We start from the raw sequence: 72,089 nt of genomic DNA on the forward strand, positions 1-72,089 counted from the left end.
CAAGCATACTAGCTAAGCAATTATGTCTTCTCAAAATAACATGGCCAAAGAAAGTTCATCCCTACAAAATCATATAGTTTGGTCATGCTCCATTTTTGTCACACAAGAATGCTCTCATCATGCACAACCCCGATGACAAGCCAAGCAATTGTTTCATACTTTAGTAATCTCAAACTTTTTTCAACTTTCACGCAATACATGAGCGTGAGCCATGGATATAGCACTATGGGTGGAATAGAATATAATGATGGGGGTTATGCGGAGAAGACAAAAAAGGAGAAAGTCTCACATCAACACGGCTAATCAACGGGCTATGGAGATGCCCATCAATTGATGTTAATGTGAGGAGTAGGGATTGCCATGCAACGGATGCACTTGAGCTATAAATGTATGAAAGCTCAACAAAAGAAACTAAGTGGGTGTGCATCCAACTTGCTTGCTCACGAGACCTAGGGCATTTGAGGAAGCCCATTGTTGGAATATACAAGCCAAGTTCTATAACGAAAAATTCCCACTAGTATATGAATGTGACAAAACAAGAGACTATCTATCATAAAGATCATGGTGCTACTTTGAAGCACAAGTATGAAAAAAAGGATAGTAGCATTGCCCTTTTTTATTTTTTTGGTCCTTTCTTTTTTTCTTTTGGCCTTTCTCTTTTTTTGGGACAATGCTCTATGAATGATGATCATCACACTTCTATTCATTTACAACTCAATGATTACAATTCGATACAAGAACAAAGTATGACTCTATATGAATGCCTCCGACAGTGTACCGGGATGGGCAATGAATCAAGAGTGACATGTATGAAATAATATGCATGGTGGCTTTGCCAAAAATACGATGTCAACTACATGATCATGCAAGGCAATATGACAATAATGAATGTGTCATGACAAACAGAATGGTGGAAATTTGCATGGCAATATATCTCGGAATGGCTATGGAAATGCCATAATAGGTAGGTATGGTGGTGGTTTTGAGGAAGATATAAGGAGGTTTATGTGTGATAGAGCGTATCGTATCACGGGGTTTGGATGCACCTGCGAAGTTTGCGCCAACTCTCAAGGTGAGAAAGGGCAATGCACGGTACCGAAGAGGCTAGCAATGATGGAAGGGTAAGAGTGCGTATAATTCATGGACTCAACATTAGTCATAAAGAACTCACATACTTATTGCAAAAATCTACAAGTCATCAAAAACCAAGCACTACGCGCATGCTCCTAGGGGGATAGATTGGTAGGAAAAGACCATCGCTCGTCCCCGACCGCCACTCATAAGGAGGACAATCAAAGAACACCTCATGTTTCAAATTTGTTACATAACGTTTACCATACGTGCATGCTACGGGATTTGCAAACTTCAACACAAGTATTTCTCAAATTTCTCAACTACTCAACTAGCACAACTTTAATATCACTACCTCCATATCTCAAAACAATTATCAAGCATCAAACTTCTCTTAGTATTCAACACACTCATAAGAAAGTTTTCTTGAATACCTAGCTTATTAGGACTAATTTCACAATTAAAGCAAATTACCATGTTGTTTTGTAGGACTCTCAAAATAATATAAGTGAAGCATGAGAGAACAATAGTTTCTATAAAACAAATCCACCACCGTGCTCTAAAATATATAAGTGAAGCACTAGAGCAAAAACTATATAGCTCAAAAGATATAAGTGAAGCACATAGAGTTTTCTAATAAATTCCGAATCATGTGTGTCTCTCTCAGAAGGTGTGTCCAGCAAGGATGATTGTGGTAAACTAAAAAGCAAAGACTCAAATTATACAAGACGCTCCAAGCAAAACACATATCATGTGGTGAATAAAAATATAGCTCCAAGTAAAGTTACCGATGGACGAAGACGAAAGAGGGGATGCCTTCCGGGGCATCCCCAAGCTTTGGCTTTTGGGTGTCCTTAGATTATCTTGGGGTTCCATGGGCATCCCCAAGCTTAGGCTCTTGCCACTCCTTGTTCCATAATCCATCAAATCTTACCCAAAACTTGAAAACTTCACAACACAAAACTTAACAGAAAATCTCGTGAGCTCCGTTAGCGAAAGAAAACAAAACACCACTTCAAGGTACTGTATTGAACTCATTCTTTATTTATATTGGTGTTAAACCTACTGTATTCCAACTTCTCTATGGTTTATAAACTATTTTACTAGCCATAGATTCATCAAAATAAGCAAACAACACGCGAAAAACAGAATCTGTCAAAAACAGAACAGTCTGTAGTAATCTGTAACTAACGCAAACTTCTGGAACTAAAAAATTCTTCCAAAATAGGAAGACCTAAATAATTTGTTTATTGATCTTCTGCAATTGGAATCAATATTTTATCACGTTCTGGTGATTTTTAACAATTGTTTTCGTGAACAGAAAGTTTCTGGAATTTTCAGCAAGATCAAATAACTATCATCCAAGAAGATCCTATAGGTTTAACTTGGCACAAACACTAATTAAAACATAAAAACAAATCTAACCAGAGGCTAGATCAAATATTTATTCCTAAACAGAAGCAAAAAGTAAAAAAAAAATTGGGTTGCCTCCCAACAAGCGCTGTCGTTTAACGCCCCTAGCTAGGCATAAAAGCAAGGATAGATCTAGGTATTGCCATCTTTGGTAGGCAATCCATAAGTGGCTCTCATAATAGATTCATATGTAATTTAACCTTCTTTCTAGGGAAGTGTTCCATGCCTTTCCTTAACGGAAATTGGAATCTAATATTCCCTTCCTTCATATCAATAATTGCACCAATCGTTCTAAGGAAAGGTCTACGAAGAATAATAGGACATGAAGGATTGCAATCTATATCAAGAACAATGAAATCTACGGGCACATAGTTCCTATTTGCAACAATAAGAACATCATTAATTCTTCCCATAGATTTCTTGATAGTGGAATCCACAAGGTGTAAGTTTAAAGAGCAATCATCAAATTCGCGGAAACCTAACAAATCGCACAAAGTTTTTGGAATCGTGGAAACACTAGCACCCAAATCACACAAAGCATAGCATTCATGATCTTTAATTTTAATTTTAATAGTAGGTTCCCACTCATCATAAAGTTTTCTAGGGATAGAAACTTCCAAATCAAGTTTTTCTTCATAAGATTGCATTAAAGCATCAACGATATGTTTGGTAAAAGCTTTAGTTTGAGTATAAGCATGAGGAGAATTTAGCACGAATTGCAACAAGGAAATACAATCTATCAAAGAGCAATTATCATAATTAAATTCCTTGAAATCCAGAATAGTGGGTTCATTAATATCTAAAGTTTTGATCTCTTCAATCCCACTTTTACCAATTTTATCATCAAGATCTAAAAACTCCGAATTTTTGGGACGCCTTCTAGGTAAAGGTGGCTCATATTCAGTCCCATAATTATAAATATTCATATTGCAAAACAAATATTTAATAGGGGACACATCAATAACCTTTAGATCTTCATCTTTATTCTCATAAAAATTAGAAGAACACGCTTTCACAAAGCAATCTTTCTTAGCACGCATCCTAGCGGTTCTTTCTTTGCACTCATCAATGGAAATTCTCATGGATTTGAGAGACTCATTGATATCATGCTTAGGTGTAATAGATCTAAGTTTCAAAGAATCAACGTGAAGAGAAATTCTATCAACGTTCCTAGCCAATTCATCAAACTTAAGCAATTTTTCTTCAAGCAAAGCATTGAAATTCTTTTGTGAATTCATAAACTCCTTAACACTAGTCTCAAATTCAGAGGGCATCTTATTAAAATTTCCATAAGAATTGTTGTAGGAATTACCATAATTATTAGATGAATTACTAGGGAACGGCCTAGGATTATAGTTTCCTCTATACGCATTGTTACCAAAATTATTCCTACCAACAAAATTCACATCCATAGATTCGTTATTATTCTCAATCAAAGTAGACAAAGGCATATCATTAGGATCAGAAGAAACACTTTTAGTAGCAAATAATTTCATAAGTTCATCCATCTTTCCACTCAAAACATTAATTTCTTCTATCGCATGCACTTTTTTATTAGTAGATCTTTCGGTATGCCATTGAGAATAATTAACCATAATATTATCTAGGAGTTTAGTAGCTTCTGCTAAAGTGATTTCCATAAAAGTGCCTCCCGCGGCCGAATCTAAAAGATTTCTAGAAGCAAAATTCAATCCGGCATAAAATTTTTGTATAATCATCCAAAGATTCAAACCATGTGTAGGGCAATTACGTATCATTAATTTCATCCTCTCCCAAGCTTGTGCAACATGTTCATGATCAAGTTGCTTAAAATTCATGATATCATTTCTAAGAGAGATGATTTTAGCGGGAGGAAAATACTTAGAGATAAAAGCATCTTTGCACTTATTCCATGAATCAATACTATTTTTAGGCAAAGACGAAAACCAAGCTTTAGCACGATCTCTAAGCGAAAAAGGAAATAGCTTCAATTTAACAATATCATTGTCCACATCTTTCTTGTTTTGCATGTCACACAAATCAACGAAGCTATTTAGATGGGTAGCGGCATCTTCACTAGGAAGGCCGACGAATTGATCTTTCATGACAAGATTCAACGAAGCAGCATTAATTTCACAAGATTCAGCATCGGTAAGAGGAGCAATCGGAGTGCTAAGAAAATCATTGTTGTTGGTATTGGTAAAGTCATACAATTTAGTATTGTCTTGAGCCATCGTGACAAGCAAGCAATCCAACACGCGAGCAAACAAGAAGCAAGCGAAAAAGAGGCGAACGGAAAAGAGGGTGAATAAAACGGCAAGGGTAAAGTGGGGGAGAGGAAAACGAGAAGCAAATGGCAAATAATGTAATGCGAGGGATAAGAGTTTGTGATGGGTACTTAGTATGTCTTGACTTTTGCGTAGACTCCCCGGCAACGGCGCCAGAAATGGCTCGTTGACGGGCAATCAAATCTTGACTTGACTTGGCGCGAATCTCCCCGGCAACGGCACCAGAAATCCTTCTTGCTACCTCTTGAGCACTGCGTTGGTTTTTCCTTGAAGAGGAAAGGGTGATGCAGCAAAGTAGCGTAAGTATTTCCCTCAGTTTTTGAGAACCAAGGTATCAATCCAGTAGGAGACCAGGCTCAAGTCCCGTGCACCTACACAAACAAATAAGAACCTCACAACCAACGCGATAAAGGGGTTGTCAATCCCTTCACGGTCACTTACGAGAGTGAGATCTGATAGAGAAGATAAGATAATATTTTTGGTATTTTTATGATAAAGAGAAATAAAGATGCAAACTAAAATAAATGGCAATAGAAATAACTAAGTGTTGGGAGATTAATATGATGGAAAATAGACCCGGGGGCCATAGGTTTCACTAGTGGCTTCTCTCAAGAGCATAAGTATTACGGTGCGTGAACAAATTACTGTCGAGCAATTGATAGAATTGAGCATATTTATGAGAATATCTAGGTATGATCATGTATATAGGCATCACGTCCGTGACAAGTAGACCGACTCCTGCCTGCATCTACTTCTATTACTCCACACATCGACTGCTATCCAGCATGCATCTAGAGTATTAAGTTCATAAGAACAGAGTAATGCTTTAAGTAAGATGACATGATGTAGAGGGATAAACTCATGCAATATGATATAAACCCCATCTTTTTATCCTCGATGGCAACAATACAATACGTGCCTTGCTGCCCCTGCTGTCACTGGGAAAGGACACCGCAAGATTGAACCCAAAGCTAAGCACTTCTCCCATTGCAAGAAAGATCAATCTAGTAGGCCAAACCAAACTGATAATTCGAAGAGACTTGCAAAGATAACTAACCATACATAAAAGAATTCAGAGGAGATTCAAATATTGTTCATAGATAAAATTGATCATAAACCCACAATTCATCGGTCCCGACAAACACAACGCAAAAAGAAGAGTTACATCGAATAGATCTCCAAGAAGATCGAGGAGAACTTTGTATTGAGATCCAAAGAGAGAGAAGAAGCCATCTAGCTAATAACTATGGACCCGAAGGTCTGAGGTAAACTACTCACACATCATCGGAGAGGCTATGGTGTTGATGTAGAAGCCCTCCATGATCAATGCCCCCTTCGGCGGAGTGCCAGAAAAGGCCCCAAGATGGGATCTCACGGGTACAGAAGGTTGCGGTGGTGGAAATAGGGTTTTTGCTCCGTATCTGATGTTTCCAGGGTACATGGGTATATATAGGAGGAAGAAGTACGTCGGTGGAGCAACATGGGCCCCACGAGGGTGGAGGGCGCGCCTGGGGGGGGGGGGGTAGGCGCACCCCCTGCCTCGTGCCTTCCTCGTTGATTACTTTACGTAGACACCGAGTCCTCTGGATCACGTTTGTTCCGAAAATCATGTTCCCGAAGGTTTCATTCCGTTTGGACTCCGTTTGATATCCTTTTCCTTCGAAACACTGAAATAGGCAAAAAATCAACAATTTGGGCTGGGCCTCCGGTTAATAGGTTAGTCCCAAAAATAATATAAAAGTGTATAATAAAGCCTAATTAACATCTAAAACAGAATATAATATAGCATGGAACAATAAAAAATTATAGATACGTTGGAGACGTATCATACGTTCGGTGCTTGATCGGTCGGAACGAGAAGAAGTTCTACTACATCAGCCGTGTTAACAAACGCTTCTGCTTTCGGTCTATGAGGGTACATGGACACGCTCTCCCCCTCTCGTTGCTATGCATTTCCTAGATAGATCTTGCGTGAGCGTAGGAATTTTTTGAAATTGCATGCTACGTTTCCCAAAACAAGCGGGCTTATCATCAACATTTGGCTCTCTCAAGTACTCAGGGACAAACACCGCTACCACATCCTTGCAGAACTTGTACATGGACTCTAGGCACGTGGACTCGCCCATACGGACATACTCATTATTGAGATCACCGGAAACTCCGTATGCAAGCATCCAAATAGCTGCAGTGCATTTCTGATAAGAGAAGAAGCCAATCTTTCCTAGGGCATCCTCCTTGCACTCTAAATACTTTCGTATGCCACCACCCCCTCCCGGATACGGTGAAAACATGTCTAGCCATACGGAAACGACGCCGGAATAGGTGATGCTTGAAGAGCGGGTTGGGATCGAGCACCGAAACAACAGCCGCTGCCTACTCAAGTGGTCATGGACGACCAACACTGGAGCCATCCATCTCCTCATCGTCAGATAAAGAACCATCCGAGTCGCAAATGAAATTGTGGAAAAAGAACTCGTCGGCGGAGTCCACTTGTACCTTGCGGGCAAACCGTCGCACAACTTGTGGGCGTCGTCGAAGAAGCAGGCCGATGAAGAGTCGCGTGCCACCCCTAGCTAGGTAGCTGGCCTGGCGGCGTCTGGCGAGCGTGGTGGCGTGAGACGAGCATGGCGGCATTGTTGAAGGAGCTGGCCGGGGGCGCGGGGGGGGGGGGGGGGGGGGGGGAGGTGGTGCGGGCGGCGACGTCGGGGGAAGCTGCGATGGCCCGGCGACGAGGCGGTAGTGGCGGCAACGTTGGAAGGTGGCGTGCTACAAGGGAGGTATGTGGGTGCGGAGGGCTGGCAAAGGCGCCAGCGGCAACGGGGTGGGGCGGGTAGGTGCTTTCTGTCGATGGGATGAAGAGAATGGCCTACGTGCCACCGATCAGCGGGCCAGGAGAAGGAGTAGGCGGGCGTCCGCCTCGTGTTTGCCGACGAAAGTGAGGCCCATATTTGGCCTGGAATGGGTCGTTCGACGGATGAAAAGCAGACGCGCATCCGTTTGAGTCCGCGCGTTGGACCGATTTTTGTGTCTGTTTTGGTTCAAACGAACATGCACAGACGAAATGAGTCGGCGTGTTGGAGCTGCTCTAATAGATGTGCACATGAACACCCATAACATGACCTCACAAGGTAAAGTGAAGCAAAGTCGACGGTCGTCATCCGATGATGGGCGTCGGCCGTCATACGGGCCTGAAATTGCGCGCTAAAGTACTGTATGACGAGAAAGGCAAATTAACTCCCACCTGAAAACCGTCACAGATATAACTCATCGGCCCAAAAGCCAGGAAACCCCCTTGCCAGTTGCCACCGCCCATCGGAGGAACCGGGCAAGCACGGGGCACAGCAGCAGCACGAGCTGCCCCACACAAAAACGGCCAGGCTAGTAAAGAAAGACAGCGCCTCGCCGTCCATGGACGGAGATATTGAGATTTCCATCTACGGAAGTCGGGAGAAAATTCAGCGACATGTACTGCTCCACCTTTTCTCTTTTGCGACAGGTGAATCTCCTGTGGTACTGCTACTCGTAGCGTAGGGTAGGGTCATCGATCGTGGAAAATTCAAAGATGCGAGGGAACGGCACACAGACGAAAGAAACACAATGTGCAGCGGTGACACGGACCACTCGTGACTCGGTCGCCTTCTTTTTTGCGCACATGTCTATCTGCAGCAACAAAACAAAGGTACCAAACTCTATGGTCTATTGCGAGTACTAGTGCAGATCGCTGAATCCTTTTTTTCCCACCATCGATCCTATTGTTTTCCACCATGGATTGACGTGTGATATGAACTGATCAATGCATATGGGGCAGTGAATCTCTTTTTTCCACCATCGACCCTATTGTTTTCCACCATCGATCGACGTGTGATATGGACCGATCAATGCATATGGGCCAGATGCGCTATCTTTGCCGCTGTTTTTGATTCGCAGGGGACACGAAGAGACTATCGCTTGACTGTTAGATAAGATAACCACTAGAGCCTCACTATTTTTTGCCTTTTAAAAGAACAAAAAAATACCACAGTATTGAAATGTCCGACATGGGCCAGGACAGCTTCACAGAGGCAGCAGCCCTGCAAAAGTCGTGAGGCCCCTATTTCAGGCAATGTAGGCTCCATAGAGAGAGAAAAAAAGCCGGAAACATATAGGTAGAGGAAAAAAGGGCCCATGGAGAAAGAATCCATTGATCCGTGCCAAACTGCCAGCGGCAGCGGTCAATGCTTTGTCAGGTCTCTGTCACACCCTAAACTGAACCGATGGGGACGATACGCTCCATCATCACGAGTCTTTTGTTTCGTTCCTAGGGCGTGGATTTCGGCGAGATTTGACAGCAGTTTGATTCTTTTTTTAGATTGGACAGCAGTTTGATTCTGCGCGCCACATATTTTTTTAATGCCTTTTATAAGCGTACTGTGCGACACACCTCTGACAGAGTAGTAGCTACTGTAGAAGCCAGCCCGGCACCTGAGCTGTTGGGGGTCTTGGCATTGCGTTTGCTATAGCTCGTACGAGCTCGAAAGCGCGGTGAGAGAGCTCTGCCCCGTCGACATGGACGTCGAGGGCACTCGGTAGTGTGGATAAGCGAGAAGTTTGCCTAATTATTTATTCACATTTTTTTAGTGATTTTTTTCAAACATTACCCCGTATTGAAAAGAACAATTTAGCCTACCGCAGAAAAAATAGCAATTAGGAATGTGAACACGCAAGGCAGAACACTAAAGACCTCGCTTCCATAATTCTTGTCGACGAGAATTATGAAACGAAGGGAGTACTTCCTCCGTCCTAAAATAAATGTCTTAATCTTAATATAATTTTTATTAAAATTAATACAAAATTAAGACACTTATTTTCGGACGGAGGGAGTACTTAGCAACAAACCGTGTTTGTCTCTAACGGATTCATCTGGATTCAGCCGGCCGTTGTTTTTGTTCATGTGCTTTTTCTTCCTTTTTCATCCAACTACAAGCAGCACCCTGCAAAGAAGAAAAGTTACAACAAAGCCCCCAGGGAGCAACATCCCCAAATCTCGTCGGAATGAGTCGCTGGCATGCCGCCATAGTCGCCGTTCCGCATATTCACCAATGATCCTCCGCAGCAGACATGATGTCAAGGAGCTTAGAGCATCACCAATGAGTCCCATATAAAACTCCCCCTAAATTCAGGTTTGCAGAGTGACCATATGATTTAAGGGAGATGGACAGGTGAGCTGCTTTTGCAGGCCTCGTAAACATCTTCCTTGAAGTTCAGTTTTCTTTCTTTCATATTTCTCTGCATATTAATATACAAATGAAATTTACATGCCTGTTATATTAACATACTACTTGCAAATAATGTTATTCCAACACATGTAATTCAAGATCATATAAAAAATCACAAATATAAAAAAATATGATTCAAACTTCAAATTAAAATTAAAGCATAACAACGTCGACTGGTCTCCCGTGACGGCCCAGCGGTGACGGAAGGATTGACGAGGGTAGGGCGGACCAAGTCGGGATCGTCGGGACAGGTGATGACACTAGGCGAGGAGGCGGGAAGACGACGGCACCCCATGAAACAATGGAGCCGGTGTTGGATTGGCAACAGGGTCGGCGACGTGGTCGGCGGTGGCCATCAGCGCTCGGGCGGCGGTAGGAGACGAAGAGGCGATGAAAGTTCAAGTGGACGAGGAAGTTCCTTGGCACCATGTTTAGGGGGGTTTACGAAAAGGGTGATCTCCCGGTAGATGGAGGGGGAGTTGGCTGATTATACGGTGTCCCCTCAAAAAATCAATTTTAAAGTAACTGTTGGAGCACCTTTTTTCGCCCAACTCTCCCTAACCAAAAAAGATTACGAGAATGTAGATCTAAACGCTTACATGTATGACCTTTTCGATCTATACTTCTCATCTTCGGTGACGGTTTTATTCTGGTGCGCTGGTCCTTTGTCCTGAGCATAATGACTTTTTCACTGCCTACTACAATAAGGTTAGCCGGACTCCGGTAAGGGAGGGGGATGCGATTACAGCGGCACACCTTCGACTCGCTCCAGTGCTTCTAGTCGTTGCTAAGTGCTCCACGGATCTTGTTGTAGTTCTTCTTACTTCTTGATCTATGTACCGCCATGATATATTATTAACAAATCGGATGACTTTCCACACACAAAATCAGAACTAATACTAAAGCGAAGAAAAAATTGAAATCTCATTTATTAGCCCCTATTCTAATTTTAATTGAACTAAATCTCAGCAAAAGTTAGGTGACCCAAGCGCTTCTTTATTCGGATAGACATAGGTGAACATGTCCAAATAATCATTTTTTGCGAAAATTTCCCAAATGGTTATTAGAAGAAAAAATGTGTGCAGAAATAAGCAACCAATTTCCAAAATGATGGAAAAGTGCAAAGTAATTCCCCTGTAGAAACATATCAGACACGTGTCAAACTCAACTTCTTGCAAAGTTAAGCATACCGGAATAAAATTCCCATCAGAAAGAAATACCTCGCCTACCGATTCCCTTACCACAAAACCCCATCATAGCGGAGCTACGATCACCAAAAAAGCTAGCATCCACATTAATTCTAATGCAATTCTTCATATTAGACTCTCAAATTGATTGGACTCCCACGCAATATGAGCCTAGTTTGTCTCGCGAGATTGTGTAGCCCTATGAGTGCAATTGATATGAGTCTCATGCTCACATGGCGATACAACCCGACAACCGGAATAGGAGAACCAATAGCATTCCAAAATTCAAAAGAAATGTGTGTGTGCGAGCTCCCTTCCCCAGAAATCAGATCATTCCTTATATGCCAAGCTCTTCAAAAGTGAAAGACAATCTTGGATCGACCAGAGATACTAGATTTATAGAGCATAGCCAACAACCAATCAGGGCGAGTGTTGATAAAAAAGATCTTCTTCTGGTAGCTCCCAAACTTTCGTGAAAGTCGTAAGCAAAGCATGTGTCTTTATACAAGACACTATGACATGAAAAATATACAATTAATTGAATCGTTAGACTATTGACGCCACAACCACACAAAACTCTAATCTTATGAGACACATTAGCCTTCCAAATAACATTCCACTGTTCCCCTTCTCAATCCGACCCACCACTACATTCACATTCGTCCTCATCCTGCATCTTGAGCTTAAGAGCATGTCACTATGAGAAACTGGTTTCTTTTTAGTTAAGAAGTGGGCCTATTCCTAAGTTGATGAACATGACATAACTCATTTTCATCTCCAAACTATACAAGGATTTCACTTTTGGTCTCTCAATTTTAAAAATAGATATACTAGACCCCTAACATTTCAAACTGAACACATTTGGTCATTCTCCCGACTTGAATCAGTCCATGACGTTGCGTGTTTTTGTTACTAAAACTGACACATGGAGGTCCAAATTGCATTCACTTCAGCTCCCCCCCCCCCCCCTCTCCATGAGATGCATGCCATAACAGACGACACATTTCAACACACAATTCACCAACACATACGTGATAACCGAGCTTACCTTGTTGTGCTGGCTCAGGGTGATCCAAGAGGAGGAGGAATATGGGTCCAACGTGAAGCATCGGGTGAGCATCGAACCAACGGAGGGCCAAGGAATTGAAGAACATGCATGGGAGGGAAGGCAAGCACCTCTTGGTGGCCACTCAAGCATATTGAGCATCGAACCAACAGAGGGCCAAGGAATTGAAGAACCGTTAGTTGTCCGAGAGGACATACTCAAACTTATGGGGTTGAGCAGGAGTGGTAGCACAACTAGTGTCGCAAGCCTGGCACAACAGTCGTGTTGTACCGTAGACCACATAGTTCGTCCAGGTGGCGGTGGAGTTGGAGGCATCCGTCTCTGTTCTCGATACCACATAGTCCGACCATGTGGCGGAGGAGTTGGAGGCATCCACCTTGGTTCTCGATGTGTGTGTCTCGTTGTAGAATTGGCTGAGTGCAACATGCACTTGCACACTCGATCTCAAGGTGGTCTTTCGGTGTAGGGACACCACCGACTAGAGGGTGGTGCGCGTGGACAATAAGCGCCTGCAACATTGGTGATGCCAGCACCTCAATAATCACAACATGATCAAAGAAGGTAACGATACTCGCCGATTGGAGGTGGCACATGGTGGCTAGCCTCGGTGCCGGCGTTGGGGTCTATGGTTGGAGGGAGGTGCACCAGAGGATTTTGGCATGAAGTCAAGCTTGACAAAAAGGAAAAGAAGGACCGATGTGGGTGTGAACAATCTTACCGCTAGCATCAACCTCTGGTACCTCATGCAGGTCAACAACGTTAACTCGTCGAATGCCCACCACAGATAGCAACACCAAGATGGAGTACCTCACGCCAAGTGCTCGATGAAATACCCATTTCAGAAGGAAGAGGATAACACATAATAAGAAGGTGAGCGGGATACCAATTTGGACGCCAAGTGTCATTAAGTCTGAAACCACACCACTTCATAAAACTGCCTCTTCTCACAACATGGTTAAAAGTATTTGGTTTGAATAGTTGCACTAATTTAGTTGGTATTAAGGTTTTTTGGACGGTATTAAAGTTGAGAGACTAGAAATGAACTCCTCTTGTAGTTTCTTTTTAAGGGAATTTGCTGCTTTATTTATTCACCTCGGCTGTAGTCTGAGTTCAAAACGTCCATGATACAACCCGGAGGAACATGTAACCAAGTTTCAGAAGCTTTATTTAAACAACCATCCGTAGCTAAATTATGAGCTGCCAAATTGGTAGATCGCCTCACCCATCTGAACTCGTGTGTAGTTGAGAGACCAAAATTATACTCCTTTCATCCCGAATTAGTTGATTCAGATTTGTCTAGATATGACATTACCGTAAATAAAGTGATTAAATAAGGAAAACCGGCTGCAGTTTGAATCAATAATCTTTATAGCTTTAGGCTGGTCATTAGCGGGAAGTAAAACTTAGACTAATAACATGTATATGTTACAAGTCTATATTACTATTTTTTTTCTTTAGAACACAGTACGGACGCATACACTCATATGTATGTGTACACTCACCTCTATGAAGACACACAGATATCATCTTGAAATTGATAAAGTCACCACAAGCGCCTTTTAGTCGTCGGAGACGTCTCCTATCACTGAACGCGCATCGCCGGAAATTATGAAACAAATTTAGTAAAATACGACCACCGGGACTTGAACCCTGGTGGGTTAGGGATATCACTGTCCTCCTAACCATCCAATCACAAATTGATTACTGCCTCCATAATGTGTAGTAACATGTGTGGAGTCAATGTAAGCCTTTGTTTATTTAGACGTAAATTATTTTGTCTTGGGATGCGTTATGTTAGAGTAACATATTATGTTATAAGAAACACCTCTCTACTCATTAAATACTAGCTAGAGAAGCAATTGCGAACCAACCTGTGGTTGAGATGGTTAGGTGGACAGTGGTATCCCAGCCCACCAGGATTCAAGTCCTGGTGCTCGCATTTATCCTGAATTTATCTCAGAATTTCCGGCGATACACTTTTAGTGAGAGGAGACGTTCCCGTCGACTACGAGGCGTCTACGACGACTTTGTAAAATCTCAAGATGATATGCCGGCTCAGTCTCTCGGAGATGCTCATAGAGGTAGGGTGTACGTGTGTGCATTCATAGGGGGGAGTGTATGCACGTTTATATGAGCGCTTGCGTCTGTACCGTGTTAAAAGAAGCTACATAAGCAATTATTTTGGGTTACGTTATGTTACTACTCCCCGGCTTCCACGCCGATCAGCAACACTTGCATAAACTATGTACTCCTAGTTATTTTAGGTAATATTATCGGTAGTCACAGAACTTGCACTCGATGTTCAGTTTAGTGCTGAAACTTTAAAAATATGGATTTGTGGACATTCAACTTGCGTTCTTGTGCAAATACATATTCTGTGCGCCAGCCCAGCGGAGGCCTACCTGTCAATGTTTGGGAGTGCACAAGGCATTGGCTGACCCTCCCATGCTGGATTTTTTTAGAAAACTCTTTGCAGTTTATTTAATTACACGCAAAAGGCCTCATGTATAATGAAAAAAGATGCGCCAGATGAGGTTCGCCAGGACCTATTAATAAAACACTCGGACATGCATCCATCTCACCAGTCCCGGTTGACATGAACATGCACAACAAAACATTATTTAATTACACGGAATAGGTTGTCAAGTTTGTGTCGGTCAATTACTTAAAGATGCTCATATGTCTAATGGGTAATTTAAGGGTGAGGCCACTAATCAGTAGGATACTAACAACAAGTTAGGCTAATCCATATAGGGCCCATTGGGTCAACCAGGAGTTCGTAACCCGAGCGCATGGATAATTTTGTAGAAAAAAAGAGCGTAGGAGCTAACCACGACACCAAGTACCTGTTAGGGCATCTACAACAGGGGCGCTAAGGATGAGCGCGAGGGTTTAATTCCAGGTAGTTACGTGCTATTCCCATCTGAATCCAGGATGAGCGCTGCTATACACACGATCTTTTTCACCCGATCTTTGCACGATGTGGCAAATCCAACCATCCATGTGTATAGCAAAGTGGAGCACACTCATTAGATTGATCATCGTCTGAACATCGGCCATATAGTATCGGGCATCCAGTAGTTCCGATCCTGGATTCCGGCTGGCGTCGATGCAAAAATAGTCCCCGGGCGCCCCGACTTTTTCTCTCACAGGCTACCTAATATTTTTTTTTCTTCAACTCCGTCTAGCGCCTCGTTGGAAGTAGGGACTCTTTTTTTTTTTTGCGCATAGTTTGGAAGTAGGGACTCTAACACGAACGCTACCCTAAACTTTGTACAATTATTTTTCCCTAAGCACCTATGCAAGCAATTAGCATTTTAGATGCCCTTAGTGACTATAAAGAGAAACCCTGATCAGTTTTATATTTTAGCCACAACAACTACTTGTATTTATGTTTTTTCCCAGGCCGAATATTTTATAACTTATTTTTTTTGATAGACTAAATAATTAGACAATAAAAATATTTGAATTCAAAATTTATTTTGACATTTTATGCCAAAAAAGTGGAATTTCCTAGGTATTATGAAACTCGGATTTTTTTTCTGGCCGCTAAGTTTTGTACGTTGTGGGTTAAGCATTATATATTTTGATGCGGTTTTTTCTGTTGATTTTTTTTGGCGAAAAAAGCTCAGATTTTTTAGAACTCGGGAAAAAAAATAGTGTAACAAAACTGTAGCCAATATATATGTGCACGAACATATAGTTGGTGGAGTCATTGGCTAGCACGCTTATTGTAAACGAGGTTATGGGTTTGATTCACCCCAGCCCCTTTTTTATTCTCCCACCATTAGTCCTAACAGGTGGGACCCACACATATTATTAAGGGGCTTCTGTTTAATTAAATATAGAATGAGGGATGCTTCTGCAAAAGAATAAACGAGAGCATGGCACCGAGCGGTTCCAGTCAGCGCGGGATAATATGTGTTGGTGTCACAACTTGTCCTGAATGTTCACTTTGGTGCTACAAGTTGTGAGATACGTCAAAGTGGTGGAAAAACTTGGCTCAATCATTCGCATACGATGCTTTTCTCAGTTTCGTACGAATCAAGCGCTGACTAAGCAAGACAGCGTGGCGCGGGTCCCATTGGCAGTGACCAGAGGCCGTGGGCTGGTGCGTTTGACATGAGTTTTCTCAGAAACCCCCTCAGATTTCACGTTTTTGACAAATAAGCCCCCGGGTTGGATGTACACAGGTGGCCTTTCCTTATAACTGACAGACAAACAACAAAATATCTTGTTTTAACAGAAGAGAGCTTTCAAAGTTGTTCAGAACTTGCATAGTAGCCCACTGGCTACAAACAAAACAGTACCACCTACAGATTCTTGGTTCGAGTCCCAGAACCACCATTTTTTTTATTTCTCATACTGTTAAAATTGTTCTAAATAGAATTTGCATAGCAAGGTTTCTGCACAACAGTTTCACAGAAATCATAGAGCAGAATATAGCATCATATAAAAAACTCCACATTTTTATTTCTCATACTGTTAAAATCGTTCTAAATAGAATTTGCAAAACAGTTTCACAGAAATCATGGAGCAGAATATAGCATCATATCAAAAACTCCACAGGAAGCATTTCTATATGAAATGAAGTAAAATTTCAGAAAAGAAAACAGTTTCACAGAAATCATAGAGCACAGGATAACATCATATCATCTTCACACTAATCATAGTGCAAAGGATAGCATCATATCATCTTTAGAGAAGTCATACATGAACTAATTTAGAGAGGATAGCATCATATCCATTTGAGCATCCTACCAAAAGATATGTTCAGCTCCTGACATGTTTCAACTTAAGCGAAGGGCTAATTTAGTTCTAACAATCCAAAAAACAAAAGTTCATACATGAACTTGATTGCATTTTTTTCCAGTTCATTCATGAACTAATTTGATATGCAGCTTGCTCTATAAGGTCTGGAAATCATCAAGCCACTCCTCTTGTGGTGCATTTTGTGTTACTGGGACCTCCTCGGCTCGCACATATGATCTAGGTCCATCTGGTGGAAACATGATGTTCCACAACCCAGCTCCTGGTCCCGTCCTACCTCCTATGTGACCTCTCCCAGTCCCGCTGGAACGACCTCTCCAAGTCCCTCTCCCACTAGTTGTCCCAATCCCTCTCCCATTTCCTCTCCCAAGTGCTCTGCCTACTCCTGTGACATTTCCCCTGCCTCTTCCAATTGCTCTCCTCTTTCTCCCTCTTGCATTTTCAGCTGCCTGGTAGCTTGCTTCAGGGACATCTTAAGGAATGTCTTCTGTCACCCCTCTTCTTCTAACCCTGCCTGTTGCCATTGTTGTGGTAACCCTGGGAGGGGGTATGCTATCTCTAGCATTTGCAACAAAAGCTGATTCTGGAAGAGGTCCATGATCCATAACTGGCACATATGCTCTCCTCTCCTAAGTATGAAACAATGCAGCAATTTTCAGATAGAGTTTTGCATGGTGAAATCAGAATTTAATGTTTTGTAGAAAAATCCTTACCATTTGTTGCATGAGAAACACCATTGACCCTGGTGTTTGAGTAGGATCCATGTGTGGGTGCACTGTATGTGGCATTATGTTCTTAAAAGAGTGCAAACAAAGTGTCAACGCTACGAGGTAGGGAGTAAAATTTAGAAAACATTATAGTAATTTTAGTTGCTTCCATCTTACTGAAATGATTGAAGGATCGTCATAATACTCTGCATCATCATCATCTCCATCATCTTCTGCAGGCTGAGGTGCATCCCTATTGTTCTCCTCCCACTTGTTGTGCCCTTTCTTATTGTGATCTGCTCTTCCACATAATGCATGGACACACCATGCTTTGACAGCCTCTTCCCTCCATCTTTCATCTGCTTCTCCTCTGGATCTTTCTTCCTATTCCTCCTTGGTCTTCCCATGACCTTAGTGTACACAGGTGGATATACATCAACTCCATACATCTTTCTCCAATGCTCCTTGTCTCTCACTGGCTTTATGTTAAATCCATAAGCATTTTTGTAAGAATCCACAGAGTAGCATTCATGTACTAGAGTTGCAGGATCTATTCTCTCCTCTCTAGCACAAGCTATTGCATGGTGACATGGAATTCCGGACAAGTCCCATCTTTTGCAGTCACATGTTTCCAGGTTCAAGTCCACAATGTAAGAATGGTTCATTGACACAACTTTGAAAACCTTCTGGCCAGCTCCAAATACCATGCAATTAGCAGCCCAGTCAGTAAATTTGTCAAGTTTTTTCTTAATCTTAGGGCACAATCTACCACTCCATTTCCTATCCAGGGCCACTTCCTTCTGCTTGTTGTAAATCCTTGCTGTTATCTTGTTGTTTATGTTATCCACCATAGATAAAATTGGTAATTCTCTTGCTGGCAATATCCAACTGTCATAAGAAGAAGAAAAAACATGTTAATGCAGTAAAATAGAAACTGAAAAAGGAATATTGCAAAATTACTATTGAAGCACAATACTAAATTAGAAGCTAACCTATTAAATACTTCAGACATGTTATTCAGTAGAATGTCACATTTTGGAAAAGGGTTAAAAAAGGCTTTAATCCATGTCTTTGGAGGCCATTTCTCTACCCATTTGTATGCACCCACACTATCGGCCAACATCTTTTCCATAGCTTTCATGTATGTAGGATTGTTTGTGGCTCTTGCAATTGCCCAAAGATTGTTCTTCAACTGTTCCCCCTTGTGTAGCTTATGGAAATTCTGGTACATATGCCTGACACAGAACCTGTGTTCAGCATCTGGCCAAACCTTTGCTACTGCTGCAATGAGACCCTGAACATCACATACAAGATTGACTATCAGATCAATATATGGTTTACAAACTTCTAAATTAATAAAGTACATGTAAAGTGAATGAACTCAGGAGCATACCTTCTGCTTGTCACTCATTATTGTGTATGGAGAGGTGTTACATATGTTTAGATCATCCTTTAGGCTTGCCAAAAACCACTCCCAGCTGCTAGTAGACTCAACTTCCACAATCCCAAATGCTAGGGGGTAGATGCAGTCATTAGGGTCAATACCCACAGCTGTTAGCAAATTTCCTTTGTACCCGGTCTTAATGTGACATCCATCTACAAATATGATGGGTCTGCCTCCCAATAGCCATCCTCTCTTGCAAGCATCCAATGACCAGTATAGAGTTGAAAAGTGTTCTCTTGTCTGCTTAGTCTTGTCATAAAAAATTTCCTTTGTGCATAGGTAAAACTTGCTGCCAGGGTTTGTGGTCCTCAACTCCTCTCCATAATCCCACAAGTGCTTGAACTGGTCATCATCTTCACCTCTAATCTGCTTCACTGAATCTCTCCTAGCTCTTCCTAATTTGGTCCTAGTTGGTATGAGATTGTACTCTTGCTGAACCTTCTCCTCAAATTTCTTCAAAGGCATCTTCTCATTGTCCCTGAACTCATCTCTGAATTTTTTGGTTAAAAATGGAGCAGTTAGACCTTTAAGGTTCCATGACTTAGGGCAAGTGTGCTCATCACAATACTTCTTTATAATGAAACTGTTTTTCCTGCTGTCCTTCACTGCTTTCATGTACCATGGGCAAGCATTACTGCATATTGCTTCAACTGTAGTGCTTGTGTTTCTTGTCTTTTTTATTGCAACTCTGTTTCTTATGCTATAAGAAGTTATAGCATGTCTGAGCTCTTGCACACTACCAAACACCATTCCTAACTTAAATACAGGAGCATTCAGATCTGTCTCTGGATTGAAACCTTTGAAATGGTACTTCAACTTGTCCCTCTCTTCTTTGGATAACAAGATGTGAGGGTCATCTAGAGCATCCTCTGCTGGCTCTGTTTCATAGTCACATGTTGTAACTCTTTCTCTGTGATCATCCACTTCTTTGTCTACATGATCTTCAAATAAATCATCATCCCCATCCTCTACATCATAGTCACTGTCAAAAAATTCCTCATCAGTCTCAGAATCTACTGCAGGTTCTACGTCTTCTTCGTCAACATCATCATCAGCACATCCCGAAGATGATCCTTCACAAAACAATCCCCTTGCCCTCCTCTTACTCCTCTTACTTCGCACAGTTGCAACTTTAGGTGAGGTGGCTTGTTCTTTTCCCTTGTCTTTCCTTGGAGTTATGACCTTTGGCAATTCAGGAACCCCTTGAACTACAACATCATCTCGTACCAAATTGTTCAGTGTATCTCCATGGTCTATGATCAGCAATAAGTTCTTGTGTTGTGTACTAGCTGCTATCATTGCAAGGTTGTCAGCATCACATTTCATTTCTTTCATTCCTTCACTAAGTGTCCTTCCAGGCTGACACCAAAACACTTCATGTTGTCCACTATCTCTGTCATACCCCAGCTGCTTAAGAAAATCTTCAATCCACAATATAGACCATGTGTCACTATCACAGCTATCAAACCAATCAACTTGATAGTCCATGTATGTCCTGTTGCTGCCAGCTCCACAGAAAAATCCCTTGTGATGAATCTCAACAGTGAACAATCCATCAAAATCACCTACAGTGCATAAACATATTCGGATAACAAAGAACAGTCCATTACAATTATAATTCTGTTCAACAAGGCAATGCAAATATCTAGTTTTCAATTAACAGAGCAGACAACAAGCCCTGTCAAGTATTCAATTAAAAATGCACATGTTATTTACAGTTAACCTGCTCAAATATTCAGTTAAAACAGTGTCGAAAAATTCAGTTATAGCAGTGTCGAAAAATTCAGTTATAGCAGTGTCGAAAAATTCAGTTATATCAGTGTCGAAAAATTCTGTTAACATGTGTCGACAGATTCAGTTAACAAGTGTCGACAAATTCAGTTAAGTACAGATTGGCAAATACAATGTAGGGTTGTGCGCACATACACTGACTTGACTGAAGCACTCAGATTTTAACTAATATCCGATTTGTTCATGCAGAAAAGAAGGGGCCTTCTAAACCCGTGCTAAACCATAGAGACAAACGACACTACGGATGAATGCGAGGGGGGATTTTAACGTCACGCCATCTAAAAAGCATCCGCGGACGAAATCAACACAAAACTCAACATTCGTCGCCGGCGAACCAACCGATGGAAACCCTACAAAAAAACAGGGGCTACAGAGGGGGAAAGTTGGGGCTGTGCTCACTGTATACAGGGGCTGCCTCGCCGGGAGCTCGCCGGCGGGGTTCCATCGTCGTCGACGCCGCCGATCAGCGCGTCCTACAGATCACCGCCGCCGCCGCCTTCAAACGATCGACAGGAGGAAAGCTTGAGGCGAGGGAGTCGAACAAGCAAGTCAATAACGCAGAAAGGAAAGGCCACCTGTGTACAGCCAACCCGGGGGCTTATTTGTCAAAGACGTGAAATCTGAGGGGGTTTCTGAGATAACTCATGCCAAACGCATCAGCCCACGGCCTCTGATCACTGTCAATGGGACCCGCGCCACGCTTTCTTGCTTAGTCAGCGCTTGGTTCGTACGACACTGAGAAAAGCACCGTATGCGAACGATTGAGCCAAGTTTTTCCACCACTTTGACGTATCTCACAACTTGTAGCACCAAAGTGAACATTCACGACAAGTTGTGACACCAACAGTGTAATTGACTCTTCTAAATACGAGCAAGGTGACAGTATTAACGCAAGAATCCGTATTTTTAAAATTTTAGCACCAAACTGAACATTTAGCGCAAGTTCTGTGGCTCTTGACAATATTACTTTTTTTTGCGATGTGCATAAACTATGTAGCTAACCCAACGGATTAACGAACTGATTGATCTCAACTGCCACCTAACGAATTTGTAACTGAAACATGTAGTATACACTACCGCCCCAAGCACACGAAGACAAACAGGAGAAAAAGGTAGAGCTGGCGACCGATCCTATATATACAAGCGAACCCGGACGCCACAAGTACGACGAGAAGGCCGAGCGGCATTGCGGCAACGATCGAGCTTATTAGCCGGTGGCGCCCCATGGAAGCCGCAGGTTGGCCGGAGCCGGTGGTGCGGGTGCAGTCGCTGTCTGAGAGCGGCGCGGCCACCATCCCGGACCGCTACGTGAAGCCGGTGCACGACCGCCCGTCCGTCCACAACGGCACCACCAGCGGCAGCGTGAGCATCCCCGTCGTGGACCTCTCGTCGCCGGATGGGAGCGCGGCGACGGCGCGCGCGGTGTCGGAGGCTTGCCGGGAGTGGGGCTTCTTCCAGGCGGTGAACCACGGCGTGCCGCGTGAGCTCCTCCGCCGCGCGCGCGCCGCCTGGCGCGGGTTCTTCCGCCTCCCCGTGGAGGCCAAGCAGCGGTACGCCAACTCGCCGGCGACGTACGAAGGGTACGGCAGCCGGCTCGGCGTGGAGAGGGGCGCCGTCCTGGACTGGGGCGACTACTACTTCCTGCACCTCCGCCCGCCCAGCAGCCTCTCCGCCGCCGACAAGTGGCCCCGCCTCCCTCCCGACCTCCGGTAATCCACGCCCGTCCGTACATACATCCGTACCGTCACACTCTAGTCTAGTCAGCCAAGCCCGCCGGTGCAAGTGTGCTTAACCTCCATTACTTTTGGCGGGTCGTCAGGGACGCGACGGAGGAGTACGGGAGGGAGGTGGCCTCGCTGTGCGAGCGGCTTATGGCGGCGATGTCGGCGGGGCTGAGCGTCGGGCCGGGGAGGCTGCAGGAGGAGTTCGGCGGGGCGGAGGGCGCCGGGGTGTGCGTGCGGGTGAACTACTACCCGCGGTGCCCGCAGCCGGAGCTGACGCTGGGCCTCTCCTCGCACTCGGACCCCGGCGGCATGACGGTGCTGCTCGCCGACGAGCGCGTGAGGGGCCTCCAGGTGCGCGGCCGCGGCGGCGAGTGGGTCACCGTCGACCCCATCGCCGACGCCTTCATCGTCAACGTCGGGGACCAGATCCAGGTACCAACAGCTAAAAACCGAGCACACAACCACCATGCATGTTGCACACATGCATGCCGCTTTTATTTTGTTTTCTCTGCGATTTTAGCGGCCGGTAGTTAGGCACGTGTGGTGGCCACGAGCCGCCTGCGAGCGCTCATCCCAGCCGGAAAAATGCGCTCACGATGATCGATCGCCATTAGAGTGCTACACGTCACGGCAACGGCCGTGATCTGCTTTGATCTGTGCTAGTCCTATTTCATTTGCTGAAATGAAATATGATGCCGACGTCGTGGTAGCGGCGCTCCCATTACTGTGCCCAAGTCTCTCGCTAGGCTAGGGTAGGAGCGGTAGGTCAGGGATGCGTCACGTGTCCATTTCAAGCACGTGCCCGTTTTGCCGTTATCCTCCCATATCTATATCGCCGTGCGTGGCGAAAGGGAGTTGTCGTCGCCACGTACGTATACGGCAGTCCCTGGACGCCGCTGGCCGGGTTCTCCCGCTGACGCGCGGGCCTTATCACCCACCTGTCAGACAGCGGCATGACGTGTCGCTACGTATTACGTATCAAAAACTAATTACTGTACGTACCAACATAGGAATAGTATTAAAAAACTAATTAAAGCAGTGATGAGAGCAGCATCAGGTGTCAGCGTGATTAGTTTCGGGGGTCAACTTCCTCCGTCGGGTTAGCACAGCTATATACGAAGAATATGCATAAGGGCATGTACAATGCATAGCCTCAAGATGATGCCTCACAGGTCATGTAGGATCGGATATAACGTAAAGTAGGTTCGAATAGGGAAGCGGGATCCTCTTCAGGAGACGGGTGCTTGAGAAGAAAAAACAAAAGCTGAAAAGGTTGGAGTGAAGAGTAGAGATGCATGTGTACTAGAGTCTTTATTTTCTATTTTTTAATGAGACCCGCTAGTGATAGATTGTATTAGAGAAAAAAATTAATGTAGATGCTTCAAATTACTTTTTGTCATGGGGCATATGTATCCATATGCCATCATGTACATGCCCTAATAAAGTTTAGGATGTGTTCTCGGACACGAGCTTCCACGTGCTCTGCGGAGGTATGCATGACGACGTACGTTAGTTAGCTGTGGATTGGATCCATCCGACGGTCAAGCGTCACCTGCACCGGCTAGCCGTGCTATGCGGTTGGCTTACATAATATGCACGTGGGAGTCATGCAGTAGTAGAAAGTACTCCTAGTTGGAGTAATTTGGAATGAACAGTCGTACTGCTGCTAGTTGGAGTAAAAAGCAATGAAGCAGTTTTTAGGTTAATTAGACAAGCAGTTAGGTGAGATTAGTGGTTAAGGACGCGGGGTTACGCGATTACTTTGTGTAAGCAGATCGGCCGGACTGACAGGGCGTGGTGTGATCGGTCGACATGAATGCATAGATTCCCAATCGAAAGGAGAAAAGAGAGGGTACGTAGGGTACCGATCACGAGGCGGAGTCAGCAGCAGCGCACAGTACGGGACGGTATTCCTGATTAGGCATGCGCCAACGTGCAGCCGTGCAGTCATGTGATGTGGGCAGCAACGAACTACGTACGCTCACAATTATTTATTTAGTCCGTATAATATTTAGCCTGATCTTGACGTACCGACTCGCTCGCTCACTCACCGCTGCTTCGGTTTTCCCATGCTTTCCCGCCGTAATTTGCTCTTGACATGACACGTCGGGGTATATCACCTTTCCCCATCTCGCCTCCTTAATATTCTTTGAAACAAAGCCCATGCTTAATTCTCAGTTACGAAAAAAGAGCTACCCTCAAAAAAAAGTAAAGAAAAAGAGGTCGTGCTCGATCAGCTGATACGGCGTTGCTAAAACCGGCCGGATGCCCCGACCGACCGACCGACCGTGTTGGCTGGCTGGTCCAATGTGTGGATACAGCACGTACCAGTACGACACATCTCGTCGGGTTGTGCATGCAACACGAACACGGTCGCGTGCGTTTTACTGCCTTGTGTTGGACGATGGTGTCGTACCATGCACAGTTGAGCCACGCGGTACGTAGTACGGTACCGTGGTCCATCACTACGCGAGGAGGCATAAAACGGCCCTCTCGCTCGGCGTAGAGGCAGGCATATGTACATGTATTCAAGAAAACGAATCTGAACGAACCGGGCTGGATGTGGCCAAATTTTTGCCTGCGCGCGGTCCTACATCGAGATCCGTGCGTGCCGGTGAAACTCAGACAATCCATACTAGTTTCATTTAAGCTCCGTGGATCGAACTTATAGATATGGTGGGCTGTGTCTTGAGCTCGTCAAATAGTACAAGGTTGTGGAAATCAGAACTTAGATATGGATGGATCACATTCGTACTAGGTTGATTTGGATAAAATATAATGTTGTTTTTGGAAGATAAAAATCCATGGGTGGATTCATGGTATAGAAAGGGTCGATACATTGCGAAAATACTCATGTGATCCCGAGCTCTAGTGATCCTGAGCTCCAGCGAAAGTACTCATGGGCATATAATGTTGTTTCTTGGCAACAAACTTTAATGTTTTTTCTACATGCATGCAAAAAATTATTTTGCCCACACATCCACAAATGTTATTTCATCATGAAAATTTTGCATGCATGCAGACAAAACATCGTAGTTTCTTGCCAAAAGAAATCAGATTTTTTTTAAATATTTTTAGATTTTACTGTTCATCCGAGATCACTGAAGCTCGGGATCACATACTCACGTCCGAGATATATTGTCATAATAAACGAAACATCTCTCACATGGGTGAGGACCGATCGATGACATCTATCAAGAAGGTGGCGGCAATGAAGGCCGGGCGGATCTTGCAGGGAACGATACTGCATGAAAATACTAGGGCAAAGTGATAAATGGAGAAGCACGTGCCATTTGTCCCCTCAGATCTGACCTTGATCCACTGGCCACCAGCGCGGCATATGGGTGGGGTCCAGCCAGCCTCGCTAGCTGTCCGAGGATCCTGCAATCTGCATGCGCTGCTGCTCTGCTCTGCTGGCGCAGCACACGGACGCCACCGCCCATCTGCTGCTTTATTTTGGTCAGCAGAAGAAAGAACTGCACGTTTGTCACATGCCGCTGCCCGCTGGCTCCACCGACCAACCAGCCCGGCGAAGGACCATGGCGCTTACTGTTCCTTTGCCAGGCCGGTACACGGATCATCATTCCCGTCTTGAAAGCTTTGAAAAGTAGACGACGTTTTCCGATGGGTTTTTTGTCACGTCCACTCGATCTATTTATGCTCTTTTGTTGATTTATTTTATCGTTTGGATGTCGTGTGATATGGTGCAACGCAGGTGCTGACAAACGCGACGTACCGGAGCGTGGAGCACCGGGTGATGGTGAACGCGGACGCGGAGCGGCTGTCGGTGGCCATGTTCTACAACCCGAGGAGCGACCTGCCGCTGGCGCCCATGGCGGAGCTGGTGTCGCCCGGGGCGCCGGCGCTGTACAAGCCCATGACCTTCGACGAGTACCGCCTCTACATCCGGCGGAAGGGCCCCCGCGGGAAGAGCCAGGTCGAGTCGCTCAAGGCCCATGGAGACAGATGATGATGGCCACCTGTTCACCATCACGATGGAGCCTCCAATAAAAATGGCTAACTGGTGGCGAGTGTTTAATTAGAACGGTATACATCTCCAAACGAGGAGATGCGATGTTTGTACTACTAGCAATTTCTGGAACGCAGACGCCGGTGGCACTTTCTCCTTCTTGAAATAAATAAATAATATAAAAGGAGAAATATATAAGTCCAAAAGATGATGGACGGCGACGAGGAAAGAACTTGGCGAGACGCATCGATCCGTCCAGTTGATGCGAGAAACAAATATTCCCCATCTCAATCGCATGCACGTGAACACCATCGCTCCTAAAGCGTTTGTCAACGACATGCGCGTGCATCAGTCACATGGAGTGGTAGACATTCAAGAGCATGGGGACCGGATTATCCTGGTCAAACTGGTAGTTGCGGACTTAGTTCATGTTATCAGCATGTACGCCCCGCAAGTAGGCTACAATAAAAACACTAAGAGGGAGTTCTGAGAAGACCTGGAGGACATGGTTAGGAGTGTCCCGATAGAAAGAGACCTCAATGGCCACATGGGTACATCTAACACAGGTTTTGAAGAGGTGCACGAGGGCTTTGGCCATGGCATCAGGAATCAAGAAGGGAAAGATGTTTTAAGCTTTGTTCTAGCCTACGACATGATCGTAGCTAACACACTCTTTAAAAAGAGAGAATCACATCTAGTGGCTTTTAGTAGTGGTCAACATTCTAGCCAAATTGATTTCATCCTCTGGAGAAGAGAAGACGGGCATGCGTGCCTAGATTGTAAGGTGATACCTGAAAAGTGTATTGTCCCCCAGCATAAGTTGTGGTGGCTGACTTTCGCTTTCGGATTCATGTCCAGCGGGATAAGCGAGTCAAAGTCGCTAGAATGAAGTGGTGAAAGCTCAAGGGGGAGGTACCTCCGGCGTTCAAAGAGAGGGTCATTAAGGACGGCCTTTGGGGGGAAGGAGGTGATCCAGACAATATGTGGACGAAGATGGCAACTTGCATTCGTAAGGTGGCCTCAGAGAAGTGTGGAGTGTCCAAGGAAAGTAGAAGCGAAACTAAAGATACCTGGTGGTGGAATGATGATATTCAAAAGGTTATTAAGGAGAAGAAAGATTGTTTTAGACGCCTATACCTGGATAGGAGTGCAGACAACATCGAGAAGTACAAGATGGAGAAGAAGGCTGCAAAGCGAGCTGTGAGTGAAGTAAGGGGTCGGACGTATAAGGATGTCTACCAGCGGTTAGACACGAAGAAAGGCGAAAGGGACATCTATAAGATGGCCAAGATCCGAGAGAGCAAGACAAGGGATGTTGATCAAGTCAAATGTATCAAGGACGGAGCAAACCAGCTCCTGGTGAAGGACGAGGAGATTAAGCATAGATGGCAGGAGTACTTCGATAAGTTGTTCAATGGGGAGAATGAGATCTCTACCATTGACATGGACGACTCCTTTGATGATACCAACAGGCGTTTTGTGCGGCGAATCCGGAGTATGAGGTCAAGGAGACCTTAAAAAGGATGAAAGGAGGCAAGGTGATGGACCCTGATTGTATCTCCATTGAGGTGTGGAGAGGCCTCGGAGACATAGCTATAGTATGGCTAACTAAGCTTTTCAACCTTATTTTTCGGGCAAATAAGATGCCAGAAGAATGAAGACAGAGCACAATACCAATCTTCAAGAACAAGGGGGATGTTCAAAGTTGTACTAATTACCGTGGAATTAAGTTGATGAACCATACTGAAGGAAATACGCCCTAAAGGCAATAATAAAGTTGTTATTTTATATTTCCTTATATCATGACAAATGTTTATTATTCATGCTAGAATTGTATTAACCGGAAACTTGATGCATGTGTGGATACATAGACAAAACACTGTGTCCCTGGTAAGCCTCTACTAGACTGGCTCGTTAATCAAAGATGGTTAAGTTTCCTAACCATAGACATGTGTTGTCATTTGATGAACGGGATCACATTATTAGGAGAATGATGTGATGGACAAGACCCATCCGTTAGCATAGCATATTGATCGTTCAATTTTATTGCTATTGTTTTCTTCATATCAAATACATATTCCTTTGACTATGAGATTATGCAACTCCCGGATACCGGAGGAATGCCTTGTGTGCTATCAAACGTCACAACGTAACTGGGTGATTATAAAGATGCTCTACAGGTATCTCCGAAGGTGTTTGTTGGGTTGGAATAGATCGAGATTTGGATTTGTCACTCCGAGTATCGGAGAGGTATCTCTGGGCCCTCTCGGTAATGCACATCATAAGAAGTCTTGCAAGCAAAGTGGCTAATGAGTTAGTTGCGGCATGATGTATTACGGAACGAGTAAAGAGACTTGCCGGTAACGATATTGAACTAGGTATGTGGATACCGACGATCGAATCTCGGGCAAGTAACATACCGATGGACAAAGGGAATTACGTATGTTGTCATAAGGTTCGACCGATAAAGATCTTCGTAGATTATGTAGGAGCCAATATGGGCATCTAGGTTCCGCTATTGGTTATTGACCGGAGAAGTGTCTCGGTCATGTCTACATAGTTCTCGAACCCGTAGGGTCCGCACGCTTAACGTTTCGTTGATGATATAGTACTATATGAGTAATGTATGTTGGTAACCGAATGTTGTTCGGAATCCCGGATGTGAACATGGGCATGATGAGGAGCTCCGGAGGTAAAAATTGATATTTGGGATAATAGTGTTTGGTCTCTGGAAGGGTTCCGGAGTTCACCGGAAGGGGTTCCGGATGTTTCCCGAAATGTTTGGGTACGAGAACACTTTATTTGGGCCAAAGGGGAAAGCCCACAAGGCTTTTGGAAAGTGCAAAAGGGAGTTTTGCGGAGACCAGAGGCTAGACGCCAGAAACCCTAGCGTCTAGGGGGTAGACGCCGGGAACCTTGGCGTCTAGCCCTGGAGTCCAAGTAGGACTATTGCCTTTCGGGCAAAACCTACTTTGAGAAGGCTTTTACTCCAAGTTTCGACCCCAGGGCTCAACATATAAAGACAGGGGCAGAGCTAGCACCCAAGACACATCAAGAATCACCAAGCCGTGTGCCGGCAACCCCGTCCCCTCTAGGTTATCCTCCGTCATTGTTTCCGTTGTGCTTGGCGAAGCCCTGCGGAGATTGTTCTTCACCAACACCATCACCACGTCGTCGTGCTGCCGGAACTCATCTACTACTTTGCCCGTCTTGCTGGATCAAGAAGGCGAGGAGGTCATCGATCTGAACGTGTGCTGGACGTAGGGATGGCAATGGGGACAATCGCCTATGGGGATACCTACAACATTCCCATCCCCATATATTCCCTATCATCCCATCCCCATCACCGTTTACATGACTGGGGATGAAATTTCCCCATACCCATGCCCCACTGGGGAACGGGGCCCCATTAGGGTCCCCATCCCCATAAACAAATACTCATATACATAATATGACACCCTATAATCAACATACATACATGGTGTTGTCCTTGTCTTGCTAATGCCTATCTAGCTCGTATTGACTTCTTGGTCATGGTGGCAGCTGAGGTGAGGATGTGAGATAGGTTTAAGGTTTTTTTCAGAGCTTTTTTTTTGTTTTCGCAAGTTTGTTTGTGAATATTTTAAGGTTGACCGTAGTGTCACAGTTACTAACCGGGTCCTCGATGGATATCGGGTCTGGGGAATAGGATATCGTCCCCATCCCCGTTGTACCCTATGGGGAATAAATTAGTTTGGTAACATCCCCATGGGGATGTTTTTCGCCCATGCCCACCCCCTAATAGATGAAATCCCCACGGGTTTGGCGGGTATGGGGCCCCGTTGCCATCCCTAGCTGAATGTGGAGGTGTCGTATGTTCGGTACTTGATCGGGACGGATCGTGAAGGTGTACGACTACATCAACCGCGTTGTCAAATGCTTCCGCTTTTGGTTTACGAGGGTACGTAGACACACTCTCCCCCTCTCGTTGCTATTCATCTCCTTGATAGATCTTGCGTGAGTGTAGGAAAATTTTGAAATTGCATGCTATGTTTCCCAACAGTGGTATCAGAGCTAGGTCTATGCGTAGATGATATGCACGAGTAGAACACAAAGAGTTGTGGGCGGTGATCGTCATACTGCTTACCACCAATGTCTTATTTTGATTCGGCGGTATTGTTGGATGAAGCGGCCCAGACCAACCTTACATGACCACGTTCATGAGACCGGTTCCACCGACAGACATGCAACTAGTTTTGCATAAAGGTGGTTGGCGGGTGTCTGTTTCTCCTACTTTAGTTGAATCGAATTTGACTGCAGCCGGTCCTTGTTGAAGGTTAAAACAGCAAACTTGATAAATCACCATTGTGGTTTTGATGCGTAGGTAAGAACAGTTCTTACTAGAAGCCCGTAAACTTGCAACAACAAAGTAGAGGACGTCTAACTTGTTTTTGCAGGGCATGTTGTGATGTGATATGGTCAAGACATGATGTGATATAAGTTGTTGTATGAGATGATCATGTTTTGTAAAAGTTATCGGCAACTGGCAGGAGCCTTATGGTTGTCGCTTTATTGTATGAAATGACAATGCCATGTAATTGCTTTACTTTATCACTATGCGTTAGCGATAGTTGTAGAAGCAATAGTTGGCGAGACGACAACGACGCTACGATGGAGATCAAGGTGTCAAGCCGGTGACGATGGAAATCATGACGGTGCTTTGGAGACAAGCCTCCTCCCACTAGGTCACAAGCCCCCTCCCGCTAATGTAGACGCTTTGAACGTCTGGCAGACGCGGTCTGATGGCTACTATATAGTTCAGTGTGCCATGCTCTATGGCTTAGATTCGGGACTTCAAATACGTTTTGAACGTCATGGACCAAATGAGATGTTCCAGGAGTTTAAGTTAATATTTCAAGCAAATGCCTTAGTTGAGAGATATGAAGTCTACAACAAGTTCTATAGCTGCAAGATGGAGGAGAACAGTTCTGTCAGTGAACACATACTCTGAATGTCTGTGTATGATAACCACTTGACTCAACTGGGAGTTAATCTTCCGGATGATAGTGTTATTGACAGAGTTCTTCAATCACTGCCACCAAGCTACAAAGGCTTCATGATGAACTATAATATGCAAGGGATGGATAAGACCATTCCCGAGCTCTTCGCTATGCTTAAAGCTGCGGAGGTAGAAATCAAGAAAGAACATCAAGTGTTGATGGTTAACAAGACTACTAGTTTCAAGAAAAAGGGCAAAGGAAAGAAGGGGCACTTCAAGAAGAATGGCAAGCAAGTTGCCACTCCCGGGAAGAAGCCCAAGTCTGGACCCAAGCGTGAAACTGAGTGTTTCTACTGCGAAGGTACTGGTCACTGGAAGCGGAACTACCCCAAGTATTTGGCGGATAAGAAGGATGGTAAAGTGAACAAAGGTATATTTGATATACATGTTATTGATGTGTACCTTACTAGTGCTCATAGTAGCGCCTGGGTATTTGATACTTGTTCTGTTGCTCATATTTGCAACTCGAAATAGGGGCTACAAATTAAACGAAGATTGGCTAAGGACGAGGTGACGATGCGCGTCGGGAATGGTTCCAAGGTCAACGTGATCGCCGTCGGCACGCTACCTCTACATCTATCTTCGGGATTAGTTTTAGACCCGAGTAATTGTTATTTGGTGCCAACGTTGAGCATGAACATTATATCCGGATCTTGTTTGATGCTAGATGGATATTCGTTTAAATCAGAGAATAATGGTTGTTCTATTTATATGAGTAATATCTTTTATGGTCATGCACCCTTGAAGAGTGGTCTATTTTTGTTGAATCTCGATCGTGGTGATACACATATTCATAATATTGATGCCAAAAGATGCAAAGTTGATAATAATAGTGCAACATATTTGTGGCACTGCTGTTTAGGTCATATTGGTGTAAAGCGCATGAAAAAACTCCATGCGGATGGACTTTTGGAATCACTTGATTATGAATCATTTGATGCTTGCGAACCATGCCTGATGGCCAAGATGACTAAGGCTCCGTTCTCCGGAACAATGGAGCGAGCTACTGACTTATTGGAAATAATAGATACTGATGTATGCGGTCCGATGAGTGTTGAGGCTCGCGGCGGGTATCATTATTTTCTAACCTTCATAGATGATTTGAGCAGATATGAATATATTTACTTAATGAAACACAAGTCTGAAACATTTGAAAAGTTCAAAGAATTTTAGAGTGAAGTGGAGAATCATCGTAACAAGAAAATAAAGTTTCTACGATCTGATCGTGGAGGCGAATATTTGAGTTATGAGTTTGGCCTTCATTTAAAACAATGTGGAATAGTTTCACAACTCACGCCACCTGGAACACCACAACGTAATGGTGTGTCCAAACGTCGTAACCGTACTTTATTAGATATGGTGCGATCTATGATGTCTCTTACCGATTACCACTATCGTTTTGGGGTTATGCATTAGAGACAACTGCATTCACATTAAATAGGGCACCATCTAAATCCGTTGAGACGACACCGTATGAACTGTGGTTTGGCAAGAAACCTAAGCTGTCATTTCTTAAAGTTTGGGGCTGCGATGCTTATGTGAAAAAGCTTCAGCCTGATAAGCTCAAACTCGAATCGGAGAAGTGCGTTTTCATACGATACCCAAAATAAACTGTTGGGTACACCTTCTATCACAGATCCGAAGGCAAGATCTTTGTTGCTAAGAATGGATCCTTTCTAGAGAAGGAGTTTCTCTCGAAAGAAGTGAGTTGGAGAAAAGTAGAATTTGATGAGGTAATTGTACCTTCTCTCGAATTGGAAAGCAGCTCATCACAGAAAACCGTTCCCGTGATGCCTACACCAACTAGAGAAGAAGCTAATGATAATGATCATGAAACTTTGGATAAAGTTACTACCAAACCTCGTAGAGAGCACGTTCCGCAACAGAGTGGTACGGTAATCCTGCTCTGGAAGTCATGTTACTAGACCATGATGAACCTACAAACTATGAGGAATCGATGATGAGCCCAGATTCCGCAAAATGGCTTGAGGCCATGAAATCTGAGATAGGATCCATGTATGAGAACAAAGTATGGACTTTCACTACTAGAGAAAAGCTTACCAGTAGCGCTACTTTTTGTGCTACCAGTAGCGCGGGCACTAGCGCTACTGCTACGGCGCTACAACTATTTTGTAGCAGTAGCGCGTTTTTAGGCCAGCGCTACAGGTAAGTTCAAGTACTAGTAGCGCATTTTTAGCCAGCGGTACTGCTAACATTTATGTTTTTTTAGCATTTTGGCGATGTACATGTTTAAACAGATATATCTTTTATACAATAACAACTCATCATGAACTAGTCTGTTTAAATAGCATATTCATTACCACTTGTCATCACCACCAAAAAATGTTCGTCAATGAGACATCATATAACAAGTTGGTCACTAGTCATAATCATAACTCATCATCATCATCAACTCTAACACATTGTAGCACATAAATACACATTCTAGCTACGACCTACTCCTCTCATAGGACTTACTCTACCCTCTCTTAGGTAAAATATCATAAAACAAGATAGGCGTTGACTCTCCATTAAGGAAAATTGACTCTCCATAATAAAGAACGGAGATCATCCTGTCTCCAAGTCTTGGCCTACGCAGAATGTTGCTTCCAAGTAGCTCTCTACGATGGTTCAAACATTTTTTGAAATCATTTATTATCATGACTTCCTCGCTTATAGAAATCCGGTATGGACAAGAGTGATGTGGATACTGCGGCTGACCTGGCCGTGGTGGCCGTAAGCTCATAACATTAACGCGACCTCTCGGCAACATCAGATGAGGCACACAATCCATCGGGATTTTTTGTTCGAAAACATAGTAATAACTTTGTAGTTAGCAATGTAGTTTAGTTTTAGAAGAATTTATGCAAAAAGATGCACGGATGTCGTAATAGTAGAAAATCTTACCATGATATCTCCATTGATGTTACCGTAGTTCAACACGTGCACTAGTGGCACGTATTGACCATAATGTGGAGGAGTTTGATAATAGCTATTGTAATTCTCAAGATTAGTAAAAAATGCGATAAGACCATCTTGCTCCTTATAAGTTAATTGTGCTTCATCATTGTAGTAGTAGGTCTGTCTACCATTTTCCGTACATTTTTTGAAGAATGAAAATAAGCTGTAAATGGAAATAAGCTGTCAAATATTTTGAAATAAACAATATAAATTACTTAGTAAATATGTTTAAGAAACTCACACAGCGGTAGAACTGGAAGCGTGTCAACAAGGACCCAAATGGTCATATCATTTTCATCGATGTCATGATCACCAAGATCGAAGGTGAGAAGCATACCCTCATGAAAATCATACGGCTTGCAAAGGGCTTCCCAATTCAGGCAACCAAAATTGGATGAGTTCACAGAATTGTATAGATTTACAACAAAATCATAACCATGATGGGTCCTTAGTTGAATTATCTTTGTCTCCATTCTTTCATGATCTTCAAAACCCATCTTCTCCAAGACATAGCGTCTTGCATGGCATGGGATAAGCTAGTCGAATTGTAAAATACGGAAATTACACGTTGAAGAAGCAGAGAAGTCGTGCAAAAAATAACAAAAACACTTGTCGTCGTTGCGTACCGTTTCAACATTGAAGGTCTCTTGGAGCTTGATGCTGAAGCGCCGACCTTCTACCAGGTGAGGCCTGTCGCACAGACCGCGCTCATCTTCGCAGTACTCGCACATAGCGAATTCCCTTTCATCGTCAGACATTTCCTAATAGGCAATTAATAATCCATCATCGAATACATATATAGTAGTTTGTAGCAAAGATCATCATATAACAACTAAAACACCTAAAATTTGTAGTTTGTAGTAGTTTGTAGCAAAGATCATCATATAATCCATCATGAATACATATATAGTAGTTTGTAGCACAAACCGCGCTCATCTTTTGCATTTAATACGCAAATAACTAATAGGTAATTAATAATCCATCATTGAATACATATATAGTAGTTTGTAGCAAAGATCATCATATAATATCACTAATACATATCGAATAATAGCTCCTCTAGGTTCAGTGGGCCGCGGTGGACACCCAAAGAGAAGGAACCATCACCGGATCATAGCTCCGGTGAGATCTCCAAAGAATCTGCCAGGTATTGGAGAACCGACCGTTCGCCAACGTAACCAACTAGCGCTGGACGTGCGCGTTCTCCTCCGTGACATGGTGCTGTACCACCTGCGCGGGGGACTCAAGCCTCTCCACCGATGCAGGCCCACGTGACCGCCACCAAAGAAGCGCCGGGTCGACGACGGGCTGGCTCCTCACTAAGCTGCGCTCACCAGAAGGTAGCACAACCCAGTACCAGCCCGGCGGAGCCCAGTCCCGGACATGGCCCCTCGGCTCAACCAGGAGTCCTCCGCCGAGTCGACGACGAGGATGCGGGATAGGCATCATCGACGTCGAGAACAAAATGCTTAATTATGAAAACAAAATTAATAAACACTTAGAAAAATTTGGCATGACCTTTGCTAAAAACAGGACATATCGAGCGCCTGAAATTTGCCAGAACGTAAACGAATCGACATTTCTGGCAAAACATAGGCCACTCGGAAAAATATGACATGTTCAAAATATGACATGTCCAGTGCAAATTTGCATATAACAGGAAAAATTGCTTTAACTAAAAAAATTAACAACAATTGCTTTAACTAAAAAAATACCTAGAATTCTGTTAACTACACCTAAAACAACTAAAACACCTAAAATTCTGTTAACTACACCTAAAACAACTAAAACACCTAAAACTCTTTTAAATACACTTAAAACACCTAAATTCTATTAACTATATCTAATTAAAAACCTAGCTAAATTTCTGTCCTAACCTTAAAACCTAGCTAAATTTAAAAACCTAGGGTTCATACCTAATCTGTCCTAGCTAGGGTTCGATCATAACCTACATTATTCTAATAACCTACATTTTTTCAACTACATAGGATTCAAAATAACTACTCTAATAACTATAACTAGGGAGGGAGGGAGGAGGAGGAAGGAGGGAGGAGTACCTCTCAGTGGAGGAGGGCCGGCGCGGGAGGAGAGCCGGCGTGGGGGCCGGGGCGGCGGGCGGAGGAGGAGGCCGACGCGGGGGAGCTGGGCGGCCGGCGGGGAGGAGGGCCGGCGCGGGCGAGGGCGGCCGACGCAGGGAGGAGGGCCGGAGTGGGGGACGGTAGCGTGCGGGGGTCGACGGCGGCGCGCGGGGGATCGAGGGAGGAGTGTGGAGTGTGAGTGAGAGTGATGATGCCGGGCCGGGGGGCGCGCGGGGGGAGGTAGTGGGCTTAACAGCAGCGCGGGGAATGGGCCGGCGCTACTGCTAAGCCCACTAGTTGTAGCGCTGGTTGGGCGACAAGCGTTGCTAATATTTATTGATCAGATATTGTGGTGTGTTACACTTAGCAGTAGTGTTGGTTTAGATGACAAGTGCTGCTGCTAACTGATACCAGTAGCGCTCTTTCTAGCCAGCGCTACTACTAACTACTAGTAGCGTGGGGTCATAAACAAACGCTACTGGTAAACTTCTATCTATAAGCGTTTTCCTAGTAGTGTTTGGTTGACTTGCCCGATGATCGGCGAGCCATAGAGAATAAATGGATCTTCAAGAAGAAGACTGACGTTGATGGTAATATTACTGTCTACAAAGCTTGACTTGTCGCAAAAGGTTTTCGACAAGTTCAAGGATTTGACTACAATGAGACTTTCTCACCCGTAGCTATGCTTAAGTCTGTCCGAATCATGTTAGCAATTGCCGCATTTTATGATTATGAAATCTGGGAAATGGCCGTCAAAACTGTATTCCTTAAAGGATTTCTTAAAGAAGAGTTGTATATGATGCAACCAGAAGGTTTTGTCGATCCTAAAGGTGCTAACAAAGTGTGCGAACTCCAGCGATCCATTTATGGACTGGTGCAAGCATCTTGGAGTTGGAATATACACTTTGATGAGGTGATCAAAGCGTATGGTTTTATACAGACTTTTGGAGAAGCCTGTATTTACAAGAAAGTGAGTGGGAGCTCTGTAGCATTTCTAATATTATATGTGGATGGCATATTGTTGATTGGAAATGATATAGAATTTCTGGATAGCATAAAAGGATACTTGAATAAGAGTTTTTCAATGAAAGACCTCGGTGAAGCTGCTTATATATTAGGCACCAAGATCTATAGAGATAGATCAAGACGCTTAATTGGACTTTCACAAAGCACATACCTTGATAAAGTTTTGAAGAAGTTCAAAATGGATCAGCCAAAGAAAGGGTTCTTGCCTGTGTTACAAGGTGTGAAGTTGAGTCAGACTTAATGCCCGACCACTACAGAAGATAGAGAGAAAATGAAAGTCATTCCCTATGCCTCAGCCATAGGTTCTATCATGTATGATATGATGTGTACCATACCTGATGTGTGCCTTGCTATAAGTTTAGCAGGGAGGTACCAAAGTAATCCAGGAGTGAATCACTGGACAATGGTCAAGAACATCCTCAATTACTTGAAAAGGACTAAGGATCTGTTTATCGTTTATGGAGGTGACAAAGAGCTCATCGTAAATGGTTACGTCGATGCTAGCTTTGACACTGATCCGGATGACTCCAAGTCACAAACCGAATACGTATTTATATTGAATGGTGAAGATGTCAGCTGGTGCATTTTCAAGCAGAGTGTCATGGCAGGATCTACGTGTGAAGCGGAGTATATAGCTGCTTCGGAAGCAGCGAATGAAGGAGTCTGGATGAAGGAGTTCATATCTGATCTAGGTGTAATACCTAGTGCATCGGGTTCAATGAAAATATTTTGTGACAATACTGGAGCAATTGCTTTGGCGAAGGAATCCAGATTTCACAAAAGAACCAAACACATCAAGAGACGCTTCAACTCCATCCGTGATCAAGTCAACGAGGGAGACATAGAGATTTGCAAAAAAAATACGGATATGAATGTGGCAGACCCGTTGAAAAAGCCTCTTCCACGAGAAAAACATGATCAACACCAAGACTCCATGGGTGTTAGAATCATTACAATGTAATCTAGATTATTGACTCTAGTGCAAGTGGGAGACTCAAGGAAATATGCCCTAGAGGCAATAATAAAGTTGTTATTTTATATTTCCTTATATCATGACAAATGTTTATTATTCATGCTAGAATTGTATTAATCGGAAACTTCATACATGTGTGGATACATAGACAAAACACTGTGTCCCTAGTAAGCCTCTGCTAGACTTGCTCGTTAATCAAAGATGGTTAAGTTTCCTAACCATAGACATGTGTTGTCATTTGATGAACGGGATCACGTCATTAGGAGAATGATGTGATGGACAAGACCCATCCGTTAGCATAGCATATTGATCGTTCAATTTTATTGCTATTGGTTTCTTCATGTCAAATACATATTCCTTCGACTATGAGATTATGCAACTCCCGGATACAGGAGGAATGCCTTGTGTGCTATCAAACGTCACAACATAACTGGGTGATTATAAAGATGCTCTACAGGTATCTCCGAAGGTGTTTGTTGGGTTGGCATAGATCAAGATTATGATTTGTCACTCCGAGTATCTGAGAGGTATCTCTGGGCCCTCTCGGTAATGCACATCATAAGAAGCCTTGCAAGCAAAGTGACTAATGAGTTAGTTACAGGATGATGTATTACGGAATGAGTAAAGAGACTTGCCGGTAACGAGATTGAACTAGGTATGTGGATACCGACGATCGAATCTCGGGCAAGTAACATACCGATGGACAAAGGGAATTACGTATGTTGTCATAAGGTTCGACCGATAAAGATCTTCGTAGAATATGTAGGAGCCAATATGGGCATCCAGGTTCCCCTATTGGTTATTGACCGGAGAAGTGTCTCGGTCATGTCTACATAGTTCTCGAACCCGTAGGGTCCGCACACTTAACGTTTCGTTGACGATATAGTACTATATGAGTAATGTATGTTGGTAACCGAATGTTGTTCAGAATCCCGGATGTGATGACGGACATGACGAGGAGCTCTGGAATGGTCCGGAGGTAAAGGTTGATATATGGGATAATAGTGTTTGGTCTCCGGAAGGGTTCCAGAGTTCACCAGAAGGGGTTCCGGATGTTTCCCGAAATGTTTGGGTACGAGAACACTTTATTTGGGCCAAAGGGGAAAGCCCACGAGGCTTTTGGAAAGTGCAAAAGGGAGTTTTGCGGAGACCAGAGGCTAGACGCCAGGAATCCTGGCGTCTAGGGGGTAGACGCTGGGAACCCTGGCGTCTAGCCCTGGAGTCCGAGTAGGACTCTTGCCTTTCGGGCAAAACCGACTTTGAGGAGGCTTTTACTCCAAGTTTCGACCCCAGGGCTCAACATATAAATAAAGGGGCAGGGCTAGCACCCAAGACACATCAAGAATCACCAAGCCATGTGCCGGCAACCCCGTCCCCTCTAGTTTATCCTCTGCATAGTTTCCGTTGTGCTTGGCGAAGCCCTGCGGAGATTGTTCTTCACCAACACCATAACAACGTCGTCGTGCTGCCGGAACTCATCTACTACTTCGCCCGTCTTGCTGGATCAAGAAGGCGAGGACGTCATCGAGCTGAACGTGTGCTGAAAACGCGGAGGTGCCGTACGTTCGGTACTTGATCGGGACGGATCGTGAAGATGTACGACTACATCAACCGCCTTGTCAAATGCTTCCGCTTTCGGTCCACGAGGGTACGTAGACACACTCTCCCCCTCTCGTTGCTATGCATCTCCTAGATAGATCTTGTGTGAGCGTAGGAATTTTTGAAATTGCATGCTACGTTTTCCAACACATACAGTAAAGCTATGGGAGAGAGTCACTGAACACTGTTTAAGAATGACAAGCGTGACAAAAAATCAGTATGGTTTCATGCCTGGAAGGTCGACCATGAAAGTCATTCTCTTGCTACGACAACTCATGAAAAGATATAGGGAGCAAAAGAAGAACCTGCACATGGTGGTCATTGACTTGGAGAAGGCCTATGATAAGATATCACAGAATATCATGTGTTGGACCTTGGAGAAACACAAAGTACATTACCCCTCATCAAGGACATGCACCATAATGTTGTGACAAGCATTCAAATAAGTGGTGGTGACACTGATGATTTCCCGATTAAAAAGGACTGCACCAGGTATCAGCTTTGAGCCATTATCTTTTTTTTGCTTTGGTGATAGATGAGGTCACGAGGGATATACAAGGAGATATCCATGGTGTATACTCTTTGCGGATGATGTGGTGCTAGTCGATGATAGTCGGGCGAGGGTTAATAGGAAGTTAGAGCTATGAAGATAAACCTTGGAATCAAAAGATTTTAGACTTAGTAGAACTAAAACCGAGTACATAAGATGTGATTTCAGTACTACTAAGCACAAGAGGGGGGGTTAGCCTTGATGGGCAGGTGGTGCCTCAGAAGGGCACTTTTCGATATTTGGGGTCAATACTGCATAAAGATGGGGATATTGATGAAGATGTGAACCATCGAATCAAAGTCAGATGGATGAAGTGGCGCCAAAGTTCTGACATTCTCCGTGAACAGAGAGTGCCACAAAAGCTAAAAGACAAATTCTATAGGACGATGGTTCGACCCGCAATGTTGTATGACACTGAGTGTTGGCCGACTAAAAGGCGACATGTTCAACAGTTAGGTGTGGCGGAGAAGCGCATGCTGAGGTGGATGTGTGGCCACACAAGGAAGGACCGAGTCCGAAATGATGATATAGAAGATAGGGTGGGGTAGTACCGATTGAAAAAAAGTTTGTCCAACATCGTTTGAGATGGTTTAAGCATATTCAGCGCAGGCCTCCAGAAGCGCGAGTGTATTGCGTACGGTTAAAGCGAGCCAATAATGTCAAAAGAAGTCAGGATAGACCGAATTGACATGGGAGAAGTTCGTAAAGAGGGACATGAAGGACTCATAAGAGAACTAGCCATAGATTTACTATCCATGTGCCAGAACCATAAATTAGTTGTGAAATCTTATGAATTTCATCTCTATTCTATGCCAACTTATTTGGTATTAAAGACTTTGTTGTTTTTGTTGTCCTCCTTCAAATCCCTTGGAACAACATGCCGGCAATCGTCATCCCCTTTCTTGGCCAATGCCGCAGCGCAGCTCAGCCAAACGTGTACTTTTCAGAATTAGGATGAGAAAAGAATTAGGATACATCTCAAAACGAGGAGATGCGATGGTAATGGTTGTACTGCTAGCAGTTTCTGGAACGTAGACGCTGGTGGCACTTTGTCCTTTTAGAAATAAATAAGGGCACTGCTACGCGTCCGTCGGCCGATGTTTAGATATTATCAAATCGCCTCGACGGCCATTGGATGCCCGAGCTGATAGCCGTTCGATCTAGTGTCCGCGTCCTGCACGCCTACTCGTTATTTCCCGCAACAAACGCTCTTGTCGCAGAAACAATACAATCTTGCTTCCGGCCCCGACAGAGCTACGCCTCGCGCAGCGCCGCTGCCAACCCACCCATCAGATCTCACACCATCAAGTGACCGAGCGTCGTCCTTTCCATTGCAACAGAGGTAATGTTGTAGAATTTTTTAAAACAAAGGTCGTGTTGCAAAAACTTTTGCAACAGAGGTCATGTTGTGAAAAAAAATTGCAACAACATACTTGTTGCATTATTTTTTGCAACAAGATCTATGTTTCAGAAAAGCATCTGCAGCTTGCAATCAGCTTGCAGTCGTGTCCGTCGTAAAAAAAATTGCAACAAAGGTCTTGTTGCGGATTTTTTTTTGCAACAGCGGTCTTGTTGCAGATTTTTTTCCTGCAACAAAGGTCTTGTTGCATATTTGTTTTTTGCAACAGAACTGATGTTGCAGAAGTGGACGGCGGCCTTGCCGTCGTCAATGGCGAGCAGAGATCGTCTTCTTCATCACCCGATAGCAGCAAGAGCGGGCCACGAGCTCCGCCAGATGGTGGTGAGGGAGGATCGACGCCGCCCGTCCTTGCCTTCATGCCGCCGCCGACGAGCATCAGACCTCCGACCAGGTCGCCTCGCTGCCATCCCTTCCTTTTTTTTCGTCTGTCCGCCTCTTGTCGTGGGAGCGTCGTGCGTCGCCGTCATCGCGGGTCCTCAACCGTCAGACCTCGCCCAGCAAAGCCCCTGCCGCTCCCGGATGTCCCTTCCTCTTGCCCCGCTCGCCATCCTTGGCGGATCCGGTGAGATCCGGCTGGAATCCTCGCAGGCGTCGCCCTCCCAGCCACATGAGTCTCCGCTCGCCACGGGATCTAGCCAGTCAATTGCAGACTCTATTCTGAAACAAAGCATGAGTTGCAGAAACGTTGACACGAAGAGGTTGATCTCGACCGTCTGATCAAGAATCAATCTGACGGACACGAAAACGGCGGATGCTCACACGCGATCGGCCGGCCGAAGGTAAGCTTTTCCGAATAAATAAAGCCAAAGTCCATCAGGAAAGAATTTGCCGAGATCCGTCCAGTTGATGCAAGAAACAAATATTCCCGGTCTCTATCGCATGCACGTGAACACCATCGCTCCTAAAGCGGCGCTTGTCAACGACATGTTCTACGTGTTGCCAGCTCATCCGAAAAATCCCTTGGAACCACGCACGCCGGCAATCGTCTTCCTTTTTCTTGGCCGATGCCGCGCCGCAGCTCAGCCAAACGTGTACTTTTCTGGAACGCAGGCGCCGGTGGCACTTTCTCCTTTTTTTCTGAAATAAAAAGAAAGGAGAAATGATAAAAGCCCAAACGATGAAGCGTGGGCTGAATTCCCCGGGATGCATTCCAGCTGATAGAAGACACGAAAATGCCCCATCTCTATCGCATGCACGTGAACAAGATGGATCGCCCATCGCTCCTAGTCCCGGCGTTTGTCAACGACATGTGCGTACAGCAATCACGTCTTTTTATCCCACCCCACTTGTTCAAATCCCTTGGAACAACATGCCGGCAATCGTCTTCCTTTTTCCTGGCCGATGCCGCGCCGCAGCTCGTCCAAAGGTGTGCTTTTCAGAATGATTAGAGCATCTTCAATAAATGGTTCAAATGTAAAAATAACTAACTTTTGGACCGTTTGGGGCAAAAAACGCTGCTCCAATAGACGGTTTATATGAAAAAGAATTGGACCGCGGCCTCTTCGTGATGTAAAATGCAACACCTCGCGATGCAAATATACATCACGAGATGCATCTGGTCCAAAACTAGCCGTCGCCCGCAAATGCCCAACCGCCACTTCATTTCCGTTCCCGCCCGCGCTCGTCCGCCCGCCCGCGACATAGCCGGCCGGAATCCGCCGCCGTGACCGCCCAAAACCTCGCCGTCGGCGCCGCCACCACCCCACATCCCCTCCGCCGCCGCCGCCCTCCGCCCCCGTCGCCCCCCCCCCCCCCCCCCCCCGGGCCGCCGCCGCCCGTCCGCCGCCAAATCGAGTGGTAGCCGGCGCGGGATTCGGCCCCTCCGGCAGTCTGGCTGCCGTGGTAGGCCTCCGCCGGGTCTTTTAGGCTGCCGCCGACCTCCTCCCGTCGGCCATGAGCCTGTCCACGGCCGTTGCGCCGGCCGCACGACCGCCTCCCCGCCGCCCTCCGCCCGGCTGCCGAACTAGTCTTCGCCGCCCACCGAGCTCCTCTTGGCCGGCCTCCAACCTCATTTCTTATCACCGCCGCTGTCCGGAGCCGACCGCAGCCGTCAGCAGCAGCCAATCCAACCGGCGGCCATCTTCTTCCACCGCGGCTGAACAGCAGCCAGGCAGCTGCTGGCCGGTTTTGGACCATGAATTTGGACCATTTATTGAAGTTGCTCTTTTGGACCATGAATTTGGACCATCTGTTGGAGTTGGCCTTTTTTCGGAACTCCAAAACGCATTTTTTGACGGTCCAAAATTTACATCTCCGGTTTTGGACAGTCAAAATTTGGACTATCTATTGGAGATGCTCTTAGGACGAGAAAAGAATCGCTTGGCAGCCACAATGGGAAAGCAAAATATGCCCCCCGACAACGTTCCAGTCTAAACACATGCTCTTTTCTCTCCGTAGATCTGGTGGTCCCGCTACCGATAGCAACCATCTGATACAAAAACAAAGAAAAGAATCCACATTTTGTTGCAGTGTTCTCTAGTGAAACACACACACACATAAATCGTTGCTTATCGACAGGACATCCTGCACTGACAATGATCGTCGACGAGCCCGTGTCTATCTCTCTTGGACCAATATCGGGCGATCATTGGAAACAGCATATTATACCAAAACTAAGGTAGCAGGAAAATCAAATGATGATGAGAGACATCCCACTCAATGCAGAAGAATGGCAGCAAAACCTAGTCAAGGAATCTTGTTGAACTGGATGAAACCTCAGGTTCAAGTTTCACCCATATAGATCAGTACGCATTTCACTCAGAACATAGCCAGTTGGTGCCTGATTCTATCAAAGTAACATGGCAAAATCAGAAACATGGTAATTTTCTAGAAAAAAATATGCCAAGAAGACTGGGACATGATAGAAGAACTATCGCATCCCGTAGCAAATGTGAAACTCAGAATCTGATTAATGCTGTTAACTTCTAAAAGGAAGGCAGATCCACTAGGGCAACAGCTGCTAGCATGTCAGCAGTTAGCATTTTAGCAATCAAGAGTCAAGCTGGAATCAGTACGGAAAGCATGCGCTTTACACTAGCACGAAATAGTGATCTTACATTCAGCAAATTCTGCAACCATTTCACCCGTCTATTCCCAACTGCTCGACAAAAGGAAAAGAAGGCGGACTCACATTGTACCAACAGCTAAGACAGAAGTTGCTGGACCCCTGCCTTCTGGTCAGCTGTTAGAGCGGTGGGGAACTTGATCTGAAACTTGATCCTTAGGTTCCCTTTCTTAGACGGCTCCCTTGTGATCGGCATTCCTTCGCCCTGAACAACTTCTTCGTAGGTGGGACTGATGACAGACTTCACGGGAACGGTTAAACTTCGCCCGTCCAGAGTAGTCAGCTGGACTGCGCAACCAGTCAATGCATCCACGAGCGAAATCTTATGCGTGTAAACAAGGTCGTTCCCATCTCTCTTGAATTTCGGGTGTGCCCGTTCTTCTATTATGAAGACGAGATCTGATGGTATGACGTTACGTGTCTCGTTGCCTTTCTCTGGAAAGGTGATCTTTGTGCCCTTCTTCCATCCAGGCTTGATATCAATTGTTAGGATCTCCTCCACACTCATCGGTTTCCTGCAGAAACAAACATCAACATATGTTTCCATAAAAAGAAAGATATGTAAATAATGAGATCCTTTTTTTTTGTCTGGAAATTAAAGCTTTAGCAACTCTAGGGCATCATACCGACTTGACATACGAAACTAGGAAGCCTTATCCATGCAGTGTATCGTAAATAAATACCCTAGAATCACAAATATTGTCTGCAATAATCATCAATCACAGATAGGCGAAGCTATACTGCGGTTATGCATCACTCCAGATAACCTTAACAAGGGCAAACAAGCTGCATCTGTACAATTTGTTAAGTTCCAGTTTTCTATAGTACCATGTATTTGTTTCCTTTTTCATACCTTTTAAAAGAACTGGTTCACTATCAATCCCTCTGCGTCCACATCAGTTAACTGGGGAGGAAGTGCAAGCAAAGCATACAAGGATAGGCAACTTCAAACAATTGCTACATACCATCCTGCTAACTAAATGCTGGTGCAGAGTGGACCTATATACAAGTAGCAATTCTCATGCATTGGCAGCATTTCTACTCCATGTGTGTGGTGTGTGAGTGTGTGCATCTATGTTGTGATCGGTGTTTCTAAAAAACTTCCTTGAAAATAATAGCTTAGGTGATCAACATCTCATGTTTGGCCTTCCTTGAAACAATTATACTTATCCTTGAAACAATATACTTACCCAGACACTGATTGTTTTTCTGCGAGGAACCCAGAAGCCAACTTGTCATACATATGTTCATTGGAGCAAAGAAAAACCCACCTACTGTCCTTCAATATGTGTCAAAAGTATATATTTTACATCAAAGACATGACCTGGCCGATTCAATTCAAAATGATTGACACACCATAGTTCATGTTCTCACATAGGTGTGTATACGTCAAAGACTCAGTCTGCATGGCAGAAATCCACACTCGTTTGCGGTTTGCTTAAGTGTATTGTGCTGAACTTATTTTATACAATTTGCTGTGGAAAAATAGCCACGGAAGCTGAATAAAGTTGGTAAGCCAGACAGAAAAATAGGCAAAAGCTGGATTATCACAATCCACCTCGATGCCAAACGCAGCATAAAAAGGGCACTGTTGTACTGAACCATTTTACACAAACACCTCAGAGAATAAACACTACAATCCACCTCGATGGATTATCACAGCTGTTAGGGCTCTGTCATTATCACAATCCACCTCTGACATTATCACAGCTGTTGGTAAGCCAGACAGAAAAATAGGCAAAAGCTGGATTATCACAATCCACCTCAATGCCAAACGCAGCATAAAAAGGGCACTGTTGTACTGAACCATTTTACACAAACACCTCAGAAAATAAACACTACAACATAATATAACTGTTCTGAGTTCTGAGTTAAAACAAACAGTCTACCTCTGATGATCTTTACTAAATCTCTCTCAAACAGTAGAAGCCCAATTACGTAACTATACCCAATGTCAGAGCCCTAACAGCTGTGATATCTGTTGAACGGAGTAGGATCTGGGCTTATGACTGAACTCACTGAAGGTTGAGACCTTAGCCTATTGTTCCCTCCAGTTCATGAAAAAGTGATGTTCTGGACATATCTTATTCAAACATTCATTTTTTTTAACTTTTAATACCATTTTAAAATTTTGGATTATAAACTTCAAAACCATACTCATAGATTTGTCTCTAGAAGTACTTTCCTGAGTATATAATTTTATTCTGTGTTATACATAACACTGCCAGAAATAAGTGGCCGAAGTTAGTACATCCTGAAAAACCATGTAACCGTCTAAAAATTTCCTTATTTGTGAACTGGAGAGCTTATTAAAGAAGCCCATTATGCCCCCGCCATGCATTTTCGCTTATGGGATTCTAAAGGTAAAACCCTCCAAACTCATTTTTTAAGAGAATCCATAATTGCAGCAATAATAAGAATGAGCTATGAACATAAAAAAAATCATCCTCAAACAGTCTCCATGTTGGATCTTTAGGCGGGAAGGTGGTAATGACCTTTTTATTTATGAGCAAATACATTAGGTAATGAGAAACGATATAATGGAAACAGAAAGGCACATAAGGATACGTGCAGGTACCAGTAAACGCTATAGAGCTATAACACTATCAATTGACTTATTTATAGACTAACTCGTTTCTGGCTTTCTGCAATACCCCCAAGTGCCTAAAAGGAGGATTTGTTCTAAAACTGGAAAGGTTGTCAAAGTAGAATTTATGATTTTACTCAAGACAAGGTATCATATTACTAGAAGACAGAGACACCGTGTTTGGCTGCACATAGATCGGATTAATCTAGTGCTCCCTCCGTATCAAAATATAAGATGTTTTTGCAGTTCAATTTGAACTGCAAAAACATCATTGAACTGCAAAAACATCTTATATTTTGGTACAAAGGTAGTACATTGAAAAAATAGTGATATAAGGAGTACACAATGAATAAACTCTTCGAGGCAAATTGAGCAATAAGTATGAGCCACATAAGCATCTCAATGTCATAACGAAAGCATATTGCCCACTCCAAGGAAATCATGTGTGCCATGTGCAGCTCAAACTTAAAGTTAATTACAGAGGTCTAAACTGCCCAAAAACCACACCAATAAGAGCTAGAGCCTAGAGCTCATGCTTTTTTTCAGGCATCTAGGTCATTGTCAAAGTATAAATATACAACTACATAATAAGTAGGGGGAAGTACTGAGAGGCTACATTCACCTTTCGAAATACGAGCCGATATTTAAATTAACTGCTACTCGGCACCTCACCAAATCGAATAACCCCTAATTGGCTCATTAAATGGTCCAACCGGTTTATCGGTCTGACAGCCAATAAAAGGCCGAATTATCAGGTGACCGGAGTAACTGCCAGAGGAGGTACATAGCTTATCTGGCCCAAAATGTAGCCCGTTTCCCTCCCCTCTCCCAGCCGCTCCGCGATCTAGGTGTCCAGGTTCCCGCCCCTTGTCCTAGAGGAGCAGCTGCCTCTGCCCCGAGTAGCCACCGGTGAAGTCAGCAAGCCCGTGCCTCCCCCCTCCTCCAGGAGCCTCCTCTCTCCTGGTAATGATGTGTATGTATGTTGTCGTGCTGCTACTAATGTGTACAATAACATATCTAGACATCTAGTATAGTGCATGTTGCTATGTAGCCTAGGATATATAGATATGGCCCTAGTTAAACCTACCGATAAATTCAGTTAATAGGCCGATTCACCAATAATTAATCTCCACTCAGCCCCTGACCGAGCAGCTACCGGTTACTGATATCCTAAACATTGGCTACATTCCAACAGGAGCATCATGGATCGACCCACACTAAGGTCCGTCTATGATTTACATGACATGTCAGTTTTGAGTTGGTATGTGCAGCTCAGAATATGTAGTGCTTTAGCATAAGAGAAAACAAACAAGTTAAACAACCGTTGCTTAGTGTTGCTCCGAATCTCCCACCCTCTCTCCTCTACTCTTATCCAACATGCCTATCAAATTCCTCCCTTCTCAACCATTCCTTCTTAGGTCCTTATTTTTTGCTGCCCTTATTTTCTTCGATCCATCGACTATTTAGAAATAGCAGTGATCCTGACAGTCAGCCGGTGACAGAAAGAGCTACCGCACAAAGGCACAGACTTTCCTCTAGTCAACACAGGCATATAAAATTGCATGAAAAAAAATCCATACCAAGAGGCAAGAGCTGGTTACTACCACAATCAGACCGAATCAATCATCAATATCACAACAATGCTATGCTTAAAAACTACTCCCTCCGTTCCAAAATAGATGACCCAACTTTGTACTAAACTTAGTATAAAGTTGAGTCATCTATTTTGGAACGGAGGGAGTAATTACGAATAAATCCGATTAATTTAGTCTAGAAACAAGATGAGTAGAGAATGAAAGAGCAAAAGAATCCATCTCACCCGACGGAGTCGAGGACATCCCTGGAGATCTTCATCTTCTTGGTGGCGCCCTTGTGCAGGTCTTCCAGACTGCATGCTAGCTGCCGCTCGATCGCCGCTCCCTTCCTCGCCGACCCCCCGGACGCCTCCCCTGACCCGGGAGAGAATCCTGCAGCGGCGGCGGCAACGCTGGCTGCGCACCCCGGGACAGACTGCGGAGCGCTGCCTCCGCTCCAAGGGCCGCGCGGCCCCTGCCCGAAGAACGAACCCCCGAACATCTCCTGGAAGATCTCGTCGGCGCTCCTCGGATGGAAGCGGAACCCGGGACCGCTGCCGCCGCCGAAGCCGTGGGCGTGCGCGTGCGCGTGCGCGGCGGAGGGGGAGGGCGTGGCGACGCCCGCCTTGATCCCCTCCTCGCCGTACTGGTCGTAGATGGCGCGCTTATCCGGGTCGCTGAGCACCTGCGAGGAGACAGAGAGAGACCGTAAGGCGACAGATTCAGAGGGTTCTCGGCGGCGGCGGCGGCGGCAATGGAGGGAGGGAGGGAGGGACGTACGTCGTAGGCCACGGAGACCTGCTTGAAGAGGGTGTCGGCCTGCGGAGAGGGGTTCTTGTCTGGGTGGTACTTCATGACGAGGCGGCGGTAGGCCTTCTTGAGCTCGTCGTCGGTGGCGCCGCGGCCGACGCCGAGCACCTTGTAGTAGTCCGCCTCCATCGACGGCGACGGCTGATGCGGCAGGTGGTTGCGGCTCCCAACTTGGGATTGGCTTTGGCTGGTTGCGGACCAGGGAGGGGGAGGACGAGGGTTTTGCTTCCCCTCTGTTCGTCCTTGATGAGATGGGGTTTGTTTTGGGCTTTTCTCTTTTTGTTGTGTCATTATTTTTGGTGAGTGACTCTTGTTCTATTTGTTGTTGGAGCGACATATAATTCTTGCTATATCGAACCATGTATATATATATTCTCAAACAAAGCTTAAGCATCTTGCCTGTATTTAGTATGTGTGCATAAGAATATTGAGAAAATAGTAATTATTCATAGCTATTACTAATATATTTTTACTGGCTGAAAGAGATTTTGGGTCCACCATTAGCTTGTTATCTACTCAAATGATCTATCTTTGTATTTCTCAATCTTAATTGTAACAAGTTGTGTCAGGTGATGTCGGTAAATTAGTAGAGATTTCTAGATAACAAATTTTGCTTTTATCGTCGCTTGATATATTTTTCCTGTTGGTTTCAAAACTTTATTTCTCTATCCGCCTACAATCATGGACTGTGGACTATGACTTAATTCAACAAAGCTATCAATAGTTTGACTTTGTGTAGTTCCATAGAATAATGCTAACTTTTCTTTCTTAACTGCTAATTGAGAGCTGATATTCGTTCTCCATTCGTATATAGCCTTTTTTTCTCTCTCTTACCAACCTTTATGGTTGTCAAGTTTTCGTCTTTGTATTTTATTGCGGCCTTTTCTAGAGCTTATACATTTTTTTCAACAATGATATTTCATGGAACCTGCACTTTGTTTTTTTGTGAGAGAAATTTTTAATCTATTCGTCAATCATGGCAGTAGAGAGAACACTAGAGGTAATAAAACAACCTGATCCATGAATCACCTAGCGACGACTACAAGCACTAGAGCGAGCCAAAGACGCGCCGCTGTCATTGCCTCTCCCTCAAAGGAGTCGGGCAAAATTGTTGTAGTAGACAATCGGGAAGCCGTCGTGCTAAGCCCCCGAAAGACCAGTGCACTAGTGCAACACTTATAATTTTTTATGTAGCCGTTTGATTAGCTAGTTGGTGAGGTAATAGCTTACCAAGGCGATGATCAGTAGCTGGTCCGAGAGGATGATCAGCCACACTGGGACTGAGACACGGCCCAGACTCCTACGGGAGGCAGCAGCGGGGAATTTTCCGCAATGGGCGAAAGCCTGACGGAGCAATGCCGCGAAAGAAGTGACAGAAGAAAGCTACGGGCATATACCCCTGCCCCGGGGGAACAGGTGCCGATCGGAGATCCATGGATCACAGAAAAATCTCTCCCCATGGCCTTTCGCCTCTGAAAGCGACGGGAACCTTTGTCGTACCCCGATTTGTTGGGGTTGGCACGTACCGACCAACGGGGCCACAGAAGATGAAGGAGAGTGCCGAGAAGATTCCACTTATTCTAGATTAAAAGCAGTTCAGGACCAGGTACGCCGACCACGATATTTGGAGTTTGCAGTAGGTGATCATGCTTGACTTCGGCTTGAACCTACAAAGGGTGTGATGCGTTTTTGAGTGAAGGATTAGGTATAGCTGACCGATACATCGGACCTTTCTTGGCCCATATCCCCCTAGCCCTTACTCCCTTGTTTCGGTGGTTGGTCTCTACCTTTTTCTGTCTCTTGGCTAGTGTGTCTTCCTCTTCTTTTTGAGGGTAGAAATTTAGCAACACTTTTCCAGCAGGATCTCTTGCAAGAAGAAAATAATTCCAAATTCGACTTGTCAATTTTATTTCTCATGAAAATAGCAAGTTAACTCAAAGAATTTATCACACAAATAGTTATGTAATTTCTTATTTTGCTCTTTTAGTTTCAATCAACACATCTTCCCATTAGGCACATAACATACACAAGACACACATGGTATTGTAGCACCTTCATGTAAGTATCCCAATAGTAATCGTCCCAACAAAAAGTGGAGAAGGGTATTTATGAGCCTCCCAAATTTGATCTCATAGATACCTACCCAATTAAATTTAGCCCTTTTGATTATTTTTTCTTGTCACAAAGGAAACTTGCAGATGAAAGGAGGGAATATGAGATGAGCATGGATGATCTCCCTCACTTCTATTACAATACTTGAATCTATGCATTATGCCTAGCCTAGGGGTGTGAAACGATGGCGCTTGTTGGGAGGCAACTGATACGTCTCCAACGTATCTACTTTTCCTAACGCTTTTCCTCTTGTTTTGGACTCTAATTTGCGTGATTTGAATGAAACTACCCCGGACCGACACTGTTTTCAGCAGAACTACCATGGTGTTGTTTTTGTGCAGAAATAAAAGTTCTCGGAATGGAACAAAACTTTGCGAGGATTTTTTATACAATAAATAAGAATTTCTGAAGCCAAGATCCACCGGAGAGGGGCACCTGGGTGGGCACAAACCACCAGGGCGCGCACCCCTCTCCTGGCGCGCCCAGGTGGGTTGTCCCACCTGGTGGCCCCGTAGACCCTGAAACCGACGCTATAAAATCCTATTTTTTCAGGAAAAAAAACAGGGAGAAGGAATTATCGCGATCCACAAGATAGAGCCACCGTCACCTCCTGTTCTTCATCGGGAGGCCAGATCTGGAGTCCGTTTGGGGCTCTGGAGAGGGGGATCTTTGTTCTTCGTCATCACCAACCCTTCTCCATCGCCAATTCCATGATGCTCCCCACCGGGAGTGAGTAATTTCTTCGTAGGCTCGCTGGTCGGTGAGGAGTTGGATGAGATTCATCATGTAATCGAGTTAGCTTTGTTAGGGTTTGATCCCTAGCATCCACTATGTTCTAAGATTGATGTTGCTATGACTTTGTCATGCTTAATGCTTGTCACTTTGGGCCCGGGTGCCATGAACTCGATCTGAACCATTTATGTTATCACAATTATATCCATGTTCTAGATCCGATGTTGCAAGTTATAGTCACCTACTACGTGTTATGATCAGGCAACCCCGGAGTGACAATAGTCGGGACCACTCCCGGTGATGACTGTAGTTTGAGGAGTTCATGTATTCACTATGTGTTAATGCTTTGTTCCGGTTCTCTATTAAAAGGAGGTCTTAATATCCCTTAGTTTCCAATTGGACCCTGCTGCCACGGGAGGGTAGGACAAAAGATGTCATGCAAGTTCTTTCCATAAGCACGTACGACTATTTACAGAATACATGCCTACATTGTATCGACGAACTGGAGCTAGTGCCGTATCACCCTAGGTTATAACTGTCTCATGATGAATATCATCCAACAAGTCACCGGTCCAATGCCTACGAATTTATCCTATATTATTCTTGCTAAGTTACTACTGCTATCATCACTGTTACACTTGCTACAAAATTACTGCTATCACTGTTACCGTTTACTGTTACTGCTGTCACTACTATCAAAACTATCATATTACTTTGCTACTGATCACTTTGCTGCAGATAATTAATCTCCAGGTGTGATTGAATTGACAACTTAGCTGCTAATACCTTCAAATATTCTTTGGCTCCCCTTGTGTCGAATCTATAAATTTGGGTTAAATACTCTACCCTCGAAAACTGTTGTGATCCCCTATACTTGTGGGTTATCAAGACCTTTTTCTGGCGCCGTTGCCGGGGAGCATAGCTATATTTGTTGAGTCACTTGGGATTATTATCAATTTATCACTATGAAGAAACTGAAGGATGCTAAGACTAAGATATTTCCCTCTAAGACGAGGGGAGGTAAGGAACTGCCATCCAGTTCTACTTTAGATTCACCTTCTGTTATAAGTAACTTGCAACACCACCACATGCTATTAATTTTGATATGTCGCAAGTTATTGATGATGCTACTTCGGCTATGGATAATGCTTATGATGATGCTAGTACCTTGCTTGATAATGATGATGTGCCACTTGGTGACTTTCTTGATAAACAAATTGCTAGAGTAATACAACATGATGTTGTTGAATCTGATGATGAGTTTGGAACTGAAACTCCTGAAACACCTGCTAGAACTAGCTCTCCTAGATATTAATTGACTAAGGTACCGGAAGGTTATGTTATGAATGAGGAGACAACTAGAGATATTCTTGCTTGCAGAGATAAAGATGATCTAGAGAAATTATTATGCAAGTATAAAGAAAAATCTCTGAATGCTAGAATGAAATATGATCCTAAGTTTGCTACTTCACCTATCTTTATTGATGATAAGGATTATGAATTCTCTGTCGACCCAGAGTTAATTACTTTGGTTGAATCTGATCCTTTCCATGGTTATGAAACTGAAACTGTTGTGGCACATCTTACTAAGTTGAATGACATAGCCACCCTTTTTACTCATGATGAGAAAACTCGCTATTATTTTATTCTCAAATTATTTCCGTTCTCATTAAAAGGTGATGCTAATAAAGCTTGGTACCATACTCTTGCTCCTGGTTGTGTGCGTAGTCCCCAGGATATGATTTATTACTTCTCTGAAAAATATTTCCCTGCTCATAAGAAACAAGCTGCTTTACAGGAAATATTTAACTTTGTGCAAATTAAAGAAGAGAGTCTCCCACAAGCTTGGGGGAGGCTTTGCCAGTTACTTAATGCTTTGCCTGATCATCCTCTTAAGAAAAATGAAATACTTGATATCTTCTATAATGGGCTAACTGATGCTTCTAGGGATTTCCTAGATAGTTGTGCTGGTTGTGTTTTCACGGAACGAACTGTTGGACAAGCTAAAGAATTATTGAATAAGATATTGAAAAATTATGATGATTGGACTATTCCTGAACCACCTCCTAAACCCACTCCGAAGAAGATGGGTATATTATATCTCAGTCATGAAGATATGCAAGAGGCAAAGAAATCTATGAAGGAAAAAGGTATTAAAGCCGAGGATGTTAAAAATTTGCCTCCTATTGAAGAAATACATGGGCTTAATACACCACCACTGCCTAAGGTGGTAGAGGTAAATTCTCTAATGAAGTTCAATGATAACGACAACTCTCACAATATGCACCCTAGCCAATGTCTTTATGGGTTTGAAAACTATATTAGAAAACAAGATCACTTCAATGCAAATGTTATAAAACAATTGAAATACAATTCTGATATGATTGCTCGCTTGAGTGACTTGTTATTTAGAATCTCAAATGATGTTAGAGGTGTTGGAAAGCGTGCTTCTATGGTTCAAACTCAGTTAGAACATGTTGCTAAATCTCAAAGAGAATTGCTTGATGAAATGAATAATAATATACATGACTTTGCTGTTAGAGTTGCAACTAGAGGAGGTAAAATGACTCAGGAACCACTTTATCCTGAGGGACACCCAAAAAGAATTGAACAAGATTCACAAAGATTTAACACTGATGCACGTAGTCCTTCTAAAAAGAAAAAGAAGAAGAAAAATGATAAGACTTTGCATACTTCTAGTGAACCTGAAATAGAAAAACCTCGTGATAATGATAATGAAACTTCTATCTCTGATGCTGAAACTCAATCTGGTAATGAACACTCACCTTCTGATAATGCAAAAAGATAATGAGGAGGTTCATGAAGACTCTCAAACAAATAATGAAAAAGAACCAGATAATGATGTTGAGATAGAACCACCTATTGATCTTGATAGCCCACAACCTAAGAATAAAAGATATGATAAAAGAGACTTCATTGCTAGAAAACACGGTAAAGAAAGAGAACCGTGGGTTCAAAAACCTATGCCTTTTCCGCCCAAGTCAACTAAAAAGAAAGATGATGAAGAATTTGAACGCTTTGCTAAAATGCTGAGGCTAGTCTTTTTGCGTACTCGCTTGACTGATATCTTGAAAATGCCTCCTTACACAAAGTATATGAAAGACATCATCACCAATAAGAGAAAAATACCGGAAGCTGAAATCTCCACTATGCTTGCTAATTATACTTTTAAAGATGCAGTACCTAAAAAACTTGGAGATCGGGGAATGCCAATTATACCTTGCTCTATCAAAAAGAATTATGTGAAATTTGCTTTGTGTGATTTAGGAGCTTGTGTTAGTGTTATGCCTTTCTCTTTATATAAAAGACTTGACTTGAATAAACTCATACCTACTGAATATCTTTGCAAATGGCTGACAAATCAACTGCCATACCCATCGATATCTATAAGGATGTGCCCGTTGTTGTTGCTAATGTTACTATTTTGACTGACTTTGTTATACTTGAGATGCCCGAGGATGACAACATGTCGATTATCCTTGGTAGACCCTTCTTGAATATTGCAGGGGCTGTTATTGATTGCAATAAAAGCAAGGTCACTTTTCATATCGATGGTAATGAGCATATGGTGCACTTTCCGAAGAAACAATTCCAAGTGAATGGTATTAATGTTATTGAAAAATCTCTGACAATCACTATTGGAAGTTTTCAAATACCTCTACCTACTGTAAAAAAGAAATATGAAATGCTTATTGCCAGGGATGTTCATATCCCTGTTGAGGTAACTTAGTGATTTACGAAAGTTCTTCGGTTTCATGCTAATCGAGAGTGGTTGTTAATAAGACCTGATCAACCTTATTAATGGATCATTTTTGAGCGGTATGAAGTTGATGAATTTAGTAAGCACTACCTTTTGTCCCTACTTTTTGTTTTCTGTTTTTATTAGTTAAATAAAATAAAATGCCATGTTTTATCTGTTTTCTGAATTTCCTGTGCAATAAAAAATGACCAAAAAATAAAAGTTCTCAGAATGCCCTGAAAATTTAATACGATTTTTTTCTGAATATTTCTGAATTCCTGGTGCAAATAATAGCAGAGGGAGGTGCACCAGGTGGGCACAACCCACCTGGGCGTGCCAGGACCCCCAGGCGCACCCTGGTGGGTTGTGGTCCCCATGTGGGCCCCTCCACTTATCCCTTCACACCACATCATCACTTACCTCACGAAAAAATCTCCGTTGCTCTCTCTCCCGTGTTCTTGCTCTCAAACCCGCAGATTTCGATCTCTTTGCTCGAAGCTCCGTTTCCGAAACTGTTTCGGGGGATTGTTGCTTGGTATGTGACCCCATCGTTTGTCCAATTAGTTTTTGTTTTAGTGGTTTATATTTTGAATAATTAGCTACTCTTGGTGTTGCTGTAGATGAGCTTGCATGTTGAATTCTTAGAGTTCTAAGTAGTTTGAATGCTTGCTATGGCCTCTATGTATCCCTATGAGTAGTTGGTATCATTTTTGTAAATTTTTGTTGATAAATTTTTGACACTCAATTTTTTTTAGAAAATTGTACGTGAACACGATGAACTTTTTTGGAAGGAGTTCTTCGAGTAGGCGATCCTCGGGGGCATCTTCTAGTGACAGCTCCGCTCGTCGGTCTTATGTTGAACCAAGTGAAAGTTCCACACGAGATCCCACCACCAAAACATGCATATGGCCTTGCGATGAGTATATGATGTGTGTGGGCATTAAGGAGGAATTTGAGCAATATGTTCACAATGCCGGTCTCGGTCCCTACATTTCAGAGCAAAGGAAGATACTTTGTCCTTGAGAGCGAGGCCCGAGCTCACAACGCGGCAATGGAGGCAGCACGGCGGGCCGAGGCATCCGCACCGAGAGCCTCCGTGAGCTACCACGCCAACTACTATCCAGGCTACTGATCGACTACCAAGTTAGGCCAAAAGCCTAAGCTTGGGGGAGTACGTGTTTCCACTGACATTACATTCATGTTCACTTATTCCATTAGTCGGTGTTCACACTTTTTCATTGTATTATCCATGTTAAATTTATTTTCATGCTTTCTTCTTGTGTGTTTGAAAAACTTAAAAAAATAGTTGTAGCTTAGTAGTAATATTAAAAAGAAAACCCCAAAAGATTTCCTTGTTCTTCTTTTGCTTGTTGGAGCTTTCCCGTGTAAATAGTTTTTCTCGTTTTTGCTTTTCCCTTTTATTTCCTTGTTCAAGAAAACCAAAAACTCCAAAAAAATCAGTGTGTTTCTCTGAATTTCTTTTCTTTTATTCGAGTCGTACCGAGGAGAAGACCACGATGAAAATGTTGAGTGGCTCTCATATGAATAATTGTTGATCTAATAAAGAGCACAATTTACCTTGTCTTCTCCCGTTGAATAAAATGTTTGCAGATTCCAGCTTAGTCCATGGCTCTCTTGCACTATTATTATTTTCATATTCGTTCGGTCGTGCAAGTGAAAGGCAATAATGACGACATTCGATGAACTGGCCGTGGCAGAGAGAAACTGGTATGAACTCGACTTGTTCTGTTTGTGTAAATATGTTTAACCTAGTATCCATGATACAGCTCATTATGATTAAACATGTTTGCAATGACAATTAGAGATTATAGTTTCTCATGCCATGCATAAGTAGCTGGGAGTGGATAATGATTTATCTTGGATATCAACATTGCGTTAAAATGATTGTGATGTAGTATGATGATATGGTATCCTCTTCCGAATGTTCGAGTGGCTTGACTTGGTACATGTTCATGCATGTAGTCGAATCAAAACCAACATAGCCTCTATGATATTTATGTTCATGGTGTTCATATCCTACTCATGCTAGTGTCCAATGTTACTTATGCATAATGCATGTTCATGACCGTTGTTGCTCTCTAGCTGGCCGCTTCTCAATCTAATTGCTAGCCTTCGCCTGTACTAAGTGGGAATTCTGCTTGTACATCAAAAACCTTGAACCCAAAGTTATTCCAGATGAGTCCACCATACCTACCTATATGCGGTATTACCCTGCTGTCCTAAGTAAATTTGCATGTGCCACCTCTAAAAAACTTCTAAATAAATATCCCTTTTGTGTGCCCGGATCGTTCATGAAACGACAGGAGGTGGTCGGTATCTTCCATGCTAAGCGGGTTATTCTCAGGTTGAGTGTTTATTCACTCGCCATCGCACGAGAAAAGGGCGGTAATAGGGATTCCCATTCCCGAACTAAAAAATGCAAATAATTAAACAAAACTCCCCCGGGACTGTTGTTGGTTTGGACGGCACCCGTTGTTTCGGACAAGCCGTGGAATGTGATTTTTGGTGGAGGGGGAGTAAACCTTTACTTCTATCGCTTGGGAACCGCCACTAGCATGCTTAGCATGGAAGATATTGATAACTGATAGTCGTGAAGTAAATGAGAAGGGTGCATGTCTCAAAATATCATTTATCTCTGTTTAAAAAAACTGAGCTCTCGCACCTCTACAAATCACTGCTTCCCTCTGCGAAGGGACTATCTATTTAGTTTTATGTTGTGTCATTACCTTCTAAAACAAGCGCTAGAACCTGACAGCACAGTTGTCATGACTTATGCATTGTGTGTAGCTAATGTTGGGTGCATCATGACTGGATCTTTTCTACCATGAATTACAATGTTTAGTCGCTGCTTGAACTTTGGAGGTGCATGCATTTATGTTTTGCGTCTCATAAAGGGCTAGCGAGATACCACTATTGTCATATTATATCATGGTTGTTTTGACAACGTGTTGCCATTTGAGATACCTTATTATTGCTCGCTAGTTGATTATGTCATTGATATGAGTCATTATAATCTTTAAGAGTTATTGTCGGCATGGTTAGTTATAATCTTGGCCGAAAACCTGGGTGCTGTTTAAGCTTATTTATGCAAACAAGAGCAAAAAAGTTCGTAGAAGTTTTTCTTTTTCACTTTCAGTTTATCAACTGAATTGCTTGAGGACAAGCAAAGGTTTAAGCTTGGGGGAGTTGATACGTCTCCAACATATCTACTTTTCCTAACACTTTTCGACTCTAATTTGCATGATTTGAATGAAACTAACTCCGGACTGACGTTGTTTTCAGTAGAACTACCATGGTGTTGTTTTTGTGCAGAAATAAAAGTTCTCGGAATGGAACGAAACTTTGTGAGGATTTTTTATACAATAAATAAGAATTTCTGGAGCCAAGATCCACGGAGAGGGGCACCTGGGTGGGCACAACCCACCAGGGTGCGCCCCCCTCTCCTGGCACGCCCAGGTGGGTTGTCCCCACTTGGTGGCCCCGCAGACCCTGAAACCGGCGCTATAAAATCCTATTTTTCCATAAAAAAATCAAGGAGAAAGATTTATCGCGATCCACGACACGGAGCCGCCGTCACCTCCTGTTCTTCATCGGGAGGCCAGATCTGGAGTTCATTTGGGGCTTCGGAGAGGGGTATCTTCGTTCTTCATCATCACCAACCCTTCTCCATCGCCAATTCCATGATGCTCCTGGTACCTCTTGAGCACTGCATTGGTTTTCCCTTGAAGAGGAAAGGGTGATGCAGCAAAGTAGCGTAAGTATTTCCCTCAGTTTTTGAGAACCAAGGTATCAATCAAGTAGGAGACTACACACAAGTCGCCTCGTACCTACACAAACAAATAAGAACCTTGCAACCAACGCGATAAAAGGGTTGTCAATCCCTTCACGGCCACTTGCAAAAGTGAGATCTGATAGAGATAATAAGATAAATATTTTTGGTTTTTTATGATAAAGATTGAAAGTAAAGATTGCAAAGTAAAATAGATTGGAAACTTATATGATGGAAAATATACCCGGGGGCCATAGGTTTCACTAGTGGCTTCTCTCAAGATAGCATAAGTATTACGGTGGGTGAACAAATTACTGTCGAGCAATTGATAGAAAAGTGCATAGTTATGAGAATATCTAGGCATGATCATGTATATAGGCATCACGTCTACGACAAGTAGACCGAAACGATTCTGCATCTACTACTATTACTCCACACATCGACCGCTATCCAGCATGCATCTAGAGTATTAAGTTCATAAGAACAGAGTAACGCATTACGCAAGATGACATGATGTAGAGGGATAAACTCAAGCAATATGATATAAACCCCATCTTTTTATCCTCGATGTCAACAATACAATACGTGCCTTGCTGCCCCTGCTATCACTGGGAAAGGACACCGCAAGATTGAACCCAAAGCTAAGCACTTCTCCCATTGCAAGAAAGATCAATCTAGTAGGCCAAACCAAACTGATAATTCGAAGACACTTGCAAAGATAACAAATCATACATAAAGAATTAAGAGGAGATTCAAATATTGTTCATAGATGATCTTGATCATAAACCCACAATTCATCGGATCTCGACAAACACACAGCAAAAGAATTACATCGAATAGATCTCCAAGAGAATCGATGAGAACTTTGTATTGAGATCCAAAGAGAGAGAAGAAGCCATCTAGCTAATAACTATGGACCCGAAGGTCTGTGGTAAACTACTCACACATCATCGGAGAGGCTATGGTGTTGATGTAGAAGCCCTCCATGATCGATTCCCCCTCCGGAGGAGCGCCGGAAAATGCCCCAAGATGGGATCTCACGGGTACAGAAGGTTGCGGCGGTGGAAATAGGGTTTCGTGGGGTATATGGATATATAGGAGGAAGAAGTAGGTCGGTGGAGCTGCGAGGGGCCCACGAGGGTGGAGGCGCGCCTCCCTGCCTCGTGGCCTCCCCGCTTCTTTCTTGACGTCCACTCCAAGTCCCCTGGATCACGTTTGTTCCAAAAATAACTCTCCCGAAGGTTTCATTCCGTTTGATATTCCTTTTCTGCGAAACACTGAAATAGGCAAAAAAACAACAATTTGCACTGGGCCTTCGGTTAATAGGTTAGTCTCAAAAATAATATAAAAGTGCTTAGTAAAGCCCATTAAACATCCAAAACAGATAATATAATAGCATGGAACAATAAAAAATTATAGATATGTTGGAGACGTATCAAGCATCCCCAAGCTTAATTCATGCTCGTTCTCGAGTAGGTAAATGATAAAAACAGAATTTTTGATGTGGAATGCTACCTAGCATATTTCTCAATGTAATTTCCTTTATTGTGGCATGAATGTTCAGATCCGAAAGATTCAGGACAAAAGTTTAATATTGACATGAAAATAATAGTACTTCAAGCATACTAACAAAGCAATCATGTCTTCTCAAAATAACATGGCCAAAGAAAGCTATCCCTACAAAATCATATATTCTGGCTATGCTCTATCTGAGGGAGTCCTGGATTAGGGGGTCCTCGGACAGCCAGACTATATCCTTTGGCCGGACTGTTGGACTATGAAGATACAAGATTGAAGACTTCGACCTGTGTCCGGATGGGACTCTCCTTGGCGTGGAAGGCAAGCTTGGCAATACGGATATGTAGATCTCCTCCCTTGTAACCGACTCTGTGTAACCCTAGCCCCCTCCGGTGTCTATATAAACTGGAGGGTTTTAGTCCGTAGGACAACAACAATCATACCATAGGCTAGCTTCTAGGGTTTAGCCTCTACGATCTCGTGGCAGATCAACTCTTGTAATACTCATATCATCAAGATCAATCAAGCAGGAAGTAGGGTATTACCTCCATCGAGAGGGCCCGAACCTGGGTAAACATCGTGTCCCCCGCCTCCTGTTACCATCCGCCTTAGATGCACAGTTCGGGACCCCCTACCCGAGATCCGCCGGTTTTGACACCGACATTGGTGCTTTCATTGAGAGTTCCACTGTGCCATCATCATAAGGCTGGATGGCTCGCCTTGTTGTCAAGGACAACATCACCTCTGGGGGAGCCCTGGCTGTAGGCCAAACTCTCCGACTAGGCGGTTTCGTCATGTCCGCCTGTTCGGCCGCTGCGCCGACGATGACTTCTTGGGTCATCGAAAACAGCCTCCACGTCAGCTCGGGACTCGCCGAGCCGTTGGATCCAATAGAGCTCTCTTCCTTGAACGAGCTCTTGGATCGCATCGCCGCTTTGGGAGTCGCTACGGACTATGATCAGATCGGGCTTAAACCCGACCAAAGGGAGATTAACTCCCCGCCGGTCACCCATCAGATAGCGGTGGTGGAGGAGCAATGCGGCGATTCTTCCTCTATCTTGAGGACAAACTATGTCCGGATTCCCGAGCTCTCCGAGCCGGATACCCGTCTACGGGAGGACATCGCCCAAACCCTGAACCTAGAATCAGGCAGCGGGCCAGACCTATGGGGCAACATCCCGGAGCCCGAACTGCCAAGATCGGAAACTCCTCCGCCCCTGGGTCTCAGATCGGGTCAAGGTTCAGACTTAAATCCACCCACCCACCCAGATATAAACGATCTTTCCCACATTAGACAAGAGCCCCAGGAGACAGTACACCACTATTGGGCGAGATTCCTCCTTGTAATGAACAAGGTCAAGGACTGTCTCGAGGAAGACGCAGTTTCATTCTTTTGCAATAATTGCACGGACAAGGGAATCCTCAACGCCATAAGTCGCCGTGACATAGCACACTTCGCTGATTTGGCGGCCATAGTATGGAAGTACTGTGCGATGGAAAGCGCCTGGAAAACCCAAACAAAATTTTGGGATCCTCCGGCTCTGACAAAACCCCCAGTCCGAACTAAAAGGGTGCACTCTCGTAAGTCGCCCGACCCAATTATAAAGAAGCAAAAGCCCACTACAGGGCGTGGAACCGTGTTGGAGGGATGGCTTAATGGGCCATGCAAAATTCATAGTACAGCGGATACCATACCAACACACAGCCTTAGAGCATGTTGGGTACTCCGGCAGGTTGCCAAGAGCGGTGAGGATCTCCTCATTAACAATACCGCAGAGCACCATCCCGTGGAAAACAACAATACAGTATTGACAGTCTTCGAGACCTTCGCCTCAAATAATAGGCGTAAGCAAGCACTCCGCAGCCTTGCCGAAGTCTGCCACGTGGCAGCAATAAATCCATGGAGCGACACGGCTATCACCTTCAATGCCAGTGACGAACCTAAATTCCGAACAGCCCGAGCACAAGCCACCTTGGTCCTTAGTCCAATTGTGGACAACTTCTGGCTTACTAAAGTGCTCATGGACGGCGGCATCGGATTAAACCTCATCTATGAGGAGACTCTTCAAAAAATGGAAATAGACAGAAACCGCATTGAGCAAAGCAGCACGACCTTCAGAGGAATCATCCCTAGTCGGGAGGCACGATGTGCTGGGAAAATCACACTAGATGTGGTATTCGGCACGCCGAAGAATTATAGGTCCGAAGAAATCACATTCCAAGTGGCCCCGTTCAATAGCGGATACCACGCCCTTCTAGGGCGGGAGGCATTCACGATCTTCCAAGCCTTACCCCATTAGGGGTACATGAAGCTCAAAATGCCCGGGCCCAACGGAATCATCACTCTAGCTAGTGATCCGGACATAACACTCCACGCCGAAAACAAAACAGCCGCACTGGCCCTCGAGGCGTTATCCGAAGCCCTCGCGGCCGAAGAATTAACTGCGTTGCGCTCCACAGTGGACAGGGATGACGTGATACTCGACGAAAGATCCAAGTCCACCTCTTTTAAAGCAGCGGATGAAATAGTCAAATTCCAAGTCCACCCAACGGACCCTACAAAAACAGCATCCATCGGGGCACAGTTAAACCCCGTTGTAGACGCCGCACTACGGGAGTTCTTGCACGAGAATTGGGACATATTCGCCTGGCATCCTTCAGACATGCCAGGAATCCCACGCAGGCTGGCCGAGCATAGCCTTAACATTCTAAAGGGATTCAAGCCGGTCAAGCAGACTCTTCGGCGTTTCTTTGAACCTAAGCGACAAGCCATGGGAGAGGATCTAGCCAAGTTACTGGAGGCCGGATTCATTAGAGAAATAAAACATCCGGACTGGCTAGCAAACCTGGTGATGGTACCAAAGAAGGATAAATCCTGGCGCCTATGTGTCGATTTCAAGGACCTTAACAAGGCTTGCCCCAAGGATCCCTTCCCCCTCCCCCGCATCGATCAAATTATCGATGCTACTGCAGGACACGACTCATTGTGTTTCCTCGACGCATACTCCGGATACCATCAAATCAAGATGGCGGAGTCCGACCAAGCCACAACGGCATTTATCACCCCATATGGCCCCTTCTGTTTTAACACCATGCCTTTCGGGCTTAAGAACGCCGGTGCAACCTATCAACGCATGATTCAGACATGCCTGGAAACACAGATCGGCAAAACAGTGAAGGCATACGTAGACGATGTGGTCGTTAAAACCAGACACGTTGAATCCTTAATAGACGACTTGAGGCTCATGTTCGACAATCTCCGAACATACGACATCAAGCTCAATCCGGAAAAATGCGTTTTCGGCGTGCCCGCCGGAAAGCTCCTGGGATTCATCGTCTCCAGTAGAGGAATCGAAGCAAATCCGGCTAAAATCCGAGCTCTATCACAGTTGGCTATCCCAACAGACCTCAAGCAAATTCAGAAATTAACTGGATGCGTGGCGGCCTTAAGCCGCTTTATCTCCCGATTAGGAGAAAAGGCCCTACCCCTTTATCGCCTTCTTCGGCGCACCGAGGACTTCGAGTGGACGGATGCGGCCACGGCCGGATTGGAAGAAATAAAAGCCATCCTGGCCACCAACCCAATCTTGGCCGCGCCAAATGTCGGCGAACCGATGCTGTTATATATAGCGGCAATGCACCAAGTTGTAAGCGCAGTGCTCATCGTCGAACGAGAGACAAACGGACATAAATTCCCACTTCGAAAGCCGGTATACTATGTATCCACTGTCCTCACTCCGTGCAAATCACGGTACCCACATTATCAAAAGATAGCATACGCGGTATTCATGGCATCTCAGAAATTACGACACTACTTTCAAGAGTGTTCAATTACGGTGGCCTCAGAAGTACCACTCAATGACATAATAAATAACCGCGATGCCACGGGCCGGATTGCTAAATGGGCTATCGAGCTCCTCCCGTTCGACATAACATATAAACCACGACGAGCCATTAAGTCGCAAGTACTGGCTGATTTTGTCGTCGAATGGACAGAAGCCGAACTCCCTAAAGAATACGGCGCGTACTCCAATTGGATCATGCACTTTGAAGGCTCTAAAATGTTGGCGGGTCTAGGGGCTGGTGTCGTCCTGACATCCCCCACCGGAGATACAGTCCAGTACGTACTCCAAATACTATACACAGACTCCAACAACGCAGCAGAATACGAGGCCCTGTTACACGGTCTCCGGATGGCAGTCTCCATGGGCATTCAACGCCTAGAGGTGCGGGGGGATTCGAACCTCGCAATATCTCAAATAAATGGAGACTTCAACGCCAAGGATCCAAAAATGGCGGCTTATCGCAATGCCGTCCTCAAAATGTCAGCTCGGTTCGAGGGGCTTGAATTCCACCATGTGGCCCGGGAAAACAATCAGGCGGCGGATATCCTCGCCCGCATAGGCGCTAAACGCAACCCTGTCCTACCTAATATCTTCTTGGAAAGGCTGTTTAAGCCATCCGTGGTATGGGAAGGAGAGACCGGTAACAATAGTCCGGACCCGGCCACACAACCAGATACCGAACACTCTGACGTAATCGGCGGCTTTGCCACCGAAATAACACCTTCCGCCCACGTGATTATGGCTGTCATCGCCCCGTGGACAGAACCCTTCCTGGCCTACCTAACTAGGCAGGAACTACCTAAGGACCCAAATGAGGCACGTTGCATTGTGCGGCGGTCTAAAGCCTACAAGGTCCACGAGGGAGAGCTTTATAAGAAAGCGCTACCGGAGTCCTTCAAAGGTGCATCTCCGAAGAGGAAGGACGGCAACTTTTGGCAGAAATTCATGCTGGACTCGGCGGTCACCACGCTGCAGCTCGGGCCCTTGTAAGCAAGGCTTTCCGTACAGGTTTTTACTAGCCGACGGACCGAGCAGACGCACAGGACCTCGTCCAACGTTGCGTCGGTTGCCAGCTTTTTGCAAATCAAAGCCATATGCCGCCTACCGCTCTCCAAACAATCCCCATTACTTGGCCCTTTGCGGTCTGGGGGCTTGATATGGTCGGACCCCTCAAAGGGGGAAGCCATAAGAAAAAATACTTATTGGTCATGGTGGATAAATTCACCAAATGGATAGAAGCCAAACCAGTCAAAACGGCCGAATCCGGACCAGTGATAGACTTCATATCTGGGGTTGTACACCGTTATGGCGTCCCCCACAGCATCATCACTGATAACGGCTCGAACTTTACAGCCGACGAGGTAAAACTTTGGTGCAGCAACATGGGCATCAAGCTCGATTATGCTTCTGTCTATCACCCGCAAACTAACGGTCAAGTCGAGCGAGCAAATGGTCTTATCATGAGCGGCATTAAACCCAGATTAGTGCGGTCCTTAAAGGAATCAAACACGCACTAGGTAGAGGAGCTCGACTCCGTACTATGGGGGCTGCGGACCATGCCGAATCGCACCACCGGATACACACTGTTTTTTATGGTGTACGGCGCAGAGGCGGTACTGCCTTGCGACATAATTCATGACTCACCTCGAGTGCGCATGTATGAAGAGAAAGAAGCCGAGCTTGATCGGCAGGACATTTTGGACGCCCTGGAGGAGGAGCGTGACGTGGCAAAAGCCCGTTCTGCATTCTAGCAGCAACATGCTCGAAGGTATCAAAGCAGAGAAGTACGGGCCAAAACTTATAACGTTGGCGAACTCGTTCTACGCCTACCGGAGAAGAAAAAGAACAAGCTCAAGCCCAAATGGGAAGGTCCCTTCATTATTAACCAAGTTCTGACCGGTGGAGCGTACCATCTGCGGGATGCATCGGACAATCGACTCGAGCCAAACCCATGGAACGCAGCCAGACTCCGAAGGTTCTACGCCTAGTGCCGGACTCTATGTTCGTCTCCTTACCTCCGTCAATTTTTTACATATCCATTATCTGTCTTTTATCTCTTTCTTTTTTCCTTTTTCTTCAAGGCCTAAAAGGCTAAATTGTGTCTTGACGCGCTAACCACGCTCATTATACCTGGGGGCTTCTTATACAGAAGCTTAATATAACTATTTTTCGGGCTCTATGCCCCACACATGTGTTATTCTTCCACATGTACCTTTTTCGCCATTATATGCATCGATATGACTTAAGTTTTGGCCAAGTTGGGTTGCCTGGCTCTTGTGTTTATGCCCTACATTCTCGTTAATTCGGCTAGGGCATAAGGGGAGCACCTATGCGATTGTTACTGCCGGGTCAGCCGGATGTGTACCTCAGACTGGGTGAAGCTGAAAGCTAGCGTTCTTAAGGGAATACTCGGTCGGTGAACAAAAGATGACTTTTATTTATTTTAATACATGCCCCCAGATGTTTATAGCCTGCGTCTCTTTTCGCAGTTCGGACATGCACATTAGGGCATGCGTACCCAGGGAAAGGAACCCTTAACGGAACTATTCTCCCTGGAAGATGTTTCTTACTATCCATGTAATATAACATAGCTAGTTGGGTACTTGTCTGTTCAAGCACTTATGACCCCTACGCCTGGTTTCCACGCGTACCCGGTTTTTACATAACTGAGCGGGTATTCGGATACACTCCGGACTATCGGGTCCAGAGGTCGAAGCGAAAAGGTCCGCCATGACAAATGATTTACAATCCGGCTAGGGACAATATATGTCACTTGAAGTACACAGTCACTTAGGTTGACTAAATTCTTCTTCTATACCATCCAACAGGCTGTCTAGCCTACAATCCTGTTGGGAATACTTTGCGGCTAATTCAACTTGGTCATACACCAAACTGACGGAGATCTCTTTCCCATCAGGCCCCACAGGTCCGATCTCGGCCATGTGGTTAGGGTCAGCCTTGGTATACCGCGTCTTCACCATGTCCCAGGCTTCCCTCGCACCTTGTCGGCAGGCTGATATCTTCCATAATCGGAAGCGCCGCCGCGCTCCCTTGAGCTTCTCTACAAGCTCCCCCATGCCTCCTGGCAGGGAGACGGATGGCCACAAGGCTTGGGCAATGCCCTGCATCACCTGCTGAACTTGTTCGTGCAGTTGTGAGAGCTCTGGCAGAAGATCACCCGCAGACCCGGGCATCTCCTCCTCGGGACGACCCGTCAGCATACCTGCAGATATAACTCTGTTAGCCGGTTTCTTCGCCGAACTCTTTAAAAGTTCGTTCAAGCACTTACTAAAAATGCCGCGTTGAAGCCTCTCATTCTCCTTTACGGAGTCAGCAAGCTGGGCCCGAACATCTTTCAGTTCCACGCCCAGCTGGATATTGGCATATTGGAGATTGTTTTTCTCCTGCCTAACCTTTTTAAGCACACGCTCACCAGCCTTTAGCTGTCGTTGGGCATGCGGCTCATTCCCTATCACGACCTCCGGATTCACTCCGGAGTCATCTGCAGAATCTATTATTAGATTTGCATGCATGCCACATACTATCTGGTACCTGTCATTCTTTGCAATAGAGACAGGTGTTACCAGAGGGGGCCTTCGCGGACTCCTTCAGCGCAGCAACTGCGGGCCGTAGCTGGGCTTTGCACTCTTCCAGCTCTTGAGACAATTGGGTATTCTTCTCTGTAAGAACCTACACAAATAATGATCCTTAAATCAGTTGTGTCAATTGTTTCAAGTCTCAGGGGCTACTGATATACATAATTATTAGATTTCCTCACCCGTATATCCTTTACATGCTGGTCCGTGGCTCTGGCAAGACCATTTTGAGCAGCTCGAATGTACGCGTCTAAGGCAACGAACGCCTCTTGGGAGAAACAAGCTTCACGAAGTACGACCGGGCGACGCCTGTGATTCATGGCGCTCTCCACTTCGGAATTTGTAGCAGATAGCCTATCCGCATCCTCTGTAGGAGGAACATCCAGCGTTCACCCCATGTTAGCGTCCGCCTCTACGTCCGGCTCTGGAGCCCGACTGGTGGAGGCGTGACCGGCAGCCTCTCCGGATATAGTCCGGCGAGCGTTTTTCCTACTAGGAAACATGGACGTTACTATATTTTAAAAGACGACAACCACGGAGCGGGGTTTTGTTTCATACCTCTGCAACGGCGTCTCAGTCCTGACCGCCTTCCTTTTAAGCCTACCCGGCTTCGGTGTCCCTTGTTGGTGAGTCACTGCGGGTTTGGCATGGCGTCCCGAGGGCCTTCCCTGTAACACACCATATGTGTGCGGTAGGTGAAGTGCAGAAAAGGGGATCCTTCTCGGAAGTTGGGACTCCAGTTTTACTTACATGCGATGCAGGGAGTAGTCCGGGATAATCGGCTGTGATGGCCACCATGGCATCATCGCAGCTCAATTGATAGAATGTCCTGTCGATCAGCTCCACAAATATGTCCAGATCCTCTTCGAGTCCGAGATCGAGGGCCCGGTCAGGGTCCTCTGGTTGTGGAGGCGGGTTGTGGACCTCCCTTACAGCTTTTCGCAGTTCCTGCCATGAAACGGCAAGGTAAATACTTATTGAAGAAAATATGCCCTAGAGGCAATAATAAAGTTATTATTTATTTCCTTATATCATGATAAATGTTTATTATTCATGCTAGAATTGTATTAACCGGAAACATAATACATGTGTGAATACATAGACAAACAGAGTGTCACTAGTATGCCTCTACTTGACTAGCTCGTTAATCAAAGATGGTTATGTTTCCTAGCAATAGACATAAGTTGTCATTTGATTAACGAGATCACCTCATTAGGAGAATGACGTGATTGACTTGACCCATTCCGTTAGCTTAGCACCCGATCGTTTAGTATGTTGCTATTGCTTTCTTCATGACTTATACATGTTCCTCTGACTATGAGATTATGCAACTCCCGTTTACCGGAGGAACACTTTGTGTGCTACCAAATGTCACAACGTAAATGGGTGATTATAAAGGTGCTCTACAGGTGTCTCCAAAGGTACTTGTTGGGTTGGCGTATTTCGATATTAGGATTTGTCACTCCGATTGTCGGAGAGGTATCTCTGGGCCCACTCGGTAATGGACATCACTATATGCCTTGCAAGCATTGTGACTAATGAGTTAGTTGCGGGATGATGTGTTACGGAACGAGTAAAGAGACTTGCCGGTAACGAGATTGAACTAGGTATCGAGATACCGACGATCAAATCTCGGGCAAGTAACATACCGATGACAAAGGGAACAACGTATGTTGTTATGCAGTCTGACCGATAAAGATCTTCGTAGAATATGTGGGAGCCAATATGGGCATCCAGGTCCCGCTATTGGTTATTGACCGGAGACATGTCTCGGTCATGTCTACATAGTTCTCGAACCCGTAGGGTCCGCACGCTTAAAGTTACGATGACATTTTTATTATGAGTTTATGTATGTTGATGTACCGAAGGAGTTCAGAGTCCCGGATGAGATCGGGGACATGACGAGGAGTCTCGAAATGGTCGAGACGTAAAGATCGATATATTGGACGACTATATTCGGACTTCGGAAAGGTTCCGAGTGATTCGGGTATTTTTAGGAGTACCGGAGAGTTAAGGGAATACGTATTGGGCCTTATTGGGCCATATGGGAAAGAAGGAAAAGGGCCTCAAGGGTGGCCGCACCCCTTCCCTTGGTCTGGTCCGAATTGGACTAGGGAAGGGGGGCGCCCCCTTCCTTCCTTCTCTTTTTCCCTTCCTCTTTTCCTATTCCATATGGGAGGTGGAATCCTACTAGGACTAGGGAGTCCTAGTAGGACTCCACACTTGGTGCGCCCCCTCCTAGGGCCGGCCTCCTCCTCCCATGCTCCTTTATATACGGGGGCAGGGGGGCACCCCAGAGACACAACAATTGATCCTTGAGATCTCTTAGCCGTGTGCGGTGCCCCCCTCCACCATATTACACCTCGATAATACCGTTGCGGAGCTTAGGCG

The 72,089-nt window shown here is 44.6% G+C and overlaps 3 protein-coding genes across 3 annotated transcripts; 2 read left to right on the forward strand and 1 right to left on the reverse strand.

Moving 5' to 3' along the window:
- The first annotated feature begins 22,123 nt into the window (after positions 1-22,123).
- LOC109736604 (jasmonate-induced oxygenase 1) lies at positions 22,124-26,871 on the forward strand. The gene is made up of 3 exons (XM_020295819.4): positions 22,124-22,680; positions 22,791-23,127; positions 26,411-26,871. The coding sequence occupies exons 1-3, from the start codon at positions 22,196-22,198 to the stop codon at positions 26,663-26,665; spliced, it is 1,077 nt and encodes a 358-aa protein (XP_020151408.1). The 5' UTR covers positions 22,124-22,195; the 3' UTR covers positions 26,666-26,871.
- Positions 26,872-27,658: 787 nt separating this feature from the next.
- LOC141027543 (uncharacterized) lies at positions 27,659-28,183 on the forward strand. The gene has a single exon (XM_073504613.1). The coding sequence runs from the start codon at positions 27,659-27,661 to the stop codon at positions 28,181-28,183; it is 525 nt and encodes a 174-aa protein (XP_073360714.1).
- Positions 28,184-45,255: 17,072 nt separating this feature from the next.
- Positions 45,256-50,602, reverse strand: LOC109736603 (uncharacterized). The gene is made up of 3 exons (XM_020295818.4): positions 50,316-50,602; positions 49,781-50,220; positions 45,256-45,889 (listed from the first exon to the last, which is right to left on the reverse strand). The coding sequence occupies exons 1-3, from the start codon at positions 50,472-50,474 to the stop codon at positions 45,454-45,456; spliced, it is 1,035 nt and encodes a 344-aa protein (XP_020151407.1). The 5' UTR covers positions 50,475-50,602; the 3' UTR covers positions 45,256-45,453.
- Positions 50,603-72,089: the final 21,487 nt, after the last annotated feature.

The sequence above is a fragment of the Aegilops tauschii genome, chromosome 1 (assembly GCF_002575655.3).
Source record: "Aegilops tauschii subsp. strangulata cultivar AL8/78 chromosome 1, Aet v6.0, whole genome shotgun sequence".
In the NCBI taxonomy this organism is placed as follows: domain Eukaryota; kingdom Viridiplantae; phylum Streptophyta; class Magnoliopsida; order Poales; family Poaceae; genus Aegilops; species Aegilops tauschii.

What these genes read in the sequence shown, in the direction of transcription:
- LOC109736604 (XM_020295819.4), top strand. Translation starts at nt 22,196, where the DNA reads ATGGAAGCCGCAGGTTGGCCGGAGCCGGTGGTGCGGGTGCAGTCGCTG. An exon ending in CGCCTCCCTCCCGACCTCCG is followed by an intron (nt 22,681 to 22,790) that starts GTAATCCACGCC and finishes GCGGGTCGTCAG; the next exon opens with GGACGCGACGGAGGAGTACG. An exon ending in ACGTCGGGGACCAGATCCAG is followed by an intron (nt 23,128 to 26,410) that starts GTACCAACAGCT and finishes GGTGCAACGCAG; the next exon opens with GTGCTGACAAACGCGACGTA.
- LOC109736603 (XM_020295818.4), bottom strand. Translation starts at nt 50,474, where the DNA reads ATGGAGGCGGACTACTACAAGGTGCTCGGCGTCGGCCGCGGCGCCACC. An exon ending in AGGTCTCCGTGGCCTACGAC is followed by an intron (nt 50,221 to 50,315) that starts GTACGTCCCTCC and finishes GTCTCCTCGCAG; the next exon opens with GTGCTCAGCGACCCGGATAA. An exon ending in GATGTCCTCGACTCCGTCGG is followed by an intron (nt 45,890 to 49,780) that starts GTGAGATGGATT and finishes TTGTTTCTGCAG; the next exon opens with GAAACCGATGAGTGTGGAGG.
- LOC141027543 (XM_073504613.1), top strand. Translation starts at nt 27,659, where the DNA reads ATGGCAACTTGCATTCGTAAGGTGGCCTCAGAGAAGTGTGGAGTGTCC.